General features: G+C 36.5%; 3 protein-coding genes, 1 long non-coding RNA gene and 1 pseudogene across 5 annotated transcripts in view; 4 read left to right on the forward strand and 1 right to left on the reverse strand.

The window, feature by feature from the left end:
* Positions 1 to 33477: 33477 nt before the first annotated feature.
* Positions 33478 to 35740, reverse strand: LOC136233167 (uncharacterized). Of its 2 annotated transcripts, XR_010690717.1 has the most exons (4): positions 35428 to 35740; positions 35240 to 35349; positions 34976 to 35063; positions 33478 to 34890 (listed from the first exon to the last, which is right to left on the reverse strand). It is a non-coding gene; the product is annotated as an uncharacterized lncRNA (long non-coding RNA). The 2 variants fall into 2 exon arrangements; XR_010690716.1 differs by having other exon boundaries at positions 33478 to 35063; positions 35428 to 35736.
* An 8535-nt stretch (positions 35741 to 44275) lies between these two features.
* Positions 44276 to 46352, forward strand: LOC136232834 (polyphenol oxidase, chloroplastic-like). Its single transcript, XM_066022270.1, has 2 exons — positions 44276 to 45862; positions 45978 to 46352. The coding sequence occupies exons 1-2, from the start codon at positions 44299 to 44301 to the stop codon at positions 46172 to 46174; spliced, it is 1761 nt and encodes a 586-aa protein (XP_065878342.1). The 5' UTR covers positions 44276 to 44298; the 3' UTR covers positions 46175 to 46352.
* Positions 46353 to 50659: 4307 nt separating this feature from the next.
* On the forward strand, positions 50660 to 51332 carry LOC136233548 (polyphenol oxidase, chloroplastic-like; annotated as a pseudogene).
* A 3927-nt stretch (positions 51333 to 55259) lies between these two features.
* On the forward strand, positions 55260 to 57324 carry LOC136233032 (polyphenol oxidase, chloroplastic-like). Its single transcript, XM_066022562.1, has 2 exons — positions 55260 to 56839; positions 56977 to 57324. Exons 1-2 carry the CDS (start codon positions 55261 to 55263, stop codon positions 57171 to 57173), a joined length of 1776 nt encoding a protein of 591 aa, XP_065878634.1. The 5' UTR covers position 55260; the 3' UTR covers positions 57174 to 57324.
* An 11237-nt stretch (positions 57325 to 68561) lies between these two features.
* Positions 68562 to 69164, forward strand: part of LOC136232982 (polyphenol oxidase, chloroplastic-like) — a 2213-nt gene continuing 1610 nt past the window's right edge. Inside the window, exon 1 of the mRNA XM_066022486.1 lies at positions 68562 to 69164. This exon is cut by the window's right edge and continues 988 nt beyond it. Within this exon, the coding sequence (XP_065878558.1) occupies positions 68565 to 69164 (600 nt within the window). The 5' untranslated portion in view covers positions 68562 to 68564.

Consider the following 69164-nt stretch of genomic DNA (forward strand, 5'->3'; position numbering starts at 1 on the left):
AAAAAATTCAAATCTAATCATATGTTTGTGATCTATTACTAATCATGACCAAGAAAATAGTTTGATAAATTATTTCTCAAATTGACCCAACTTGTCAATGTTAGAGGTAAAATTGCTCTTGACTACCAAAGTTAGAGGTATAACTGCATATTTTTAGACGTTAAGGGTAAAATTACTCCTAGCTACAAACGCTAGTGGTTTTTGCAATTTATCCTATTATTAAATAAAAAAAATGTATTACACAATTAATAAAATAATCTATATAAAAAGTAAAAAAAATAAAAAATTATTGAACGCAATAAAACCTTGTTCTTCCGATAATTATGTTGTAGAAATATAAATAATGTTAAAGATGATGCGGGGCATCTCCTTGGAGGATCGGGTTCGGACGAGGGAAGTCGGAGGAAGAACCAAGCACGAGCAACAAGCGAGTAAAGAGGCTAAAATAGTGCTACACAGCAACTCAGGCACGCTCCGCGTGAAGGAAGGTTGTTCCGGAGGAAAGTCCAGAGACCAATCCACGCGGGGCTTGGATTTGAGCACGCTCCGCGTGGACTGGGCACGCTCCGCTTGAGGGAAAACACGCTCCACGTGAATGAAGGGTTGTTCCGGAGGAAAGTCCAGAGACCAATCCACGGGGGGCTTGGAATTAGGCACGCTCCACGTGGATTCATTTTAATGAACTTGCCCCTTTCTCCAGCTTCCTCCTTAATTACAATCCTACAACTCCTTATTTACACCTTTGTCACTCCCTAATTACAACTCTACCACTCCTATATTTACACCTATGCCACCCCTTTATATTTAACCTAATTTATCCTTATCTTGTTATTTTTAATTAGTTATGTTCTTTACCCTTTATTGTAATTTGGCAATTAGGTTTTAGATGATATAAATTCATCTCTTTCTTTGTAATTCCTAACTTTTATCAATACAAAATTATATCTTCTTCTTCATTGAAGCTTGTTAAGGTGTGAAACCTTCAACAATGGGGAATCATTGATTTCCTACGGATTTAGTCCGTAAAATCCGGGATTCACTCCTTCAAGTTTAGCTTGAGAAGAACATCTTTGTTAGTTTATGATTAAAACTAGCACGTCTCGAAACCGATCTGTATCATTTGGTATCAGAGCCGATCGTTTTCCTTAACGGAGACTTCTTTCGACTATGGATCAACCAAGTTCATCTCTACCATCTGAAGAAACCGCCAACAAGGGATTGGAAAATCTCAAAGCCATCGTGAGGAGGTACGGAGAGACCTCTAGGGATGATTTCCGGGTGCTAAACGGGCTAATGAGGAAGCTTACGGCATCCGTGAGAGTCTCAAGCAAGGATACCGAAATATCTCCCAACCAACCTTGGAAGTTGCTCCTAAAGATCCATCACCAATCTTTTCTCCTTTACACATGGAAAAGGTAAATCCTAAACTTCCAATTTCTCATATTGAAGTTGTGGATAGTCCTATTGTTAGGAAGAGATTGGATGTTTGTGATGTTGTTTGTAATGTTGAAGTGGATTTAGATTCTCATTGTGGGTTATTTGATAATGATGTTGTGAATGAGAATGTGGATGTATGTGTGGATGAGGAGGAAGGAGTGTTTGTAGGTGAGGATGTTGGGAAAGCCCATGTAGCAAGTGATGCTCCCCAAGTGTTTGATAAAATGCCTCTTAAGCATAACCTTGTTTGTAAGTTTGAGGAAGGTGAAGGCATTATTCTTGAGGAAGGGGAGAGTGACTTGGGGCTTATTAATCTCTTTGAGGAGCATGATGAAATTAATTTATGTGTGGAGATTTATGGCTATGGAGATGGGAGAGATGTTGGTGGTTCAACTATAGTTGGGTGCAATATGTCGTTTGGGTCGGGTAGCTATTCAAATGGTTTAGTCGGCTTGAACTATAAGGAGAAGTGGAAGGAAACGAGAGGTCGTGGGAAAAGATGGTTCGTGGATGAAGAGGGAAATGAATGTGAGTACGAACATAAAGAAGAGGAGTTAGAAGAGGCAATTGATGAAGAGGAGAACCAATCCGAGAATGAGCTAGAAAGGAATGATGAACATGACTATAATGAAAGTGAATTCAAGGATGGGGTTGAAGAAAGAGAGAGCGCTTCCGAAGATGAAATATGTGAGGGTGGTGAACTTTGTCATAGTGCATATGAGTTTGATTATGATGAAGATGGTAGAGTTTACCATGGGGAAGATGAACGTAGAAGCATTGAGTGGAACCAATACAGGGCCGCTTATGAAGGAGACGAAGATGGGGTCTACTATGATGAGAGTGAGCGTTGGTGTGTTGATTGGGAACGACACGAGGCTCCTTATGAAGATAATGAAGGTAGTTTCTATTGTGATGATGAATTGGAGGATTTTGGATGGAACTACAATAAAGATATCTATGAGTATGATGGAGGCATATTCCATCATGAAGATGATTTGGGGAATGTAGAGTGGAACCGAAATGAAGGAATTTATGATGGTGAAGACGGTTGGTTCCGAGATGACTATGAGTCGGGAAATATCGGGTGGAACCAAAATAAAGACACTTATGAGTATGATGAAGGTCGGTTTCGAGATGACTATGAGTCAGGAAATGTTGGGTGGAACCGAAATGAAGATGCTTATGATGGTGAAGAAAATCGGTTCCAAGATGAGGATGAGTCGGGAAGTGTTGAGTGGAGCCAAGATGAAGACACTTATGACGTTGATGATGATGACAATGAGTATAATGTGTATTTGGTGATGAGGGTGCTAATGCCTAGTCAAGAGGAGCATAACCAACGTCATCGATTATTTAGAACTCGATGCTTAGTTCTTGGGAAGAAGTGTGAGATGGTGATCGACGGAGGAAGCCAAGTGAATATCATTAGTCGATTCGCCATGAGTAAGTTTGGGTTGGTTCCCAAGCCACATCCTAGACCTTACCGCCTTGGTTGGGTCAACGAGGTGGAGAAACTTCAAGTTACTCATTGGTGTAAAGTTCCTTTCACTATTGGAGCTTATGGGGATGAAGCTGTGTGTGATGTTGTGGAGATGGGTACTTATGATGTGCTACTTGGTAGGCCATGGCAATTTGATTGTGACGCCTCACATGCGAGAAGAAGCAACACCTACACCATATGCAAAGACGGAATCTGATATGTCCTTACACCTTTGAAGAGTTCTCTTAATGAGAAAATGAAGACCACTTTGGAAGATTGTCCAACTTGGGAGTTGAATGTGAAGGGGTGCATTAGTGGAATGGGTGAGATATTGAATCATCTTGACTTGGGTTCATAGATAAGTTAGCTAGCCACTCTCCTAGTGAAGTTAAATCGAAAGAGGAGAATGAAGTTGAGAAGGGGGGTGGCAAAGTTGGAAGTGAGGAAGTAGAGCCGATGTTCAAGGGTGACAAGCATGTGTCTTGCAATGAGCCACCTAAAGGGCTTCCTAAAGGGCTTCCACCTTTGAGAAAGGTACCACGAGACATAGCTTGGGATTTGGGAGATAGTGCACCTAGTTCTATATATGGTGAGTTGAGCTCTAGAGAGGAGGATGAAGGTTGCTCTATGAAGCCTATTGATAGCACCGAGACACCTAGCATATGCAACACGCGAAGGAATCAAGTCACTCACTTGGTAAAATCTGAACTTATTCTTTTGTGTTTTATTGAAATATGTGTTGGAAGCTTGGTTGTGTATATTGAGGGAGAACCTTTCCTATGATGAGCCCATGAGAGGTGATCTTGTTGTGAGGAATGGGAGTTTTATGTTGAGGGAGGATCTTTCCTATGATGAGCCCATGAGAGGTGATCTTGTTGTGAGGAATGTGAGCTTTATGTTGAGGGAGATTCTTCCCTATGATGGGACCATGAGGGGTGATCTTGATGTGGGTTTTAGTGATTGTTTATTGAAGGGGAATGGCTTCCCGGGGAATATAGAGAAGATGGAAGGAAGTCAAGACTTGGAAAATTCAGAACTCACTATTGTGTGCTTTATTGACATGTATGTGTGTGGGTATATGTTGTGCAGGAAGCATCAACCCTATGAGGAGTCAATGAGAAGCGATCTTGTGGTGAAGAGAGTGGGGTTTATGAAGTCTTTGATGAAAGAGGATAACCGCCCAAGAGATGCTGAGAAGATAGAAAAAATTCAAGACTTGGGGAGTGATAGCCAAGTTAGTAAGGTGGCAAGTCTTGAAGTTCCGGGATTGTTAACCCAAGGTGAGGGAGGAGCTAATCTAAGTGTGCTTGAGTGCACTATAAAGTGGGTTGACAAATGTCACCGGGATATTCCGTTTGATGTGGGCCATGGGCAATGAGAGACTGAGCCTGGTAGCTAGGTTAATGGAATGAGTGATAGCAAATTCCGGGCATATTCAATTCAAAGTCATGTTTGGGTTATGAAGAGTACTCGTGGGATCGCTCCAATGTGGGTTAATATATGGCACCGTGACATGTCATTTGAGGTTGGCTATGAGTGAGTGGAGGTTGAGCCTAGCATCCGGGTTGATGGCGTGAGGTATATTGAGGTCCGGGAATATTTGACTCAAGGTCATATTGGGGTTTCGAAGGGCATTTATGGGATTGATTCTAATTGGGTTGATACGTGTCGTCGGGACATTCCATTCGAGGTAGGTCATGAGTGGAAGAAGATTGTGTTGATTCCTCAAGTTCATGATGGGGAGATCAAGAGGATCCATGGGTGGTCCGTTTAACGAAATGAGGGGCGTTGGAAGACCATCCAAGCATTTATTGGGAAGTGGTTTGACAAGCTTCGCCAAGACATAGCATTCGATGTTGGTAGAGCATTCGATATTGGTGGAGATTGGGAGATGAGTACAACGGAAGATGAAGTCCGGGGTGAGGCACTTCTTGAGATATGGGGAAAGGCTCGTGAGGAGAAGGTGAGTCCGGCAATATGTGGAGTGGACTTCTTGAATTCATCTCGAACAACACCTTTGTTGGACTTGACGGTTTGAGTCCATTCACAACGAACACGTCTCATCAATATGTGGCAAGCAACTTCGGGTCAAGTTCTTTTTAAGAGAGAGTGTATGATATGGGGCATCTCTTTGGAGGATCGGGTCCGGACGAGGGAAGTCGAAGGAAAAACCAAGCACGAGAAACAAGCGAGTAAAGAGGCTAAAATAGTGCCACACAGCAGCTCAGGCACGCTCCGCGTGAAGGAAGGTTGTTCCGGAGGAAAGTCCAGAGACCAATCCACGCGGGGCTTGGATTTGAGCATGCTCCGCGTGGACTGGGCACGCTCCGCTTGAGGGAAAGCACGCTCCACGTGAATGAAGGGTTGTTTCGGAGGAAAGTCCAGAGACCAATCCACGCGGGGCTTAGAATTAGGTACGCTCCGCGTGGATTCATTTTAATGAACTTGCCCCTTACTCTAGCTTCCTCCTTAATTACAATCATGCCACTCCTTATTTACACCTTTGCCACTCCCTAATTACAACTTTACCACTCCTATATTTGCACCTATGTCACCCCTTTATATTTAACCCAATTTACCCTTATCTTGTTATTTTTAATTAGTTGTGTTCTTTACCCTTTATTGTAATTTGACAATTAGGTTTTAGATGATATAAATTCATCTCTTTCTTTGTAATTCTTTAACTTTTATCAATACAAAATTATATCTTCTTCTTCTTTATTGAAGCTTGTTAAGGTTTGAAACCTTCAACAATGGGGAATCATTGATTTCCTAGGGATTTAGTCCATAAAACCCGAGATTCACTCCTTCAAGTTTAGCTGGAGAAGAACATCTTTGTTAGTTTACGATTAAAACTAACACGTCCCGAAACCGATCTGTATCAAAAGAACAAACATATTTTATGGAGATAAGAAGGATAATTTTGTTAATAACAAATAACTACAAACATTTGTTCATGAAAAGCTCCATATATATAGAGCTTTTCGTGAAAAGCTCCAAAACCATGCACTTTCTAGAGAAAATACTAAACACTGCGATTATATAAACCTAACCAAATGCTATATTTCCTGCGCTTCGGAGTGAAACGTTAAACGCTCTTCCAAAATCTGAAACAAACACCCTCTACAACTGTTTCTGTTCACCATCGCCAATCAAGTGCCTCCGTTGATCCTTACTGTCTCCTTCCCACTCTCCATCTATCCAGCTCTCCATGTATTTTAGCACAACATAAAGTCAGTAACATTTAGACTCACCATAGATCTCTATCATAAAGAAAAATATAATCAGAATGCATCTTAAAATATAGGGTATATAATTTATTAGTTATCTCGTTTTTACTTAATTTTAATCTTTTATTTTCAAAAATGGATTATAAGGTCCCTATTCTTATAACTGTTAATATTTTGGTCTTTCTGTCTATTCTTTTTAAGATTTTTAATTATTATATTCGACATAAATAGACAGACAAAACATAATAGAGTAAGATGACCTTTCGTATCTCACTATGACTATCCTGAAAACTAAGATATGTTTGGTTAAAAATCTAAGAAATAGACAAAACGACTACATAGTTAACGATGATAAAAGATAAAAATCTTATGATATGGTTTTCAAAATAGAAGCATTAAAAATTGTATTACGCGTAAAAAGATAGAGATTAATAAATTATTTACCTTAAAATATATATAAGTCATTGTGGAACAAAGCATCTTCGTTTTAATTAGTTCATTTAGTTAATTTTTTCAGGTCATAGAAGGTGCTGTCATTTGATTAAATATGGAAATTCATCTAAAGGTTTAAATTGGTCTTTAAAGTTGATATAATTAGACAATTTAGTCCAAATCAAGTTTTGGTATCAATTCGTTCTTAAAATTAGGAGAAATGTCAAATTAACGCATGATCAAATCATCCCGGAAGTATAATATATTTTTGATACTCAAACTTTATCATGTTTATATTTTGATACCTAAAATGTATTTTTATAATTAAAAAACTATAACATTCTGTCCAACTGCAAAATATTTTGGTGTCGGGCATTAGGTTATGCGCTAGTTCAAAATATCAATGGACTAATACTATTTTGAGGGGTTCAGTGACATTTTATGTATCTCTATTTCGAGGAGTTTATATTAGAATTAATTGTTCGTTACTCATACTCATATTTCAAGAGATGTTTAGAGATTTTATTTGTCAGTGCTGGTCTCTATTTCATAAAAGGACGGCCCGATCGTACTACGCGTCCACGCTGAGTGAGGGTTCGGGGAAGGGTCCCACCATAAGGGCGTACTGGGGGCAAGCCTTCCCCTGCCAATTTATTTAGCAAGAGGCCGCTCCTAAGACTCGAACCCATGACCTTTTGGTCACACGACAACAACGTTTACCGTTGCGCCAAGGCTCGCCCTCCTGGTCTCTATTTCATTAGCAAAAAAAAATTTAAAAAATAATCTAGTTGAATTAAAATTCTAAATTCAATTAATTTTTATCCAAAATTATGTATGTTCTCTTTATAAATAAAATATATTTGAAATTTATTTTTATCATATGTTATTACTTAATATTATTATTGTTTTATTAATAAAAAATTTAGAAAAAATTATTTAAAAGAAATAAAACAATAAATTTCCTACAATATTCATGATTACTAAGGGCATTAGTGTATTGATATTCTGCATTGGCGCATAAAGTAAAGCACAGACGACAAAACATTCTACGATTACGCATAATATAATAGTTTTTAAGTATAAAAATAAATTTCAGGTATTAAAGTGTAAGGCTCTGTTTGTTTGGGGGAAAATATTGTGTTCTCGAAAATTTTATGCAGGGAAAATATTGTGCAGGAAAATAAAATATTTTTCTGTGTTTGGCAAAACCACTAGCAAATATTTTCCAACCACTAAAAACGTGCAAATTTTTTTAAAACACAAAAAGTGGAAAAATGCAAAAATCACGAAAAGTAAAAAAAAAATATTAAAAACATGGAAAAAAGTGGGAAAACACGAAAATGTGAAAAAAAATTAATGTTAAAAATATGAAAAACGTTTTTTCACATTTTTGGCATTTTTTGTACGTTTTCTCGTGTTATTAACATTATTGTGTTTTTTTACACTTTTCGATTTTTCGGTTTTTTGGTTTTTCACGTTTTTTATTTTTCTCACTTTGTTACCTTTTCGTGTTATTCACGTTTTCATGTTTTTGTGTTTTTTACGTTTTCGTGTTTTGTTTGCATTTTTTTGTCTTTTCATGTTTATCGCGTTTTTAACTTATTGTCACGTTTTTGTGTTCAACATTTTCCGCGTTTTCGTGTTTTTTTTGTATTTTTCACGTTTTTGTATAATTCGCGTTTTCTCACTTTTTTGCGTTGTTCATGTTTTGTGCTTTTTCAAGTGTTTGTTTTTTTTTGCGTTTTTGTGTTTTTCACATTTGTTGACCTCTTCATGTTTTTGCGGGTTTTTTTTTCACATTCTTGTGTTTTGTAACGTTTTCATGTTATTCATGTTTTTTCGTGTTTCATATTTTTGCATTTTTACCTTTTTTAATGTTTTCCCAATTTTTCTCTAAACGCGTATGTTTTAGGTTTCCCTTATTTCTTCCTTCATTTTCCATTGACTTGCCACTTATTTTCCTTTGACTTATTTTTCTGACCAAACAAATACTGGAAAATTGGAAAAATATTTTCCTGCATAATATTTTCCCCAAACAAACATGGCCTAAATATGATACAATTTGAATATTAATAAACTGTGTACCTTCTATAGCAACACAGCCATACAGAAGACATTTGCTTAAAAAAACACGGATACCCACCGAGTTACGGAAACAAAGGCAAAGGTAATACCTACAAAGCACCACATACAAAGGAAAATATTACAACCAAGCAAGGCAGGGAAGGAACAGACTCAGCAGAAGAAGACAATCCACAAAATGAAAGGGAGTAGTTTATCCTTACCAAGGAGCAGTATCGGAAGCTAATTGCACTCCTACCACATAATGCTCTTAACACCCCCTTTGATAAAACTGTTATGTTCTGCTGGATCGCATTGTGCGTGATGTTGGTTTTTACAGCTCATATACAAAAATAGAGAATTGTTCGGTCAGTTTACCAAATGGAGAAAAGGTTAAAGCAGAGTATATAGGCACAATTCTTTTGAGCCAAAAATTCATCTTACACCGTGTGTTGTACATACCTAAATTCGATTATAACCTGATCTCAACTAGCAAGCTTTTAAAATCAAATGACATGTGCATTGTTATAACTGGCTCAACGAGAAGGATTATATCATTTAGAGTACCCATTACCTAATGTAGTCAATAGTGTTTATACTGTTTCATGTTCAATTAACACAAATGTATGACATTCTCGCCTAAACCATCCCTCTTAGGAGAGAGATTGAAGGCCTTAAGAATCTCATGTAATGATTACAAGTCTTTTAATGAATGTCATGTGATATTTGTCAAAGAGCCAAACAAAAGAACATGCATTTCTCATTAAGCAACAATACAACAAAACAACCTTTTGACTTGATACACGTTATATATATGGGGCCTGTTAAGGAATCATACTCAAATAAATATTATTTCTTAACAATTTTGGATGACTACAGTAGGTACACTTGGTTACAAAATAAAGAGTCTCTAACTCTTAGTCTCTTTTATCTTCCCAAAGAAAACTCTTCACATTCCAGGGGTTTTTAAGTCTTTTGCACTCAGTAAGGGCATTTCTGTCTTTACCATCCAATAGTACATTTTGGACACATCACTGCTAATATACACTTCAGTCCACTGCATCATTTCCCTTTCAAACTGAGCTATCCATCCGCAACCCTAAGATCAACGGCAAGGATTGCTCCACATGTTCCTTATCCTTGTGTCCTTTAATTACTTAATGTATTAATTTTTCTTTTAATATATAAATATATAAGCATCAATATATCTTTTATATAATGAGAATCATAATAATTAGGCTTTAGTTTATTACTTTATTCAACTTCTCAAATATCAAAAGTATATTATATTTTTAGAACTGATTTAATTATGTGTTATTCTGCTCCTTTCTATCAATTTTAAAGAGTTAAATCATATTTAAAAATTCCTTTAGACTAAATTGACCTTTAATACTAATTTTCCAGACCAATTTGAACTTTTATTCGAAATTCATTGCATGCCGTTTTTAATTGATGACGTGGATTAAGTAAAAGAAACTTGGGTATTTTAATTGAGTTGGATCCCTGTATAAAACCTCCACCGAAACAAACAAATAAAAATTGAAATCCTCTAAATATATAACCACAATAATTTATTTTTATTCATGTATAAATAATAAATAAATATAGTACTTGACAATTAATAAGACAAATAGGGTAAATTTTTTTTTTTTTTTTTTTATAATTACAAATAGGGTAATTTTTTCTAAAGTGAAAATGATAGCTCGCATTAAAGCACGTTCTCTGTTATATATTTTTGGATAAGAATCTTAATATATCAACTTTTTTTATTTTTGTAGGTATTACATGAAGGATTTCCAAACTAAAGTTTAAAAGCACCTTACACTATTAAATACAACAATTAATTCAATCAATCAGATTTTTGAGTTAGTAAAAATTATCACTTGAGTGCTGTTGAATTATAACGAGGTGATATAGACTGTAATAAGGGTTAATTATAAATCTAACTCAACTAAAAAGGTTCATTTACATATCTAATCCACTTTGGTTCCATCTTACCAAATTAGACACTTTCATCCACTTTAGATAAAATTACCTTTAGTTTTATTCGATCGATCCATATGCTCCTGCTTCTTCTTCTTCCGCTTCATCCGCTTCTTCTTCTTCTTCTTCTTCTTCTTCTTCTTCTTCGTTTCAACTTCTTCTTCGGTTCATCTTCTTCAATTTCTGATACCAATCGCTAGCGATTTTTGAGATTATTGAAGTATTATGTTCAATTTTCCATAGAAATGGTATGTTTTTAGCTTATACGTCTGCTTTTCTCGCTGGTCTTACCTCTTTCTTCATCTATAATAGTATCGTTTCAATTTCCTCTATTTTCCACCATTGTTGTCGCATTTGTGATGAAATTTGTCGCATTTCGTCACAAATGCGACAACAGTTGTCGTATTTTGTCGCAAATGCAACAACAGTTGTCGCATTTCGTCGCAAATGCGATAACTCTTGTCGCATATCCTCTTCCATAGACACTAATTCTTCAAAAGTTGAACGAAACATAATCTCTTCTCTCTATAAACCACCGTCTTTTCGTCGGTTTGGGATGGTGAAGAAGACGTTGAGAGTCTGCAGAAAAAGGTGAATTGAAATAAGGGTATTCTTGTTCAAAAAGTGGATGAAAGTGTCTAATTTGGTGAAATGGAAGCAAAATGGGTTAGATATGTAAATGAACCCTTTTAGTTTGGCTAGATTTGTAATTAGCCCCTATAATAATCTCTGTGTTGGTTTAAAATGGGTTAGAGAAAATGGTATAACACTGTTGAACCGAATGATTTTCGAGAAGGCCTCAATTGATGATTTTTGTTTAGAATGAAAACTCGATTGATGATTTTTTTATTAATTCAATAACCTAATTGATGATTTTGATCATTTAATGTTTTAATTAACTGTAAAGTTTTGGGAGTCAGCGTATTATGTTTTTTTCTATACACATCTTAGGCCTATGTCATAATGAATATTGTAATAGAATGTCCATTACCATGGAGGCTCATTACCATATTTGGATTAACCATTCTATTTTTATTGTAATGGAATCATGAATACATCATTCAATTTTTCTTTAAAAATTTATGTAATAACCATTACATAAAGAATAGACATGAATCTTCATTACAACTAACTCTTGTATTTTTATTATTAATATTTATTATACACAATTCTTATTAAATGACAAAACAAAAAATAGAAAAACATGATAACTGGAAAAAAATATGAAAATTGAAAAACACGAAAAATGGAAACAAGTTTATTTTAACAGTAAGATTTAAGAATCTCTCTCGTATGAGGAGTTGTAGGGTTAGGACTTGAGTATCTTAGCGGTCAATTTTACTCTAATTTCTTCATGCTTTCCGATCCCGTCGTTGTATTCAGTTCAATGGCGTCTTCAAGTAATCATGATATGGTTGATGGGGTGGAAAGGAATCTGCAGTTGGGACTTGTGATTGAAGCAGATGATGTGGTACAAACGGTGCCGCTTCAACGTTGGAGCTTTCTTGGGCGTTTTTTAACGGAGAGGATTATAAAGACCCAAAAAAATGCTGAGTGTTTTGGCTGATATCTGGCAGCCGGCAAAAGGTTTGACGGTGGAGCCATTGGGTCCTAATCTGTTTCGGTTTGATCTATATCATCAATGGGAGGGTGAATGGATCTTAAAAGGAGGTCCTTGGACTTTTGACCAACATCTTTTAATTATGCAGAAACTTGAAGGGGATGTTGTACGTGGTGATGAAGAACTAATGCATACGGAAATGTGGGTTCAAGTTCATAATTTGCCGAGTGGTTTTATGTCAGAGAGGGTGGCTGTATTGATTGGTAATACTTTAGGGAGTTTCGTTGAATCGGATCCGAACAACTTCAATGGCGTCGGTAGATCGTATATGAGGGTTAGGGTTTCTCTTGATGTTCGGAAAAGCTTGTGTGCTTCCATGCCTATCGGCAGAGCGGGTGAGACTTCGCAAACCATTACGTTCAAATATGAACGCCTGCTTATATTCTGTTTCTTTTGTGGCTGTTTAGGGCATGCTGAGAGATTTTGTCTGAAATTTCTTGAAGTGCCTGATCCGGCTACTTTCATATGGCCATTCTCGGTCGAACTACGTGCTCTGCCCCGCAGGTTGCAGCCCCCACCGCAGTCGAAGTGGCTCTTGACAAAACCGCCTGAAACTGCTCGTCCGATGGAAATTATTGCGGCCCCGGAAAGTCCTATTAGAGGGATTATGAAACAAGGAGTTGGAGCAAAGACAGTAATGAATACTGTTTCCTTGTTTGAAAATAATAAATGGACTGTCTCAAAGCAAGGAGACAATAAGGATAGCCTGGTTGTAATGGAGACAAAGAGGAGAAGAAAAGAGGAGGTACTTGAGGATAAAACCTCTGATATGGTGATGGATACAACACCAATGGTGACTGGGTCAAAAAACTTACAACAGGCGGGCTCTGGAGACCAGACCCGCCGAGGAGAATGAGTACGTTAAGCTGGAACTGTCGAGGTATGGGCAACCCTCGAACAGTTCGTATGTTAAAGAACTTAGTTGCTAGGTTCAAGCCCGACTTTATTTTTCTGATGGAGGTGAAATGCAACCGCGAGAAAGTTGAGGTAATAAAGCGTAGTTTTTCTTATTCTGGTCTCTTTTTTGTTGATCCTATTAACCAAGGTGGGGGGTTGGCTTTACTTTGGAAAATTAATGGTTCAGTTAGTTTGCTACGAGCTTCTAGAAATTTTATTGATGTCAAAGTCTCTTTATTGGGTTTGCCGGAGTATCGATTAACCAGTTTTTATGGTTTTCCTGAGCGCTCTAGAAGGTCAGCTTCTTGGGAGATGATCCGGGATTTGTGTAGTAATCATTCTTTGCCTTAGGTGATTATTGGAGACTTTAATGACATGGCTTTACAGAGTGAGGAGTGGTGGTCGCAAACATCCACCTAATTTAATTAATGGTTTTTCTGATGTGATTGAGCAATGTAATCTGTTCGAGGTCCCTATGATTGGGCATGCGTTTACTTGGGAAAAGAGCAGAGGCTGTCATAATTTTGTTGAAGAAAAGTTAGATCGGGGATTAGCGTCATCCAGTTGGTTTCAATTGTTTCCTTCGGCCAAAGTTATTAATGAGGAAGCTTCAGCCTCTGACCATTCAGCTCTTGTGCTTTGTCCGACCTCTAGTAAAGGGGTGTTTGTTCGCCGGTTCCGATTCGAAGCTGCCTGGACTCAAGAACCTGATTGCCGTGATCGGATTGTAAGCTCCTGGAATGTGAATGGCTCGGCTGACATTTTGGTTCGGCTGGAGCAGTGCGGGCAGGCGCTGTATCAGTGGGGAACCGAGCTGCGCAGTCGGTTTACTTCCAAACTTGTAGATTGTCGAGCTGAGATTAAAAGGCTGCAGAATCGTGTCAACGGGGCAGATCGGGCGTTACTCATAGAAGCTCGGGAAAAGCTGGAAAATATCCTGTACCAACAGGAATTGTATTGGAAGCAAAGAGCAAAAAAATTATGGCTGGCTGGCGGTGATATGAATTCAAAATTTTTTCATGCAGCTGCTAATAATAGGAGGAAAAAGAATAGCTTTGAGAGGCTTCGTGATGTAGATGGAGAATGGCGCAGCTGGGGTGCAGGTTTGGATTCTGTTATTCTCTCTTACTTTTCCCAGCTTTTTACCTCGAATGGTTGTGTTTTGGGTCCTATTATTGAAAATATGGAGCCAAAGTTGTCTGTGGAAAACTGTGATATGCTCTGTGATGTTTTTAATGCTGTGGAAATTAAAGAAGCCTTGTTTTCAATGCACCCTGACAAAAGCCCTGGTCCTGATGGTTTTAATCCCGGTTTTTATCAGAAATTTTGGGATGTAATAGGAGGTCATATTACTGAAGCTTGTTTGTTATGGTTAAATTCTGGAGTGTTGCCTGATGTGATTCATAAAACTAATATTGTATTAATCCCTAAGAAATCAAAACCTGAGATGGTTTCTGACTTGAGACCGATAGCTCTTTGTAATGTGATATACAAAATTGTTTCTAAAGTCTTAGCTAATCGGTTAAAGAAAGTCCTTCATGTTCTTATATCTCCAACCCAGAGTGCCTTTATCCCAGGCAGACTAATCACTGATAATGTTATGCTGGCATTTGAGGTGAATCATTATCTCCATTAGAGGACTAGAAAGGTTTCAAGGGGTATGGCTGCTCTTAAGCTTGATATGTCTAAAGCATATGACAGGGTGGAATGGAGATTTCTTCAGGAGATGTTATTGAATCTGGGTTTCCCATCAAGCTTTGTTAACCTTTTAATGCAGTGTGTTACAAAGGTTAAATATAAGGTTGTTCATGGGCAGCATGTAGTGGGCCCTATTGTTCCTCAGAGGGGACTCCGTCAAGGGGATCCGCTGTCACCATATCTTTTTATTATCTGTGCAGAGGGTCTCTCTCTCTACTTATCTCGGCTGGAGTCAGAGGGTCGGATCCAAGGTTGTGTTGTTGCGGACCAAGCGCTAGCAATCTCTCATCTGTTCTTCGCCGATGATAGTTACTTCTTCTTTGGAGCCAATCGATCAGAAGCTTCAGCAATTAAACAAGCTCTAAATGACTATGAGTGTGCTTTTGGACAGAAAATAAATTTATCAAAATCCTCTATATCTTTCAGTCGAAACTGCCCAGATGGTGGGTGTGCAGAAACTAGTAATATCTTGGGTATTTCCACTGTAGCCCTCCCGGATAAGTATCTGGGTCTACCTTCGGTGTTAGGAAGGAATAAGTCACAGGTTTTTGGCTTTGCTGAGGACATGGTGCGGTCTAGATTAAAAAGTTGGAAAGCCAGGTTTCTATCAAGAGCAGGAAAGGAGATTATGATCAAATCTGTTGTGCAGGTGCTTCCTACTTATGCTATGAGTCTCTTCCTATTTCCTTTGAATATCTGTGATGATCTAGAGAAGTTGATGAATTCTTTTTGGTAGGGATCGGATAATTCAGGTAAAGGTAGTTTACACTGGAAATCGTGGGATAAGTTGTGCTGCCCTAAAAAATTTGGTGGAATGGGGTTCAGAAAGTTGCATAATTTCAACTTAGATTTATTACCTAAACAAGGTTGGAGACTTAGCTCAAACCCTGAGTCTCTTGTGGCACGAGTTTTTAAAGCTCTTTATTATCCGAATAGCTATTTTCTTGATGCATTGTTATCTGATGGGCCTAGCTTTATCTGGCATAGTATTATGGGTGCTTAAGAGTTGTTAAAGTCTGGTATACGAAGGTTTGTAGGGGCGGGTGGTGAGGTCCGGATTTGGGATGACCCATGTGTTGAAACACCTTTCGACATAATTTTGATTTGACAAAATTGTTTAAGTATAATTGAAATACATATTCTAAACACACTAAGTTTAAATGCTTTGATTTATTCTACTAATGTGTTTGTTCAATGTTGAGTTAAAATTGTTTATAAGACACAAGAATTAAAAGGCCCAAGCCCAATATGGAAGTCAAGGCCCAAGTCAAACAACTCAGTACAACTCGGCCCGCGTTTGTTAAAACGCTGTCGCTTTGGAGAAAACGCAACTCAGCAAGAGAAGGATCTAGAAGACCTTCGGGAACAACTTCAAGATGAAGCTGCTGAGTAGTCTCGACAAAGCGTATAAGACAGCAGCTGGCTAATGAAAACTTCCAGACAAAGTATTTCTACTTTGGGTAAAGTTCAGATGACACAGTATGTTGTCCAGTTGACTTTACCATAAAAGGAGAGACAGTCTGCTGAGCTGACCGAGGACAGAAGATACACAAATCTGATTGGCCGAGAGCTCTGAGCAAGTCAGGATGACAACGACAGGAAGCCGTTTCCCTCCAACGGTTATTTCGAAATTCGAAATGACCGATGCCCAGACGTCTCTATAAATAGTGCCATCAGAAGCTTCATTCAAAACAGAACTTGATCAAGCCATTACGTTGACCAAATTTCTACACAAGTTCTGCAAGCAAGAAGCAAAGCAAATCTTACACTACAATTCATACATTTGTGTAAAAGTCTAGAGTGATTATTTCAATCGTCTAAAGTGTCTTAGCAAATCATTGTATAGGACAAAACACTTATCATTTCTAGAGATAGAAAGGAGAGGCTGAGTACTCGGTTATAGTACTCAGCGAGAGATTAGGATTGAGTAGAGGTATAGAGGAAGGTACTCTTGTTATACTCAGTTGCTAAGATTGTAAAAGGTTTGAGGCTCTACCTTTAAAGAGCTCAGTAGAGGATTTGAAATCTCGGAACGTGTTCCGGGGACAGGACGTAGGCTTAGAAGAAGCCGAACCTGGATAAATCTGCTGAGTGAAGTATTTCTTACCTTTAACTCCTTATATATATTGCTTGCTTAAAATAACCAAAAACTGACCAAGTAAAGAGGTCAAGTAGAGTTGTGAGCGTTGAACATCTGAGCTCAGGAATAGACTCTAACTGCTATCTCCTGACTCAAGCTAAAAAACTGACCTAGTCACCAGTTGACTAAGCCAGTATCTTGCTGTTTACTCAGCGCCGCTGTTAAAACCTTTTTCCTTAGAAAAAGAAGTCTGCCCTAATTGTAAAAAGTTTAAATAGTTCCTAACCCCCCCCCCTTGGAACTATACTTGCAACCTTACAAGGGACCAACAAGTGGTATCAGAGCTTAAAAGCTCACTGTAAAAGGTCTAACAACCTTGAGCTGATCCCTACCATGGGCGAAAACAGCACTCGGTTTCTCCCTGGAAACCAAACAACTCAGATATTGCCTGAGGGGCTGTCCATTACTAGGCCTCCCCTATTCTTCGGGTCAAACTATACCTTCTGGAAGAATAGGATGAAAAATTTCATTCAGGCTACAAACATGAGTGCCTGGCTATCTATAGTCCAAGGCCCATTTGTACCTGTCGAAGTTGTGCCTGGCCAAACAGTTGTAAAAGCTGAGGCCAAATGGACAGAGGATGATCTTAAGAAGCTCTAAAATCATGCTTCGGCTATCAATATGCTTCACTGTGCGCTCGATGATGCAGAATATAATAAAATCTCAGGTTGTGAGTCGGCACAAGAGATCTGGAAAAAGCTGGAAGTCACCTACGAGGGAACCAATAAAGTAAAGGAGTCCAAAGTGAATCAACAGATGAGACTGTACGAGCTGTTCGAGATGAACAATGATGAGGGCATTTCAGACATGAATGCAAGGTTTACCAACATCATTAATGAGCTCAAGAGACTTGGGGAAATCTTCACTGAGGAAGAACAAGTCAAAAAGATACTCAGGAGTCTTCCTAAAGACTGGCAAGCAAAGAAGACAGCAGTTGAGGAAGCTCAGGATTTAACCACCTACAAATATGACGAACTCATCGGCTCGTTGCTGACCCATGAGATATCTATGAAGAACTTCGAGGTGAAGGAAAAATCTGAAGACAAGAAGCAGAAATCCCTTGTCATGAAAGCTGACTCCACTGACGGGAGCTCAACTGATGACGAGGAGATGGCTATGTTCACAAGGAAGATGAAAAGGCTATTCAGGAAAAATGACAAATACTCTAAGAAGCCTTACAGAAAGTTTGATAAGTATAAAGCTGACTCAAGCGACAGCAAATACAAAAAGGACAGCTCAAAGCCCATTACATGCTTTGAGTGCCATCAAACTGGCCATATTAAGTCAAACTGCCCCACACTGAGGAAAGACAAGAAGAGCGGTAAAAAGACAATGATGGCTACATGGAGCGACAGTGATGAGTCTTCATCTACAGAAACTGAGGCCACCAAGTCAGCGAAGATATGCTTCATGGCTAACGAACTTGCTGAGCCGTGCGTCTCTGAGCATGCTGACCTATCCGTTGAATCTGACGATGAGGAGCAATCAAATGAGGTAATATCACTTTCTCTGCTCAGAAATGAAATGGGTAATGCCCTGAGTGATCTCTATACACTTATCAAGAAGTGTAATAAGAAAATTAGAGCACTCAGCAGGCGCTGTGATGAGGTTGAAGAGGTCAAGCTGAGTGACCTCAGATACCTTCTTCAGGACAACTCAACGTTGCATGATAACATGAAAATCATACATGAGTCTGTCTCTGAAGTCCAATCAGTTTCATTGAAACTGAGAAAGGACGTCACAACTATCCAGAACCAACTAAAGGTTCCAAATAAAAGAAACATTCCTCTGAGAACTCAGTACCAAGGTACTCAGCAGAGATGGAATACCCAGCGAAAAGTCCAGTGTGACTTTTGTGGGAAGAAAGGACACACCACTAAGGTGTGCTGGCACGCTCAGCACTGGGGTGCTGACAAGTCAGTGAAATATCCTAAACAGAAGGTCAGCTGTGACTTCTGTGGAAAGAATGGCCATACTGTCCAAGTATGTCGCCATAAAATAAAATATGATGCTTTACCTGTTGCACCTAACAAGCAAGGACCCAAAAAGAATTGGGTACCTAAAAGTAACTAGTTACAATGCAGGTAAGCCTGAGGTGTGCTGAGAAGTCAAAGATGTGGTATATTGACAGCGCATGCTCAAGGCATATGACGGGTGATGAAACTCAGTTCATCACGTTTGAGCGTAAACGAGGAGGGAGCGTAAGTTTTGGAGACAACAAGAAGGGTAAGATAGTAGGGTCAGGAACCATTGGAGGTAATCCCACTATTGAATCTGTCTCCCTAGTCAGCGGACTCAAATATAACTTACTCAGCGTAGCTCAGCTATGTGACAATGGGAGAAAAGTTATATTTGATGCTACTGGATGTAAAATATACGAGGGTAAATCAAATGAGTTAATTTTAACTGCCCCTCGGATAGATAATGTCTTCATGCTAGACTTAGAGAAAAAGTTTTCAAAAACTGTATGCTTAGTTTCAAAGGAAGAAAATTCCTGGCTATGGCACAGGAGACTTGGTCATGTAAGCATGGACCTCCTGACCAAATTAGCAAGAAAGCAATTGGTTGAGGGACTGCCTGAACTTAAATTTGAAAAAGATCAATTATGCCACGCTTGCCAAGCTGGAAAACAAACCAAACAATCTTTTCACAGCAAAAATATTGTCTCAACTAAGCGTCCGTTAGAGTTACTACACTTGGATCTCTTCGGTCCAGTCCAGCCGCTGAGTCTGGGTGGAAGAAGATTTTCCTTGGTCATTGCAGATGACTTCTCTCAGTACACGTGGGTCATCTTGCTGACCAGCAAGGATGAGACCTTTGAGACATTTTCAAATTTGGTTAGAAAAATTGAAAATGATAAAGACCTAAAATTAGCTCACATCCGTAGCGATAATGGTGGAGAATTCAAAAACCAAAAGTTTGTTGAATTCTGTGAAGCCAGCGGCATTGACCACAATTTTTCTGCTCCTAGAACACCTCAACAAAATGGGGTTGTTGAAAGGAAGAACAGAACTCTGGTTGAAATAGCCAGGACAATGCTGGATGAGCATAGGCTTCCAAAGTATTTTTGGGGAGAGGCTGTTAACACAGCATGCTATATTCTTAATAGGGCTCTAGTTAGACCTATATTAAAGAAAACCCCCTATGAACTTTGGAAAGGACGAAAGCCCAATATTGGATACTTTCGTGCCTTTGGCTGTAAATGTTTTATTTTAAATACCAAAGATAGCTTAGCAAAGTTTGATTTAAAAGCTGATGAGGCTATCTTTTTGGGCTACTCAACAAACAGCAAAGCATACAGAGTTTTTAATAAGCGAACTCAAGTTCTAGAAGAGTCAGTACATGTGGAGTTCGACGAAACTAACCCTGCAGGTAGATGCCAGCCGCTGACCGAAGATGATCCACACTCAGTAACCACCGCTGACCAAGAACCAGCTACTGAGTCATTCACGAAAAGGCTGACCAAGAGTAAGAGTGAATCTAAGATTACTTTTACTGATCCATCCACTTCTGCAGAGATTGTTGAAACACAGACAGCACAAGACATAAATCTACCTAAAGAGATAAGGATTCCAAGAGGGCACTCAGAAAGTGCAATCCTTGATTCTGCTGGGAATACCCTGATGACGAGGAATCAACTCAGGAAGTACCTCAGCAATGTTGCTTTCGTCTCAGTTCAAGAACCGAAGAATTTCACTGAGGCTGAGTACGATGAATTCTGGATGAACGCAATGCAAGAGGAGCTCGATCAATTCAGAAGAAACGATGTATGGGAGCTAGTGCCTCATCCAAAGAGTCAAAAGACCATTGGAACAAGATGGGTCTTCAAGAACAAGATGGATGAACAAGGGAATGTAGTCAGGAACAAAGCAAGGCTTGTAGCTCAGGGCTACAGTCAACAAGAAGGTATTGACTACGGTGAGACCTTTGCCCTAGTGGCAAGGCTAGAAGCTATTAGAATTCTATGTGCATATGCATCTTACATGAACTTTAAATTATACCAAATGGATGTCAAAAGTGCATTTCTTAATGGAGTTATAAATGAGGAGGTTTATGTTAATCAACCTCTAGGTTTTGAGGACCCTAAATTCCCAAACCATGTTTACAAACTCAAAAAGGCTCTGTACGGTCTCAAGCAAGCACCACGTGCTTGGTATGAGAGGCTGACTAATTTCCTGCTGACTAGAAATTACGTCAGGGGCAAAGCTGATACAACCTTATTCATTAAGAGAAAGGGTAAAGATACCCTGCTGGCCCAAATTTATGTTGATGATATAATATTTGGTGCAACTAACGAATCAATGTGCAAGGAGTTTAGCAAACAAATGCAGACTGAGTTTGAAATGTCCATGATGGGAGAACTCAACTTCTTCCTCGGTCTTCAAATTAAACAAGGAAAGAATGACATCTTCATCAGTCAAGCCAAATATGCCAAGGAGATATTAAAGAAATATGACTTGGAAAATTGCAAGCCAATATCCACTCCTATAGGCACTGACACTGTCCTCTGCGCTGACGAGAATGGTAAGTCAATAGACAGCAAATTATATCGAGGTATGATAGGCTCTCTACTTTACTTAACAGCCAGTAGACCGGACATTCAGTTTTCAGTATGCTACTGTGCTAGATATCAATCTAACCCTAAGGAATCTCATTACATTGCTGTAAAAAGAATCCTTAGATATTTGCAAAGCTCAGTGAACGCAGGTTTATGGTATCCCAATACTCATGATTTCACACTCATTGGATACACTGACGCTGACTATGGACGGGATAAGCTGGAACGTAAAAGCACCTCTGGAGGATGTCACTTCTTAGGAAGCTATCTTGTATCCTGGTTCAGCAAAAAGCAGGCGTCAGTAGCCTTGTCTACCACTGAAGCTGAGTACATTGCTGCTGGTCATTGTGTTGCTCAAGTCCTATGGATTAAGCAATAGCTTGAAGACTATGGTGTTCAAACGAAGACAATTGAAGTCAAATGTGACAACAAAAGTGCAATTGATCTTTCAAAGAACCCAATTCAACACAGCAGAATGAAGCATGTCAGCATCAGACATCACTTCATTAGAGACCATGTACTCAAGGGTGAGATCAAGCTGACCTTTTTCCCAATGGACGAACAGCTTGTTGATATCTTCACGAAGCCACTGGCCCGTGAGCAGTTCAGCATACTAAGAGAAGCTATTGGTATGTTTAATCCTCTTCAGTAAATTCCTGTACTAAATGAATATGCATGCTGAGTGAATTACTATGCTAAACGATTGGCTTTGCTGAGTAACTCATAGAAATTGATTGAACATCAAATACTGAGTAAACTTGCACACTGAGTAAGTTAGTTTAAACTTAAACTTAGAAATCATTCCTTTATGCAATACTGACCACTCAGAATATCAAACGATTAGTATTCTAAACGCTGAGTGTTAGATCCGTTAGAATAAATGCAATAGCACGCGTATAGCCCTAGGATGACGTATACGCCGTATGTGTCATAAATGCCAGGATCTTTATCGGTTCAAAATCCCAAGGCAAAACTGACACATGGATTCGATTAAATCCACACCACACATCACCTCTATAAATAATGGGTAATTCCCCATTTTTATTCTTTACGCTTATCGAACTCTCAAGCAAAGAAATTATCTCTCTCTAAAAACCCATCTAAGTTTTCCCATCCTCAGTTATGACTAAGGTTTCCTACAACATCTCCGGTGCCGGCCACCAAAATTCCAGCTCCGATGAACCTACAGGGAATCCTCCAACACCCAGCAAAGGAAAACCTGGTCAGAAAAAGCCTGCAAAAGTCAGGACCTACTCAAAGGTTTTTGAAAACGTCCGTGAATGGAAAGTTGAGCCCTCAAGATGGGTATCTGAAGCCTTCTTACAAAACGAACAACCCTTCTGCGAGTGGATTTCACAGAATGGATGGACTGGGCTATTTTCAGTTAGGGATCATACTTACCCTGACCTTGTGAGGGAATTTTACCACAACCTTCGCGTTGAAAGAGAAAACCATCTTCATCAACCCTCTCTACTTAGGAAATCTGCTCCAATTAAAAACTGAGGGAGCAAGGCTGAGAAGATCTGGAGATCAGGATGGCACTGGGTATGCACACAACTTCTGCAAACCTGAGGGCCACTCAGGAGAAGTCTCAGCTTCATCTATGGGTCAGCACCAGAAGATGGCTCATTACTTGCTGGCCTACTTCATCTACCCGAAGATCAACTGCACTACATCAGCAACAAACTTCGAGCAATGCTTTATATGGCATATGCTGACGTACACTCCAATCAATATGCCATTTTTTCTTGTCGCTGGCTTCCTACGCAGCTCTGGTACGCTGAGGCTAGGATCAATCATCACCAGAATCCTCATTGACCACAAAGTTGATCTCGAAGGTGAGGAGAAGACTCGAGGATCTGAGATCACAGCGGCCTCGCTGAGAGCTTTAAAATTCGGACAGCCTTTAAAGAAAGGTAAAGCTGCTGCTGCTGCTGGACAAGCTGAGGGAACTGCTGAGCCAAAGAAAGGGAGAAGGACTAAGGCCCCAGCTTCCCGAAAAAGAAAAATTGCTGAGACTCCTTCCAAAAATGTTGAGTCTCCATCTAAAAGGCAGAAGTCAGCTGGTAAGTCAGCGGAGAAACGAAGCAGGCAAGGTGAGCCTGGAACTGAGGAAACTACTGAGCATCCTCAGAAGAAGCAGAAACCTTCTACACTGACTCCCCTCAACGCCATACCTACTGACTTTGTTATACCGGGTGACTCTCACTTCACCCAATGTTAAGGTAATGTAGCTGAGTCTGAAGAACATGAGGTACAACTGGATGATCACTTCATCTCCCAAGTAGATGAAGAACTTGATGGTGACAGTACAGAAGAAGAAGAAGAAGAGGCCAGTGGTCAGGATGACGCTGAGGACTCTGAGGAGACAGCTAGTGAACATGAGACTGAGCAGACCAATACTGGGTTGGATGCTGGAGATGAGCAAGTACTTGACCAACACAATGTTGATCAAGTCCAAGTGCAAACTGACCAACCTACTGATGAGCAACACGAATCTTCTCCTTCTCACTCAGGAGATCCTAGTCAAACTGTCACTCCACCTCGTAGAAGAAGAAAGTTGGTTAAGGCCAGTGAGAAGCCTGTCAGTGAACCTCCTGTGCCACCACCGACTCTTCCTGACTTTGTTATTTCAAAGCCCACTAAGGACCCCTCTACAGTCAAGCTGAAATTTTTCAAACGCCAACAAACCTCTACTGCTTCAGCGTCCTTAGAAAAGCAAGCCTCTGTTTCTTCTCAACAGGAACATGCCGACCAAAATGCCTCTGCCACCTCAACAACTCAGGTTGAGCCGATTACTGTTAATGCTATTACTCAAAGTATGGTGCTGACTCCAAACATTTCCGCCCCCGTCAACACAGACAGTATTCGTATTACTACTTCCCCAACTCATCTATCTGCCGATCAATCAACTATACCTAAAACTCAAGTGCAGATTGAAAATGCTATTCCAGTCACTGACCTGGTCACTCCCTTCACTCCTCTTCCTTCCGGTCACACTGATGTCCCTGAAGGATCTCAAAGCTATCTGAATGCTACTGAGTCCGGTAAAAAGATCATTGACTCAGTGCAAGCGTTGATCAGAGACCTTCAACAGTCCACTCCTCCTGCTGCTGGGTCTTCATCCATTGAGACTACTCAGCTCTCCCAGGTCACTCAGCTTCTCAACGAAGTTAAGGGACTCAAGGACTTGCTGAACGTCATCATTTCTTTTCAAGCACAACAAGCTAAGCAGGATTCAATCGCCAAGCTGGCTGAGATCCAGCTGACAACTGTGCAACACTTGAACTCTTTACAACAACAAGTTCAGAAATTGTCAACTGTGAACACCGACTATGCCACTTCATCTGAAATCAAGATGCTCTTTGCTCAGCTTCACACCGAGCAACTCAAGACAAATGAGCAAATGGTCTCTTACAATCAGTGCTCAGTGGAGCAAATTGGTGAGGCTATTCGCTTGCTAAATCTGAATAAGCAAGAGATGGATACTGACGCAATGAAACAGAATGAGATGCTGTCTATCACACGCCAAACCTTCAACCACATTCGTCATACCAATATTCAACGTCAGTATTACGACACCGCCCTTTTAAAGACCTTTCACCAAGTCATGGCTGGTCTTACTGAAGCACTCATCTGGCAAGGCAAAGCTCAGGCGTTTAGCGTCAACATGCTCAGTGCTGCTGAACTCAACATACCCGAAGAGGTATCAACTGATGGAGTTGCAATTTTTGACGACGTAAATGAAAGCGCTGAGAAACTTAAGGAGCTGTCCCAAGAACTGACTCGAGCTGTCTTAACTGATGCCTTCAGACTTCCTCCTCCTGATGCTGACAAAACGGGGGAGAAAGAACAAGCAGCTAGAGCTCAGCATGAGCGTAGTCAGTCTCAACAAAAGAAAAAGAAATAGATAGGCTAGCTCAGTATAGACTAAGTCAGATGTAATCTATATGCCTTATCTATAAGTTTTGTTGTGTAAACACTGACTACTATCTATATATCATATCTGCATCTTTAATTTTATTCCTGAGTTATGATATATGTTACTGTGTACTGAGTCATTATGTATCTTCAATTAAATCAGCTATGTTTAATACTTATAAAACTTATTGACTGAATCAAATGCTGATAACATGTTTGACATTGACCTATGTGTTTATAAAACATTGTCTGATAAGAACTCATTGAACAACAAATTACTCAGCGCACTCTAATTGATTAAACCTTCTGCTTAATACTGAGTAAATAGAATATGTTGAATAAGCTGACCTATATCTGAAAAACTGACCTTAGACTTACTCAATTAAACCTTTAAATGTTTAGAGTAAAACTAAGTCAGTAGCTCAACCCTTACGGGGGAGTTTGCTAAATTATACTAGGTCAACTATCATGGGGGAGCTCAATACTGAGTTCCTCGCTGAATAGTTTTGCCAACATCAAAATGGGGGAGTTTGTTGAAACACCTTTCCACATAATTTTGATTTGACAAAATTGTTTAAGTATAATTGAAATACGTATTCTAAACACACTAAGTTTAAATGCTTTGATTTATTCTACTAATGTATTTGTTCAATGTTGAGTTAAAATTGTTTATAAGACACAAGAATTAAAAGGCCCAAGCCCAATACGGAAGTCAAGGCCCAAGTCAAACAACTCAGTACAACTCGGCCCGCGTTTGTTAAAACGCTGTCGCTTTGGACAAAACGCAACTCAGCAAGAGAAGGATCTAGAAGACCTTTGGGAACAACTTCAAGATGAAGCTGCTGAGTAGTCTCGACAAAGCGTACAAGACAGCAGCTGGCTAATGAAAACTTCCAGACAAAGTATTTCTACTTTGGGTAAAGTTCAGATGACACAGTATGCTGTCCAGTTGACTTTACCATAAAAGGAGAGACAGTCTGCTGAGCTGACCGAGGACAGAAGATACACAAATCTGATTGGCCGAGAGCTCTGAGCAAGTCAGGATGATAACGACAGGAAGCCGTTTCCCTCCAACGGTTATTTCAAAATTCGAAATGACCGATGCCCAGACGTCTCTATAAATAGTGCCATCAGAAGCTTCATTCAAAACAGAACTTGATCAAGCCATTACGCTGACCAAATTTCTACACAAGTTCTGCAAGCAAGAAGCAAAGCAAATCTTACACTACAATTCATACATTTGTGTAAAAGTCTAGAGTGATTATTTTAATCGTCTAAAGTGTCTTAGCAAATCATTGTATAGGACAAAACACTTATCATTTCTAGAGATAGAAAGGAGAGGCTGAGTACTCGGTTATAGTACTCAGCGAGAGATTAGGATTGAGTAGAGGTATAGAGGAAGGTACTCTTGTTATACTCAGTTGCTAAGATTGTAAAAGGTTTGAGGCTCTACCTTTAAAGAGCTCAGTAGAGGATTCGAAATCTCGGAACGTGTTCCGGGGACAGGACGTAGGCTTAGAAGAAGCCGAACCTGGATAAATCTGCTGAGTGAAGTATTTCTTACCTTTAACTCCTTATATATATTGCTTGCTTAAAATAACCAAAAACTGACCAAGTAAAGAGGTCAAGTAGAGTTGTGCGCGTTGAACATCTGAGCTCAGGAATAGACTCTAAGTGCTATCTCCTGACTCAAGCTAAGAAACTGACCTAGTCACCAGTTGACTAAGCCAGTATCTTGCTGTTTACTCAGCGCCGCTGTTAAAACCTTTTTCCTTACAAAAAGAAGTCTGCCCTAATTGCAAAAAGTTTAAATAGTTCCTAACCCCCCCCCCCTTGGAACTATACTTGCAAACATTACAAGGGACCAACACCATGGCTCCCTGACGATCATTTTCCATATATTGAAAGTGAAAAATTGGACGGCTTAGGGGTGGAAGTGGCAGCTGATCTTATGGAGGAGGGTCGGCGGTCTTGGGATGTTGGGTGAGTTTCGGGCATTTTTGTCCCTCGGGATGCAGAACTTATTCTCCGTATCCCCTTATCTAATCGGATTGATCTTGATGGGTGGTACTGGAAGGATAACCGGCGGGGCAACTATACAGTTAAAAGTGGGTACCGAAAGCTTATGGCTGGATTTGGAACAAATTGGTTCATTGATTCTCCAGTTTGGAATAAAGTTTGGAATCTTAAAGTGCCCCCTAAAGTTAAGAACCTTATTTGGCGGGTTCTTGCTAGCTGTTTCCCTTCTAAAGTCGCGCTGAAAGCCCGGAGGGTTCCTATCTTAGATTTATGTGAGCTCTGTCATGGGGCAGTGGAAGATTCTTATCATATTTTTCTCAAATGTACTATGGCTCGAGCTATTTGGACTCTCTCGCCTATTGGGGATGTGGGAACCCAATTTCATAACATTTTTTATTATTGGGGATGGATCTTTTCTAAACCGGTGGAGCTTGTTGAGCTTGTAGCGGTTTTATGGTGGATTATTTGGTGTTATAGAAACGACGTTGTGTGGAACCGGAAGGATTCACACGCCTCGATTCTGTACCATTCGGCCGGCTCATTTCTACAGGCATGGAAGAAAGCGCAGGCATCGGTTTCTCCTTCAGGCTGTCCGACTGTGCCAAGCCCGACGGTGTGGCAGCATCCTCCAACAGGCTTTCTAAAACTAAATGTGGATGGTGCATCATTTGCGAACGAGAATGTGGCTGGGTTTGGGTGTATCGTTCGGGATGAGTTGGGTCGGTTTGTTGCGGCTAAAAATGGTATCTTACAGAAGTATCAAGATGCATCGTTCATTGAAGCGCTATCGGTCCGTGAAGCTCTCAGTTGGATCAAAGACCGCGGATGGAAGGATGTAATCATTGAATCAGATTCTTTGATCGTGGTTCGGTCTATGGCCCGCCCGTTAGAGGTTTCATCTCCTTTTAACGTCTTAGCCAATGATTGTCATTTTTCATTGAACGAGTTTTTTAATTGCTCTATTCGATTTGTCTGTCGTTCTACAAATTTTGTTGCTCATTTGTTAGCTAGAAGTAGTATTTTACCTTTACATCGGGGTGAGTGGTTTTCTGTACCCCCTGATTTTATTTGTAATATGCTTCTTCTTGATTGTTAATATATGCTTCATTGGTTGTCAAAAAAAAAAACAAGAAAAAACAAAAAAAAAATAGATCTTGCAATTCATATTTTTCTCATTTTTCACGTTTTCATGTATTTTATTTTGTTGATTTTAATTGTGTAAATAAAATTTTATGATTACATTTAACTAAACAAATATATGTGTCGTAATTTTAATTATATATTTCATCAATTTCTTTTTTAATTTATCAACCAAACATAGTAATTCATATTTTTCTCATTTTTCACGTTTTCATGTTTTTTTATTGATTTTAATTATGCAAATAAATTTTATGATTATATTTAACTAAATAAATATATGTGTCGTAATTTTAATTATATATTTCATCAATTTCTTTTTTACTTTATCAACCAAACATAGTAATGAAATCATTATTTCATTCCATTATATTATAAGAACCCTAATTCTAGAAAATGAAAATGGTATAACACTGTTGAACCGAATGATTTTCGAGAAGGCCTCAATTGATGATTTTTGTTTAGAATGAAAATTCGATTGATGATTTTTTTTTATTAATTCAATAACCTAATTGATGATTTTGATCATTTAATGTTTTAATTAACTGTAAAGTTTTGGGAGTCAGCGTATTATGTTTTTTTCTATACACATCTTAGGCCTACGTCATAATGAATATTGTAATAGAATGTCCATTACCATGGAGGCTCATTACCATGTTTGGATTAACCATTCTATTTTTATTGTAATGGAATCATGAATACATCATTCAATTTTTCTGTAAAAATTTATGTAATAACCATTACATAAAGAATAGACATGAATCTTCATTACAACTAACTCTTGTATACATGAATCTTCATTACAACTAACTCTTGTATTTTTATTATTTTTTTTTTTTGGTAAGAAAGGAAGAAAAAAAACAAACAAAAACCTAACCCGGGATCAGTCTAGGAAGACTGACCCCAATCCTATCCTCAAGAAGAGAAGGTAACAGAAAAGAAGGAGGAACGGAAAGGGTAGAAACACCTAACATCCCCCCATGCCCAGCAGCTGCCAAGCGATCCGCCACGCGGTTTTGCTCCCTATAAATATGGGAGAAGGTAAGAGAATCGAAGGTAGGACGAAGCCTCAAGATGGCTTTAATGAGATTCTGACTCTTAAGACAAACAGCATGTCTATCCGAAATCCTGTTGATAGCCTCCAAATTGTCAGACTCCACCGAAAGTCTTTTAACACCCATGCGAATGGCGAGTTTAATGCCAGACAAGATCCCCCAGAGCTCCGTAGTAAAGGAGGAGCCCGTACCTAAGTTATGGGTAAACCCAGCCAGCCAGGCGCCACCAGCATCCCGAAGAACTCCACCAGCAGCAATTCTGCCATTACTAAGGCAGGAGCCATCCGTATTCAACTTGACAACCCCTTCCCTGGGCTTCCTCCAACCAACTAACTGGACCTCTTTAACCGGGGAGGGGTGAACCAGGGGCTCTCCTTCAAAACTCTTTGTAATAACAGAGAGTTTTTTCGAGAAGTAAAACCGGAGGTCAGGAATAAAGACAGTCTTCTCAGCAAATAACTCTTCATTCCTCCATTTCCACATTTGGTGACAAATAATAGCGAAGAGAATAGCCCCGTGCTTCATACTGGCCAACAAATTCCTATTAACGCCTTCAGAGAACCAGTCAATATCAGAGAACCCCATAAAGGAAGGAAGGATGTGGTGAGGAAGGACCCCTTCCCAAACCTTTCTACTATTCGGGCAATCTCTCAAAGCATGGCACAAGGTTTCCACATGGCCGCTGCATCTGCTACAGGCACCAGATACAGCCAAGTGCCTTCTGTGTCTATCCGCATTCGTGAGGAGCCTGTCTTTGACTCCCAGCCATAGGAAACTCCTAATGCGGTAGGGGACTTTGAGGGCCCAAATGGACTTCCAAATTTCCAAGGGAGGATCAGCCCTATTAGGGGTAAAAGCTTCATAGGCCGATTTGCAAGAATAAGAACCATTATTAGTCAAGGCCCAGCATTGTCTGTCCTTATCCTCCTCCTGATTACTAATCTTCACACCTCTAATATTAAGGAGGGTCTCCAGGCTAAGAAAGGAGTCGAACTTAGACCAGATCCAGTCTCCCTCCGAGTCCACCACATCAGCAATTCTCCAGGAGAGGAGATCATTCGGCGGAGGGGCGATGCACACCTCAATCAACGGTTTGTCACCAATCCAGGTGTCATACCAGAAACTAATGGATCTCCCATTACCCACCTCCAAGCCAATCCCCGTACAGAACTCAGCAAAAACAGCACTAAGCCCTTTCCAGAGGAAGGAACAGCTGACAACCCTCTCCTTCGGGCCACCAAAGATTCTATCTTTCCTATACTTGCCGCACAGAAGACGAACCCAAAGGGAGGAGGGGGATTGCCACATTCTCCAAAGAAGCTTCATTAACAGGACTTTATTATTGTCCTTAGCTTGCCTTATACCAAGACCCCCCCTGCTCTTAGGCTGGCAGGCTTCCTTCCAAGGGACCAGGTGAATCTTCCTCCCATCCCCAGACTCTCCCCACAGAAAACGCCGATTAATTTTATCAAGGTCGTTGAGGACCGGCTTAGGGAGCTTACAGGCTTGCATGATGTGATTTGGAGCAGCGCAGTTGATAGACTGGATTAAAGTAAGGCGACCTGCAAGGGAAAGAGAATTAGCTTTCCAGCTAGCACACAAACCATTAGATTTGTCCAAAATGTCTTTAAAAGAGGCTTTGGACACCCTGTCACTATGAAGAGGGACCCCAAGGTATTTCCCAAACGATTGAGTCAGGGGAATGCCAAACATCTCACTCAGTCTTCTACACAAGCTATTATCCATATTCTTGGAACAAAGCATACGGGATTTATGGATGTTAATCTTCTGGCCAGAAGCCTCACAAAAGCAGTCGAGGATATCCATCACAGCCTTAATTTGTTCCTCATTACCCTCCACAAAAAGCATGACATCATCATCAAAGAGTAAATGGGTAACAGGGGGGCAATGTCTGTTGATGGAAACAGGGTGGAGAGTCCCTTTGCTCACCGCCTCTTGGATCAGGTGAGACATTGTATTTTTATTATTAATATTTATTATACACAATTCTTATTAAATGACAAAACAAAAAATAGAAAAACATGATAACTGGAAAAAAATATGAAAATTGAAAAACACGAAAAATGGAAACACACGAATAACAAGAAAACACACAAAAAAAAAGATCTTGCAATTCATATTTTTTATATTTTTCTCATTTTTCACGTTTTCATGTATTTTATTTTGTTGATTTTAATTGTGTAAATAAAATTTTATGATTACATTTAACTAAACAAATATATGTGTCGTAATTTTAATTATATATTTCATCAATTTCTTTTTTAATTTATCAACCAAACATAGTAATTCATATTTTTCATATTTTTCTCATTTTTCACGTTTTCATGTCTTTTTTATTGATTTTAATTATGCAAATAAATTTTATGATTATATTTAACTAAATAAATATATGTGTCGTAATTTTAATTATATATTTCATCAATTTCTTTTTTACTTTATCAACCAAACATAGTAATGAAATCATTATTCCATTCCATCTCAACTTTAATTATATTACATTGTATTATGCCATACCAAACCGACTCTTAATATATGGATTGATTAGGAATATGTTATTTTAAGGGCTTGTTTTACCATATGTGCTTGGTATCCGTAAAAGTATTGTATATTACTATTAGTAATTGATAGGGACATTTTATCTTATCCTTGTTTCATGTTCTTAATTTAAATTAATTTAGCTTTTGTTTTATTATTTTAAGTTTTTATTTACTTTTACAACATTTATGTTATTTTTATTAAGTTTTATATTATTTTTAATAAAAGATTGTTATATTTAATTTTCAGTTTTTTAATTAAAAGAACTTTTTGTAAGTTAATTAATTGATTTTGAGAGTTATGCGACAGATTTTCATAGGATTCAACAATCAAAAAAAGTTTGATCAAGACTAAGGACGATTATGCACGATCAGAGCCCGACGGAAGCTAGCTCGTCGAGCTGGAGCTGCAAGCTCACCGAGCTGGCAGTCAAAATTCATCCCCATAAGCTACTGGTCTCCAACTCATCGATCTCGAGCCCCGAAGTCCACCAATCTTGCATCCTAGCTCCAAAACTACCGAGAAATCCTTCAATTTGACCCAGTCTCACCTTTTTTAATATGCAATTGCAGAATCAGATATATGTAAACAATATAAAATATTTTGTGGCAGGTTTATAACTTATTTTTAGGTTTTATTTTTTTTTTGTATTTAAAGACCTTGGATGTTCAACCCAAGTCAGCCATTAACAGTCATTGTTAGTCATTTTTTAGCTAGATTTATCCATTATTTTCTGTAGCTAGTTTTCCATCTTTGTATCCATTTCCATCTAGAATTAGCCAGTTTTTAGTTTTATAATCAACTAGATGGATACCCTCACTTCGTTTCGGGACGGTTTTTTTTATTAAAATTCTATAGTACAATATTATCTATTCAAAGTTGACAAACACAAATTTTTTTTATTAAAATTCTATAGTACTATTTATTCAAAGTTGACAAACAAAGATTTAATATGACCACAAATAAATAAATTAGAGATATGTCGTTTTGAATCAGAAAATTAATTTTGGAATAATCATGAAATTGGAATAATCATGAAACCTTTTACCACTAAGAAATTAGACTCAATACCATTCTCATCGAATCCATCGAATCTTATTAATACGAAGAAGTAAACTCTATTTTTGAATTTTGGGTAAATCCAAATTTTTGAGTCACTAATCCATTTCGAAAACTGACCCAATAATTAAAATAGATATTGCCACAAAACAAAACATGAATAGATTCTGCAAAATCAAAAGTACTCCATATAAAATCAAGCTGTCAAAACAAAAATGTATTTCATTTGAACCTCTGCAAATTCAATTCATTCTTTCAATTTGATATAATATAGTAGCTAGATCCACATTATGGGAAAGTCAAATCCCAAATGGGTTGCTACTCCAAAAATAATCAGGACAACAAAAACACAAAGACAATCATCATACTTCTTTATCTAATGACAATTCTCAAAATTCTTTTCCCAACTCTCACTGAAAAATTGATAACCCCAATAATCATTAAGGACTTCTTCTTCATCTCTGGATGCTTTTCTCAAAGTATTTATTCGATGTCATGGTACCGCTTTCTTCTGCTAATTTGGCCAAAGACACATGTGAATAAAAAGATCTCCAAATTTGACAAAAGAGGGAAATCAAGAAAGAAAAATAGAGTGGTATATCATTAACCTTCAACTCAATGTAGAAAATGGAAACTACCTTTACTCTATATGAACACAGACCTGCCAATTGAATTGTTTTAATAAACAGTTTAAATGGAACACGCAAATGCATACAAAATAGAACTCGAACTCGAATGAGGAAATTCATATTGGAGAAATGAAATCCCCTAATTGCCTCGTTATTCCCACGGTGTAGTTTTTGAAGGCAATTGAAAACAAAACAATAGTAAATTTTCGTTGAAATAAACCTAGATAAAAAGATACAGACAATGACAACGCATGTAGTTAGAAACCAAACAAAGATTACCGATTTCTACATGAATGAAGCAGAGTTCGTGTACAACCTTAGAGTTCTTTCGCATTGAAAAATTTCACATCATTTACATTATCCTCCATAGAATAATTATGAAAAAAAAGTGTAAATGTTATCATGATTGGTATTAAAAAAAAGTTAAAGAATAATATTTTTTTTGCTATTATAACAAAGAGAAAAAATTCAGAGGTTGGAACTATACCTTTTTAAAATAGAGTAACAAAAAAGATAGAAAAACTTTAATAGATGGACAGGTTTGCCAAATTGTAAATGCAAAAAACTCTTATGAATATAATAAAAACATTAGCAGAATTTTTAACATTAATAGCTCCTAAGCAAAAATTAAACTCTGAAGATAAATTCAATGTAAACCCAATATGTGATAGAAGCTAGCCAATACATCTCCAAAACCATCGCAATAAATCACAACATACCAGAACTGTAATAACAAAATATATATATATATATAATAAATAATAAGCAAAACCAATTAGAGAAGAAAAAATATAACTTAAGCTATAAATAATTACCTATCTAAAAGTCCAGAAAAACAGAGTTATGAATGTATAAACAAACCAAAAATTATCGACCTAAAATTATTGTCAAACAAAAATACACAGTCAAGAATGTATGAAAAGAGATTTCATACCTGACCTAAACTTTACTGTTGTAGAAGAAATAGAATCCTAAAACTGCAATCAGAAAAACAAACACAATCCATGAAAAAGGAATTAAAACCCAAAGAGCTTACCTAAGAAAAAAAGAGAGCGAGAAAACCTTGATAGAGAGTGGTAGGCAAGGGAGATTTTCCGTCGACAGGATAAAACGACTACGAAAACAGAATCATCAAATTTCCAGCGATCCACTACAATCCATGGAAGACAAAATGAGTTTGATAGAACAGAAAGGTAAGCACACATACAACGCCAAAGGTAAAATAGATCTACAAAGTGAAATTGAACAACTACCTAAATATCAGTGAAGATTAATTACACAAATCAGTAGATAGATACACAAATTATAAATAATAAAGATACAAACCTCAACCATAAGCAAGCATCATTGAAATTAGGAGAAGAAGAATGCAAGGATATAGAAGGTATAAATATGGGTATATAGAAGGAATGGAAACCGATAATAGCAGACGACATCTGAAAACCAAAGCAGATGTAGGTGAGAAATTGAAAGAGTAAATTAAGATGAAGAGACAGATCTGAAAGAAAACTCACCAAAGGGAGAAGATGATGCCCGATTCGGAAAATCGCACAAAGACATAATAAGAAAATCGCAAATTTTCTGGAACAATAGAAATGATCGGAGGCGCAAATAAAGAAGAAAGCTAAGAATCAAAAGCAAAGATACTGGTAAAGTGCCAGAAATCTTCTCTAAAGAGAATACACCAGAAGAAGAAAGCCAGAGATGAAAGGAGAGAAGAAGGGAGTATGAAGAAGGTAAGAGAGGAAAGAATTTTCAGTAGAGAGAGAACGATTTAGAGGCACGGGTTTCTAAACAGGAGAACAACGAAGAGTGAAAGCATCTCAAGAGAGGAGAAATACCAAGAAGCTTTAGACAACCAAACGGTGTCGTTTTTGTGTGCCAGGACTGAAAATTGTTGGTGAATGGCAGGGGTAATACTGTCAGTCCGAATTTAAGGGCAACATTGGAAAAAATTGGAAAAAAATTTCTAATTTTACTGTTCCCAACCCATCACTTTTATATGTATATATATAATTTCCATTTATTAGAATCTAGAAAACTATTTGTAAATTGCATTTCCTTTGAGAGCAGCCTAAACCTTTACCATCCACCATCTTCATTTGCAAAAAAAAAAAAACATTCATCAGCCATTAATACATAGGCAATCAATGTTCCACCTCCGATTCAGAACACGATTGCTCGAGTCAACGAGTTTTAAATGTGATATATCGATCTCTTCCCCTTTATTCTTGTCCAAAAAGTGAGATCTTTTTCGGATTTTGAATTTGTTGTAAGCTGTGACAAATTTCACGATTTTTAATCTGAGTTTCATTTGTATTTCAGTCATTTGTCTATAATTTTTAATTATTGCATTCAGGAATTTGATTGAATTATTCATAAGTCTGAATATTGCTTAGAGTTCATGTTGTGAGTCTAATTCGGTCTTCCATACCGAAGATTATAGGTATTGACAACACCATAGTAACAGATCTGATTTTTTGAACCCTTAAAGTTATTTATGGTGCGGACAAGGGAATCACGTACTAAGTACTATCCTAGGATAAGTCAATTCAATCTTCTTACATTTTTATAATGATAATTTAGTTTATAAATATGTTTGAACATTGCTTGAATTACTCTTTTTTATCGAATCACCACGATTCATATTCATGGGAGTTTACAATTAACCTGGATCAAACTTAGATTTTGGAATTAGATTAGAAAAACATCCAATCCACTTTCTATCCCCTAAATATCAGTTTGGGAAAGTAAGGGGATGCCAAATGTTGGTTATGAAAGTGTAACCAAGAATGGCGCCCCTCTAGTTTATTTGTATTGTCTGTCCGAAGGGGTAGCCAATCGACGATCCATCTAACCGATCGGCAATATAACCGTTGATCAGTTACAGTAAAACCTCTATATAGGAATACTTTATATAGGAATAACCTCTATTTTGTTATAAAAAAACTCGGTCCCAACTTGGGCCAGTTATAAATAGGAATAACCTCCCAAACGTTATTTGTTATATACTTTTCAAGTCCCACCTTTAGAAATTATGCCTCCATATAGCAATAATTATATATTTATATGTATATATTAAGAATTCAAACTAAATCATAAAATATTAAAAAAAAACTATTGAAATTATTTACGAGTTGGAAACCCAAACTACAACTTGAAATTATAAATATTTAGTATTCTTATTGATGTTTATATTTTTCCCATAAAACTCTTTCAATTATCTATATATTGAAAACCTAAACTCTAAATTGAAATTCTAAATATTTAATTTATTCCATTAATGTCTATTGTTATACATTATATATAAACCATGTATGCCTATGATAATTTTAACCAATTTCAAGTGGTATTATTTAAAATTTAAAATTATATGTGTTGAAATTTTTTATTATACCAAACTCTATTTAGTAATAATTTCTAAATTGTTATACAAATAGTTCGGTCCCAAATGTATTCCTATATAGAGGTTTGACTGTACCACCTTTTCATATTCAAGGTGTGTAATTGATTATGCATTTATTTAAATACATAAATTAGATTAAATGTCTTCAATAATATCTATTGATGAATTTTCAATGTTTTAACACCGATTATGCATTTATTCGGATGCACTAGTTAAATTAAATGTGTTAAATACAGTCTATTGATTATTTTTTGAAATTTTTAACCCCCGGTAGAAGGGAATTTTCTATATTCTTAAATGTACATAATATGGAAAATCAATGTTTTTGCCCGAGCGTAATCCATTTAAAATCAAAATAACAGGTCGTTCAAAATCAAAATAACGTTAGGCCTTTTAGGATGGATCATTAAAAATTATCCAATATACCTCTTGGACAATATCAAACAAGTCCAAATTATCCAACACACCTCTTAGACGAGGTCTCAAGCGCAATCAATTCCCAGAACCTCTTGGACGAGGTATTATAAAAGTCCAACACAGCTCTCGGGCGAGGTGTCAAGCCCAACCAATTTTCAGAACCTGCTGGATGAGGTATTATAAAAGTCCAAAACACCTCTCGGACGAGGTCTTAGGTCCATTCTACACTCATTCATTGCGTGATTAAGTTAACAGTCTCCCCGAGACAAGGGGATCGTGATGCAAGAGGCAAATGAGGCATTGTCACCACCTTATCATCCTCAATCCGGAGGGAAAAATACTTTTTCTTAGGAAAATTCGATTGACGAGAGATGCGGGTAGTGTAGAAGAGTGTATACTATGAAAAGACACGTCAACTTCTTTGGTATCATTTTCTTTTTCAAATCCGTTCCGCTCAATGCGCTTCGCTCCTCTCCGCTCCATTCCGGGATAAGCCCCTTGGATATTATGAGCTATATCCAACAGAGTGACAGGTTTTCTTTTGATTCTTGGTTGATTTTGAGTGACAAAACACCACATCAAACACAAAACACTTAAGATTACAACAAATCAAGTTCTATACACTTCATCTTGTATATAATTTGGTTTTCTGAAGTTACTGATAGAATCTCAAAACATTGTTTTTTATTCCAAAGCTTCATTACTTCTACTCTAAATTGATCCTAAACGCATTTAGAATCACTTTTCAAACTTTCCGGAGCAATTTTGATCAACTTTATATGGGTTTTGGGTTGTTGCTCCAATTTCTGGAGTTTCTTGTTCGTGGATTTACCACACTACAAACTGGATAATTGTTGTAAAGGTAACTTCTGAAGGGTTTTAACAACCTTATCCTTTAAATTTGCAGCTTGTTTCAAATTTTTGTACCATTGTTCCGTCTTCTAAGAAGCAGAACTATACTTACTAGTAGAAAAATGATAATTTGCATTAATACATTTGCATCGGTCCTTATAAAGTGCGATGCAAAAGGTCCATTTGCATCGGTTCTTTGTTTGAGACATTTAATATTTGCATAGGTCCTTAATAGGAGCCGACGCATCGACCATGTTAAAAGGGCCGATGCAAATATCAATTGAATCATTTACATCCGCCCCTTAAAAGGAATAGATGCAAATAACTGTATTATTTGCATCGATCCCTTAAAAAGACCGATGCAAATAACTGTATTATTTGCATATACACTTTATAAGATACCCACATAAATTTTTAAAAAATTAATAAAATAGAAAGAGGGTATTTTATAATTAATTGTACAAACATAAACATAAATAAAAAATGAAATAACTGGCAATATCATCAAATAGAAAATGAAGAAATTACTAGAATTAGGGTTCTTTAACATAGGTATGAAACATAGAAATTACATAATCCCTGGAAACCATCCAAACTTCCATGCTCTGTAGAATCTCTTTATAGAGCTCTAACGATGCTTTCTCTTTTCTTTCCGTTTGACTGTATATTTCCTTAGAGAAGATGAGGGCAGAAGGTGGACGAAGGATTTAGGGGTTTTGGGTTTTGGGGGATTTTTCATACAAAACTCGATTTTGTTTGAGAATCAGCCGTTGTTTGTAAGTTTAATTGGGATTCTGTAATTGAACCACAAATAAGGATCATTTACGATGTACGCGATTCACACACGTCCCAAATGATAAACAAGAGGTTTTTAGCAGTGGTGGAGCCAGGACTCAAACTTCGAGGGCTCCACTGTATGTAATTTTTTTTTTCGTACGACGACTCAAGAATTTGATCCTACTATAAATGTATTTATATACAAAAGTTGTTTTGGATTTTTTTTTCGGTATGTTCACTGTTCACCAGTAATTGCTTGAGCTAAAATCTAAAAATACCTAAACTAATAGGATTCTATTTAAATTTGTCCCTAAAACTAAAATCTCTAAATATCACCAATTCAATTCAATTCACTAATTGAATCCAATTCAATTCAATTCAATCCAAATCCCTAAACCTTAAAACTAAAATACCTAAAATCCCTAAATATCACAAATTCAATTCAATTCAACTGAATTCACCAATTAGAATCCCTAAAACTAAAATGCCTAAAATCCCTAAATTAGAAATCTTAAATTAAACTCTAAATTTTAATTCCCTAAATTAGAAATTCTAAATTAAACCCTAAATTAGAAATCATATATTAGACCCTAAATTAGAAATCTTAATTAAAGATTATCTAAACAAACAAACAAATAACATATTAATAGTCATAGTCCCTTAAATTAGAAATCTCACAAAAAAAACCCAATTTAACAATCTCTAATTTAAATCATGAAACTAAACCTACTACAAATAAAATAAAGAATCAAAAACAAAAAACTTACTTGGAAATTAGAAGTTGAACGAGATTAAAATTGATTGATCAATTGAAATTTATAAATAAATAAAGATGGACCAATTTGAAAAATTACAGCTCCTCTCAATATTCCCTTTTTGCTTTCTTTGTCTGATATCTCAAAAAAAAAAAAAAAAAAAAAAAAAAAAAAAAGAAGCAAAGTTAAAAGCACTAGAAGACATAAGAAGAGGAGGAGGAAGGGAAATGTCATTCTCTAATAAAACAGAAGTATAAAAATAAAGAGATGGGAATGGCATTTTCGCCCTTTCCATCTCTTTATGTTTTATAACCCTTCACAGTCCAAAACGACATCGTTTTGGACTATTTTAGGGTTAAAAAAAAGATGGAAAGGGCATTTTCACCCTCCCATCTGTGAAGAAGAAGACACTTCGGTGTCTTCTTCTTCAGCCGCCATGGCTGTAGGGGCTCCAGCCATGGCGGCCTCTGGTTCCATCAAGGTTCAAAACCCTTATTAAAGAGGTTTTCGGTGGGACCGGAGGGGCGGCCGACCCTCTCTACTTCCTCTGGCTCCGCCCCTAAGTCATTAGTGACGCGCATTCCTCACACACATTGTTATTAACTAACAAACTAGGGTCAATAGCGACTCACGTTTCCCATGTGCATCGTTATTGGCCCACTTTTCTTTTATTTTCTAAAACCTTAATTATTCTTAGTTTTTCTAATTTTTCTTTGTAATATGTGTGAATAAAAAATTAGGTAAAGTTCAAATAAAACCCCTGTGGTTTCACTAATTTTCAGATAAAGGACTGTGGTTTACTTTTTGTCAAAACAAGGATTGAGTTTTCAAACTTGAATTAATGCTATTAAAACCATCTTTAACGACCTGAAAATGAAAATTTTCAAGAATTAAAGTTGTTCAATGTCATATTTTCTATGGAACTGCATTTTCGATTTTCGAAAATCATCTTTTTTGGAACTTTCTCACTCTAAACATTAACTTTCTCTCTCTTTACCAAACATCACCTAAACAATCTCAAAATAAAAAAGTTGAAGAATTAAAGTTGCTTAAAATATTAGTAGTTCTTAAAATATGTCATTTTTGAAGTCGTCCAATGTGATTTTAATAGTATCAATCGAAAAAATCATTATTTTGTTAAAGTTAAAAACCTCAATCCTCGTTTTGACAAAAAGTAAACCACAGTCCTTTATCTGAAAATTAGTGAAACCACAAGAGTTTTATTTGAACTTTACCCTAAAAAATTTATATTCCACAAACAAATTTTTTTATATCCAATTATTGACCCTTAAAAGTGAATTAATTAATAAAAATATTTATATCATATAAAAATAGTATATATAAATTTGAACTTAATATACAAGAGATTAATTAATAATCTAATGTATATTATTGTAAATAATAGAGTAATAGAGAAATTTAGTAAATATCATATACTAATATAGAAATTAGTAAATGATATAGACCCACAAACAAGGTCAATAGCGATCCCATTCCCCTTGCTCGTCACTATTGACCCACAAACAAGGGAACAAACAAACCAAAATTGAATTTAGTTGGATCATTTTTCTCAAAGATGATGAATTTGACGATATTACTCTGAGTTGATGGTCATATTCCCTTTATAGTGATCGGAAAAGAGAAAAAGTGAAAAGAGGATGAAGTTCTCATGTCAATTTCTAAAATGTCACGTTCTTGAGAGTAGAGAAAACAATTTATAACATTAATCCAACTTAATGCCACATCATCAAATATAAAAAAAACTAATGCCCTTGATTAAAATCTGTAATATTAAATCTCATGAGATGAGAATATATAAGATAGTATATCAAATTCGAAAATTTAAGGATGTTTTTAAAAAAAAAAAATTTGAGGATGTTATTATATATATTCAACGATTACCAAATCAATTCTCATCCATGCTTTTGTTTTTACATGGAAAAGAAAGAGGAAATAGAAGGCAAATCGATTAAGTAACTACAAGTTTGAAAATTTGGAGGATTATCTAGAAAAGTTTGATCTATATATTTTCCAAGAAATCAAGATTTATGGCAACAAGAGTTTGCCATTCATGAATCAAATATTAATGGCTGACTTTTCTTACAGATCTAAAAAACAAGTTGACCCTTTAAAAAAAAGTTTTAGTATTATTATTTGTTTTTAGAGTAAATAATTTCTGGGTGTCCTATTTGGCATAATATCTATTTGGTTCTCTAAACTGTGATTTGAAAGTCAATTAAAATCTTAAACTATCAAAATAATGAATCAGATTGCTGAACTAATAAAAAATCATCAATTAAGTCATTCTAAACAAAAATCACCAATTGAGACTTCATCAAAATCATTCGGTTGAACGGTTTTAGATCATTTTCCCCAAACTCATTTTGAACCAAACATATAGATTATTACAGTCTATATGAAATAGTCACAACTTCTGATTTTAAGATAGGATGAGGATTCAATTGATAATTTTTGCTTATCTGATTGATGATTTTGATAATTTAGGGTCCTAATTGACTTTGATGCTTTAGTTTGGAAATCCAAATGGATATAATCTCTTCCTTTTTTTTATATAACATATTATTTAATTCTTCCAATTTAAAAAATACATTATAAAATTCATATCTTATCTTTTATCGCGGTTAATCCAACTTTATATTTATTTTTTTCAGATTTTAAACCCAACATACATTAGTCATAATCAATTGATATATTAAAAGAATATGGTTCAGTGCATGAGATCTTAACCTCATGCAAACTGTCATTTTCACTTTAGAGAAAATTATCTTATTCATTTGTCAAAAGCAAAGTATATATTAGTTGATTATTTACACATGAATAAAAATAATTTATTGGGGTTATATATTTAGAGGATTCCAATTTTTAGTCTAAAAGTTTGTTTGATTCGGATTGTTTGTTTTTTCTGATAATTTTCAATGGTGGATGCTTCTTTGATTTGCTTTTTCTCAAAATAGCTATAATAGTCAATTTTCAATCCTAACTAAATATTATATATTTATTGTTAGAGTAAAGTAAAAAATCCAAATAATTTTATAAAAGCTAAATAAATAAAAATAATGATTAGTAAAAAACTCTAGTAGTTCACTAAAAGCTCAAACTTCGAGTTTTAGGGGTGTTTGTTATTGCAGTGTTTCACGTTTTATTATAAACTAAATGAAATATAGTGTTTAGTTTCAAAAAATAGCAGTTTTTAGATTTTTTTTATGGAAATAATCGAGTTTCGGAGCTTTCTACAAAAAGCTTCTTTTTTAGCTTTTCATGAATAATTATTTGTAGTTATTTGCTATTGACAAAATTATCTTTCTTATTCCACAAAATATATTTATTCTCTAACATTATTTCTATTTCAATAACATTGTCAAAAGAAAAAAGTTTTGCTACGTTTGATAAAATTTTATTTTGATTTTATTTATTTGTTTAGATTAGTTTATTAATTATAAATATATAATTTCCTTATTGATCAATTTAAAATATGTTCATATTAGACATTTTACATACTAATAGAATAATAGTTAAATAACTAATACAAATAGTTAACTGTTTATTCTAATAACAGTTATTAGCTAACAGCCGAAGCAAACAGATCAACCATTATTGTTTGCTTCAAAACAGCTAATCATGAATAGTTTAAAAATTTAATCAAACACTTTATTATTAACAACTAACAGCTGAATCAAACATGTCCTTAATAAACAAACCTCTAGTTTGATCCATTATTATATTAATTTGAAATGGAAAAAGTAGAAATTGATTTTAGTCAATATTTTAATTATTTGAAGTAATATAATATCTAGTTTATCTCTGTCGGCTTAGGATAGTCGCCAATTTATTTCGCAACTGTTGATAATATATTCAAAAAACATATGCTGCAATGTATAGATACTTACCATTTTTCTAACAATCACTGCTTCTTTTTCAAACTTTGAATTTGAAAAGTCAAATTCTAATAGTATAAAACACATGTAATAAACAAAAATATAAGAACCTAGTTGATTTTTTTATTTTTTTGTATTTTTCGCTTTTAAATTTGGTCAACTAGAGAATTAAATTATTCTCACTATTTATAATTAAAAAAAAAGAAGCTAAAATCCAATCCCAACTTCACTATAAAACCAGAAAGAAGTTGCATTAATTTTCATTCCTAAACTAACAAAACCATGTCTATTTCCTCCTCCTTTTTCTGCCCTTTCTTCCCCAAAACATCCCAATTTTCCCTAACCAAAACATCAAAACATCCTCAATTTTCTAGACCAGTTTCTTGTAAAACCACAAAAAATGAAGACCATAACCAAAATAATCCCACTACTAGAAGAGATGTCTTACTTGGTCTAGGAGGGTTCTATGGTGCAACCACACTTGGTCTTGGTCATGACCAATTAGCCATGGCTAAGCCCATTTTACCTCCTGACCTAACCAAGTGCGGGAAAGCCGATTTACCAGTCGGTGCACAACCCACAAACTGTTGCCCTCCACCCTCCACAAACATCTCAGATTTCAAGCCTGCTTCTTCCAACTCGCCTCTCCGAATCCGTCCGGCCGCTCATCTCGTTGATGATGCTTACATTGCTAAATACACCAAAGCCGTTGAGCTAATGAAAGCCCTACCGGATGACGATCCTCGGAGCTTTAAGCAACAAGCTAATATTCATTGTGCTTATTGTGATGGTGCTCATAATCAAATAGGGTTTCCTGATTTAGACCTTCAAGTTCATAATTCTTGGCTCTTCTTCCCTTTTCATAGATACTATCTTCACTTCCATGAGAAGATTTTGGGTAAATTAATTGATGATCCCACTTTTGCTTTGCCTTATTGGAATTGGGATTCTCCTGACGGAATGTTTTTACCGACGATTTATGCTAACCCTAATTCTCCACTTTACGACGAACTTCGTAACAAGAATCACCAGCCGCCAAAGATGCTCGATCTTGATTATAACGGCACCGATGAAGGTACGATATCGAATCAAGATCAGATTTCTAGCAATCTTACTGTAATGTATCGGCAAATGGTTTCTAACGGAAAGACATCGACGCTTTTCCTCGGTGAACCGTATCGACAAGGTGACGAAGCTGACCCAGGTGCCGGATCGATGGAGAATATCCCTCACGGCGCGCTTCATATCTGGACCGGGGATAACACCCAACCGAATCTTGAAAACATGGGAAATTTCTACTCAGCAGGAAGAGATCCCATCTTTTTCTCTCATCATTCTAATATTGATCGATTGTGGACGGTATGGAAGAGTTTAGGAGGGAGACGAACCGACTTTACCGACCCAGATTGGCTCGATTCAGGGTTTATTTTTTACGACGAAAATGCAAAGCCCGTCCGAGTTAAAGTTAGAGACTGTCTTGACACTAAAAACCTCGGATATGATTATCAAGAAGTTGACATTCCTTGGCTCCAATCTAGGCCAACACCAAGAAAATTGGTCAAGAAAGTGAGTTTTTCGCATCAAAATCACCGACAGAATGTAGCTTTCGCCGCAGTAGCAAAGAATTTGACGCCAATAACTTCATTTCCATTTGTACTAAACAAGCCGATAAGCACAATGGTTCGTCGGCCAAAGAAATCTAGAAGTAAGAAGGAGAAAGAAGAGGAAGAGGAAGTGTTGGTGATAAAAGGGATAGAGTTTGAAAAAGATGCAGCAGTGAAGTTTGATGTGTTTGTTAACGACGAGGATGACTTCCCAACCGGACCAAGTTCGAGCGAGTTTGCAGGTAAGACCGTCAATTTCTTACACAATACCATTATCATTTCTATTACATTTATATTATAGATCATGTAACGCGATTATTATGACATGATAACTCATTTTGACACTTTTATTTACAGGGAGCTTTGTGAATGTACCTCACAAGCATAAGCATAGTATGAAGAAAACGAAGACAGTATTGAGATTGGGAATTACAGATTTGTTGGAGGATTTAGATGTTGAAGGTGATGACAGTCTTGTGATAACTTTGGTGCCTAGATTTGGCAAAGGACTTGTCAAAATTGGTGGAATCAAGATTGAGTTTGCTCGAGATTGATGATCTGCAGATTTAGAACAAATTTTCTTGTATTAGAATTTGATTTTAGTTTGGTCCATTCTTTTAATTATTTCAAGTTTTTTTTATTATTATTTACCCATTTTTCGGTTCGAGACTCGTCAGACACATTTTAATTAATAAAGTATCTCTCCATTAAATAAAGTATCTTTCCATTAAATCTTTTTGCGTACATTTGTATTGGAAATCCAAATATAAATATAGTTTAAGCGATTTAAATTACCATATGGATATGGTCCATAGATAATTACCATTTTTCTAACAATCACTACTTATTATAATAACTTTGAGTTTGAAAGGTCAAATTCTATTCACAATTTTATATAGGATTTTGCGGATTTATGAGTAGAAAAATGGGATACTTTTTGTTACAAAAAAAAAATCATGTGTTTTACGAGAAGTTTTACAGTGAATAATAGATCCGACCAATAAAAAAATTAGTATACATTCAATGCGCCACGTTATTTAATGATATATTACATGTTTTATAATTTAGGATTTGTAATTTGAGGTTTAGGAATTTTATTTTAGTGTTTAGAATTTTATATAAATAATTAACTAAAAATATTTAATTAATCAATTATATATGTTAATATTTAATTTAATGTGTTACGTATCATCAAATTATTATTGTTTCATAAAAAAATGTCATATATTATTCCATTAACTTAAAAAGTACAAATACAGTAAGAAAACAAATAGGAATAAAACCTTCATCCCATAGAGGTTATAACCAGTACAAGACCCACAAAGGAAAAAAAAAAATAGGCTACAAAGAGCAATAAAAGGACTACAAAAAGTAATAAAAATTATAAAATGAAGAAATATAACAAACATAGAAATCATATCCTTTTCGTAAATCGAACCCCGTTGCAAAACCACTGTAATCCATACTTTATCACTTAGGCTCTTCCAGACATTCGTATTTGAGTCGTTTCTATTTGTGCAACCATGCAGATCTATAGATCTACACACAAGATAAACCTTTTCCGCTCTTGTTAAGACCAAAAAAAGAATAAAAGAAAGAAGTATAGCTCACAAGTGTCGATATGACGGAAAAAGAAGTTTAAGAATGTATATAGATTTCAAATTAACATGAAAAGGTAAATCTAAAGCTAAAAACAAAGGCTAAAATATAAATGGAAGGAGAAAGGAGGAAAACAAACTTCCTTCTTCATCCTCTAAGTAAACCTGAAAAGGTGACGATGACGGTGGTGATAGCGGAAATGACCTGCTCTGAAAAGAAGAAAAGCAATGAAAGGAAAAAGTAGAGAGAAGGAGGAGTCTCTCTCTCTACTTTAACAGTGAGTAAATTGTTAGGAAACAAATTCATAGGATGAATTTATTGGTTTGTAATACAGATAATTGTTAGATGTTATTAACCAAAAAACCAAACGAACACAGAAAATATACAAACAGTAAAACTGGATATTAAAAGAATAGAATTTAGACAAATCTGAGGCATGTGTTAGCAGTTTCCTTAAGAAAGATGTCATCGCTATTGACGGTTGTCTCCTAGAATACAATAGATTACGCAAGCGAACTCAAACCGTGTGTAGACTCGTTATCACCGGAGTAGAAAAACAAAGAACATTATGAACAGACAAACAGTTTTTTCAACCACTTATGAATTTGACAATCCATTCTATATAAATGGAACTCGAAAAGATGTCTTTTCACGAACGAACACGACTGTACACGGACAGACACGACTGTTCACGTACGAACATGACAGTTCATGAAAGGAGGTGTTTGTTGGTATTTAAATTAATATATAATTTTATTCAAAATTTTCTAACAATCCTCCACATGAATAAAATTGGAAACGAGACGATTACGACGTGGTGGTAACTTTCTATAAATTGATATCCTTTTCTAAAAAAAAAACATCTACCTATTCATTTTAGTTTGGTCCATTATTTTAAGGCTCAATACATCACCAGCTCCGTGAACTTGTCCATAATAGTAGATTGGCTCCCTGAACTTTGTAAATTTCTCACCAGCTCCCTACACTTGCTTATTTCGTATCACCAGCTCCCTAAACTTATCTATAAAAATTTATTAGCTTCTTGAACTTTACAAGTATCTCACTAGCTCCCTAAACTTGTTTATTCTGTAACAACTAAATACAAAAATCATAATACTAACTCGGGTTAAGTTGCAAAAATAGTCTTAACATTTTGGGTCAGGAGTAATTTTACCCCTAACGTCTAAAATGGTGCAATTTTACCCTTAACATTGATATATTGAGTTAATTTGAGAAATAATTCATCAAACTGCCTTCTCGGTCATGAATCATGTTATCTACACTTCACGTGTGCGTCATTTTATCAGTAACAAATCACAAACATATGTTGAGATGAGAATATATATATATATATATATATATATATATATATATATTGTCTTTTGTACGAATTGGACAAAAAAAATCAAAAAATTTATAAATATCAATCTCCAATTCTATTATTAAATTATAAAAGACATGAAATCTTTTTTTAGAACGAATCGATATGCAATTGGTGCAAAATAAGGAACAAAAATATTTGTGCTTTATAATAGTGTCTGAAATTGTCCCAAATTATCAATGTTAGGGGTAAATGTGCTCTTAACTACTAACGTTAGAGGTTAAATTACTCATGACCCAAAATATTAGAGGTATTTTTGCACCTTAACCCTACTAACTCTCGATCCTCATCATTTCGATCTCTCAATCCTACAACACTAACTCTTATAATAGGTTGAAAGGAAGAGGAAGAGAAAAAATTACCTCACAAATATATGAAGATGTATTTTCAGAATTTAGATTTAATAAGTTTTTGTTTTTAGTTGTTACAGAATAAGCAAGTTTAGGGAGCTGGTGAGACACTTGCAAAGTTCAAGGAGCTAATAAATTTTTATGGACAAGTTTAGGGTGGTGGTAATACGAAATAAGCAAGTTTAGGGAGCTGGTAAGACATTTGTAAAATTCATGGAGTCAATCTACTTTATGGACAAGTACAGGGAGCTGGTGATGTATTAGTCCTTATTTTAATTATTTGAAGTTGAATATATTATCTAAATTTTCAACTAAAAAAACTAGTTGGGTAACTACTACGTTACCTCCTTAAATCTAGATGTTGTCTATTTCAGCATGTGAGACAACCGTCATTAATTCTTTGTCAGCTTAGAATAGTCGCCAATGTACACATAATTACCATTTTTCTAACAATCACTAGTTATTATAATAATTTTCATTTTGAAAGCTCAAATTCTAATCAGAATTTTAAATAGGAATATATATATATATATATATATATATATATATATATATATATATATATATATATATATATATATAAAATTTTAGGGATTTATTAGTAGAATTGCAATATTTTTTATTACAAAAGAAATCACATGTTTTACTAGAAGTTCTACTATAAATCGGATGTAATAGATTTTATCAGTAAAAAAGAGATGCATATCATTATTTTATGGCCTAAACCATACGCAGCTCCCTGAACTTATCACTTTTAGTCATTTTGCCCCCTGAACTTACGGGACGACCCATTTGCCCCTTCAACTATTTAAAAGTGGTATTAATAACCCCCTGTTTTCATTATAACGGAAGTAATTATGACATTTCTCATTGCAAGCACCAATGTCATAATAAAAAGGGTTGTGCCCTACTAAAATAACCTGCAAATGAGATTAGTATAGACCGTATACAAGTTTTCGTGTAAAAATTGCATATATGATTATGCACTACTAAAACAAGGTGCAAATGAGGTTATATATATGCAAGCGGGTTCTAATACTTCCATGAACACTTGTACTAATGTTAGAATTTCATTTTATTTCCGTTATAATAAAAATAGGGGGTTGATAATACCATTTTCAAATAGTTAAGGGGGCAAATAGGTCGTCCCGTAAGTTCAGGGGGCAAAATGACTAAAAGTGACAAGTTCAGGGGGTTGCGTATGGTTTAGGCCTTATTTTATTGAAAAATCATTGGTATAAAAAATAGTAATATAATCATTGGTGTAAAAAAGAGATATATAAGAAACTAGGTGATTTTCTATTTATTTTAGGGTTAAGGTGCAAAAATACCCCTAACGTTTTGGGTCAGGAGCAATTTTACTCCTAACGTCTAAAATGATGCAATTTTACCCCTAACGTTTGTAGCCAAGAGCAATTTTACCTCTAACGTTGATAATTTGGATCAATTTTAGACACTATTATAAAACACAGACATTTTTGTTCTTTATTTTGCACTAATTGCATATCAATTCATTCTAAAAAAAGGATTTCATGTTTTTTCACGTTTATCTAATTCGTACAAAAGACAATACATTTTTTTCACATCTCAACATATGTTTGTGATTTGTTACTGATAAAATGACGTACGTGTGAAGTGTAGATGACAAGATTCATGACCGAAAAAACAGTTTGATGAATTATTTCTCAAATTGATCCAATTTATTAACGTTAATGAAAGCCCTACCCGACGATGATCCTCAGAGCTTTAAGCAACAAGCTAATATTCATTGTGCTTATTGTGATGGTGCTCATAATCAATTAGGGTTTCCTGATTTAGATCTTCAAGTTCATAATTCTTGGCTCTTCTTCCCTTTTCATAGATAATATCTTCACTTCCATGAGAAGATTCTGGGTAAATTATTTGATGATCCTACTTTTTGCCTTATTGGAATTGGGATTCTCCCGACGGAATTTTTTACTAACGATTTACGCTAACCCTAAATCTCCACTTTACGACGAATCCTGTAATAAAAATCACCAATTGTCGACAATGCTCGATCTTGATTATAACGGGACCAACGATGGTACGATATCGAATCAAGATCAGATTTCTAGCTATCTTACTATGATGTATCGGAAAATGGTTTCTAATGGAAAGATACCGAGGCTTTTCCTCTGTGAATCGTATCGACAAGGCAACGATGCTGACCCAGGTGGCGGTTCGATCGAGAATATCCCACACGGTGTGGTTCATATTTAGATCGGGGATAACACTCAATCGAATCTCAGAAAACATGGGCAATTTCTACTCAACAGAAAGAGATCCGATCTTTTCTCTCATCATTCTAATATCGATCGATTGTGGACAATATGGAAGAGTTTAGGAGGGAGACGAACATAATTTACCGACCCAGCCGATGAAAATGCGGAAACGGTCCGAGTTAAAGTTACAGAATGTCTTAACACTAAAAAACTCGGATATGTACGTTAGCAAGAAGTTGACATTCCTTGGGTCCAACACCAAGAAAATTGGTCAAGAAAGCAAGTTTTTTTGCATCAGAATCACCGATAGAATGTAGCTTTAGCCACAGAAACAAAGAAATTGACGCCAACAACTTCATTTCCATGTGTACTAAACAAGTCAATAAGCACAATGGTTCGTCGGCCGAAGAAATCGAGAAGTAATTACTAGTGCATATATATGTCACAGTAGTTACAAAATGCATAGACTAATTAGATCATAAACATGATTAAATGTTTATCAAATAACTAGATAAATCGTGGCAAATCTAATCGTGGCAGTGGGATAGACATGGCGAGAAACGAGATAGGGAAGAGAAATCATCCCCTGAGGAGCCATATTAATATGATAGATCCTAGTCCCGAAGTAAAACTGAGAATAGGAAGATAGTTTGATTAGTGTATATATATATATATATACACACATAATATCTTCACTTCCATGAGAAGATTCTGGGTAAATTATTTGATGATCCTACTTTTTGCCTTATTGGAATTGGGATTCTCCCGACGGAATTTTTTACTGACGATTTACGCTAACCCTAAATCTCCACTTTACGACGAATCCTGTAATAAAAATCACCAATTGTCGACAATGCTCGATCTTGATTATAACGGGACCAACGATGGTACGATATTGAATCAAGATCAGATTTCTAGCTATCTTACTATGATATATCGGAAAATGGTTTCTAATGGAAAGATACTGAGGCTTTTCCTTTGTGAATCGTATCGACAAGGCAACGATGCTGACCCAGGTGGCGATTCGATCGAGAATATCTCACACGGTGTGGTTCATATTTAGATCGGGGATAACACTTAACCGAATCTCAGAAAACATGGGCAATTTATACTCAACAGAAGGAGATCCGATCTTTTCTCTCATCATTCTAATATTGATCGATTGTGGACAATATGGAAGAGTTTAGGAGGGAGACGAACATAATTTACCGGCCCAGCCGATGAAAATGCGGAAACGGTCCGAGTTAAAGTTACAGAATGTCTTAACACTAAAAAACTCGGATATGTACGTTAGCAAGAAGTTGACATTCCTTGGGTCCAACACCAAGAAAATTGGTCAAGAAAGCAAGTTTTTTTGCATCAGAATCACCGATAGAATGTAGCTTTAGCCACAGAAACAAAGAAATTGACGCCAACAACTTCATTTCCATGTGTACTAAACAAGTCAATAAGCACAATGGTTCGTCGGCCGAAGAAATCGAGAAGTAATTACTAGTGCATATATATGTCACAGTAGTTACAAAATGCATAGACTAATTAGATCATAAACATGATTAAATGTTTATCAAATAACTAGATAAATCGTGGCAAATCTAATCGTGGCAGTGGGATAGACATGGCGAGAAACGAGATAGGGAAGAGAAATCATCCCCTGAGGAGCCATATTAATATGATAGATCCTAGTCCCGAAGTAAAACTGAGAATAGGAAGATAGTTTGATTAGTGTACACACGCATATATATGCAATATCATGTAGGGTCATATATCTTAATGAAATAAGTTATTATTATTAGAGGTATGGATGGGAACTCCAAAGGATAGCGGATTCAGATTTGAAATACACCCCCTTCATAGGGGGTGTATTAGGGCCTCTTATTTTGACTGCCCATTGTAATATGTTTTCATCCGAAAGACCTGTTAGCATCAAAGATCAGAAGAATCATTACAGCTAGAAAGATGAAATCGGGAAGAGTTAAAGAAGAAAATATGGATTGACAATAATACCTTCGATGGTGATAAGCCACATTGGGTTCTCCAAGTACAATCTGCATAGGTCCAACAAGACTAGTCACTAAACACGTGCAAGGGAAGTCATTATACAATGTAAGTGTTCTAGGTCTGAATGTATAGAATGTTGTGCAACTGAACGATTGAAAAACTTATTATTTATACTGGTTTGAGAGTGGCTAAGTGAAAGGTCATGGAAGGGGAAATGGTAGTGCGTTTATGGTTTTGTGTAATGATGTTAGTGTATTAATGACATGCCTTTTGTTTTGTAGATATCAGACTTGGAGATTTATAGGTCTAATAATGACTTCAAGATATGCAGCGATACAACAAGATCGATATTGTTTCCCACTAGATATGTATTGTTTATTTTTTGAGTTTTAATTCAAAAATTTATTTATACAAATGTAAACAGAGTATGAGCATTGGTCTCCAATTAATTTAAAACTATTGATATACATAATTTCATGTTCATTTGTATACGTTTCATTATTCAGGTAAAAACTAGAAATTCATTCGAAGAATAAAGCAAAGAGTCACATTTAATTAAAAAAATGTCATCTAAACAATAATAAGAAGACACACAAGAAAAAATCGAATCTGTCATCTGAAAACAAATCCATTGATATAATTGATTAAGACCTAAATTATACTATTCATTTGCAATGAAAATAATAGAAATTGATTTTAGTTTCTCCATTATTTTAATTGTTTCAAGTTTAATATAATATCTAGTTTATTTTCAACTAGAATGGCTAGTTGTGTAGCTACTACGTAATAAGGTAACATGTTACCTTAACTCTCGATGTCTATTTGAGCATGTGAGAGATCGATCGGTCATTAAATCTTTGTCAGAATAGAATAATATATTATCATATGGTCCATAGATAGTTACCATTTTTCTAATTATTATAATAACTTTGAGTGTGAAAGGTCAAATTCTGTTCACAATTTTAAATAGGACAAGTATAACAATAGAAAAATGAGATACTTTTTATTATATAAAGAAATCATGTGCTTTCCAAAAAGTTCTATACAATGGATAATACTAATAAAAGTGGGAGAAATTTTAGTATGTGCAGGATAGGACACATCATATATTTTAAATTTTATGGTTTATAATTTAGTATTTAGGATTTTTATATAAATATTTTTTTTTATAGAAATTGGGACGGGACAGAATTTGAGTGGGGTGAAATATTTAATTAAATTTTTTTTTGAATAAATATATTTAATTAATTAACATGTTAATTTTTAAATTATTGTACCGTTTGATTTTTTTTTGTTGAGAAATGCTTGTAATTTCATTATGAAGAAATACAACAAGCAAAATGTAAGGAATAAAACCTCACATGATTACAGACTAAAACAAATACAATATCCACAAAGGGATAGAAATGACTACAAAAAGCAAAAAGAGTCCATAAAAGGCAAAATAACACAAAATAACAATATATTTCTCGTTAATCCAAATCTGTAGAAAGACATCTGCAATCCAAACTTCATCCTTTAGACCATTCCGAACATTCGGATCTGAGTCCTTTTTTTGTTGCAACCACGTAGATTTGTTGATCTACGGACAAGATAAACCATTTCCGCTCTTGCTAAATCCGAAAAAAGCATAAACGACAAAATAATAGAGAGCAGATACAATCCGACGGGTAATAGATTTATTGTACCGTTTGATTTGATGTATATTAAAATCTCTTAAAAAATAAGATAAATATTATTATTTTGTTAACAACTCAGCATACCACATCAATAAAATTAACGTGCTACACTATAAAAGATAACGAATTGAATTTCTTATTATTCTAACTATATAAAACATATGGTATCTTTCATATAACAAAATAAATTATAAGAAACTAGGTGGTTTTGTATTTATTTTTTTATTTTTTATAAATTTTTCTTTTAAATATTGTCAACTAGAGAATTAAATTACTCACTATTTATATAAAATAAATAAATAAATAAAAACCTAATCCCAACTTCATTATAAAACCAGGAAGAAGTTGTACTAATTTTTATTCATAAAAACCTAAACTAATAACAAAACCATGTCTGCTTTCTGTCCTTCCATCAATACAAGTATTTCCTCATCCTTTTTCAGCCATTTCTACCCCAAAACATCCCAAATTTCCCTAACCAAAAGACGAAATCATCCTCAATTTTCCAGATCAATTTCATGTAAAACCACAAAAAGTGAGGACCATAACCATAATAGAAGAGATGTCTTAATTGGTCTAGGAGGGTTCTATGGTGCAACCACACTTGGTCTTGGTCAAGATCAACTAGCCATGGCTAAGCCCATTTTACCTCCTGACCTAACCAACTGTGAAAAAGCCGATTTACCAGCCGGTGTACAACCCACAAACTGTTGCCCTCCACCCTCCACAAACATCTCAGATTTCAAGCTTGCTTCTTCCAATGCGCCTCTCCGAATCCGGCCGGCAGCTCATCTGGCTGATGATGCTTACCTTGCCAAATACACCAAAGCCATTGAGCTAATGAAAGCCCTACCGGACGATGATCCTCGGAGCTTTAAGCAACAAGCTAATATTCATTGTGCTTATTGTGATGGTGCTCATAATCAATTAGGGTTTCCTGATTTAGATCTTCAAGTTCATAATTCTTGGCTCTTCTTCCCTTTTCATAGATACTATCTTCACTTCCATGAGAAGATTTTGGGTAAATTAATTGATGATCCTACTTTTGCTCTGCCTTATTGGAATTGGGATTCTCCTGACGGAATGTTTTTACCGACGATTTACGCTAACCCTAAATCTCCACTTTACGACGAACTTCGTAATAAGACTCACCAGCCGCCGACGATCCTTGATCTTGATTATGATGGCAGTGATGACCGTACGATTTCGAATCAAGATCAGGTTTCTAGCAATCTTACTGTAATGTATCGGCAAATGGTTTCTAACGGAAAGACACCGAGGCTTTTCCTCGGTGAATCGTATCGACAAGGCAATGAAGCTGACCCAGGTGGCGGGTCGGTTGAGAATATGCCACATGGTGCGGTTCATATCTGGACCGGGGATAACACCCAACCGAATCTGGAAAACATGGGCAATTTCTACTCAGCGGCAAGAGATCCGATCTTTTTCTCTCATCATTCTAATATTGATCGATTGTGGACGATATGGAAGAGCTTAGGAGGGAGACGAACCGACTTTACCGACCCGGATTGGCTCGATTCGGGGTTTATTTTTTACGATGAAAATGCGAACCTGGTCCGAGTTAAAGTTAGAGACTGTCTTGACACTAAAAAACTCGGATATGTTTATCAAGAAGTTGACATTCCTTGGCTCCAATCTAAGCCAACACCGAGAAAATTGGTCAAGAAAGTGAGTTTTTCGCATCAAAATCGCGGACAGAATGTAGCTTTAGCGGCAGAAACAAAGAAATCGACGCCAATAACTTCATTTCCATTTGTACTAAACAAGTCGATAAGCACAATGGTTCGTCGGCCAAAGAAATCGAGAAGTAAGAAGGATAAAGAGGAAGAAGAGGAAGTGTTGGTGATAAAAGGGATAGAGTTTGAAAAAGATACAGCAGTGAAGTTTGATGTGTATGTTAACGACGAGGACGACTTGCCGAGCGGACCAAGTTCGAGCGAGTTTGCAGGTAATACCGTCAATTTCTTACACAACAACACAGTTTATAACACTCGATACGATTATCATTTCTATTGCATTTACATTATAGATCATGTAACACGATTATTATCATACGATAACTCATTTAGACGCTTTTATTTGCAGGGAGCTTTGTGAATGTGCCTCACAAGCATAAGCATAGTAGGAAGAAAACGAAGACTATATTGAGATTGGGAATTACAGATTTGTTGGAGGATTTAGATGCTGAAGATGATGAGAGTGTTGTGATAACTTTGGTGCCTAGATTTGGTAAAGGACTTGTCAAAATTGGCGGAATCAAGATTGAGTTTGCTCGAGATTGATCATCTCAAGATTTAGAATATTTGAATTTTCAATGGCTTAATATGTCCTTCTCTAATATTAGAATCGCATACTCTAATCTTGGCCGTTTTACTTTTTTTAAGACACGTGCAATATCCATTTAACTTACTTTTTTACGACCGAGCAATTGATTTATTATATTTTACGCCTCAGGGGGCTAAATGAACATTTTATGAAAGTTTAGGGGGCTATTATGACAATTTGAAAGTTCATGGTCAAATGATGTACTAAGCCATTTTCAATCTATATTCTTAATTTCAACATCCTTTGTGTGTTGGTTAAGAAAATGTTTTCTAATTAAACTATTGTAAATAGTCAATTTGGATTGCTTAAGAAACAAATAACGATGTAACCAAAAAAGAAACTAATAATAATTTTAATATTCTTTATTAATTAATTAATAAATATATTGTTTCCTTTTTATTCTTTCAAATTAACTATCAACCAAATTGGGGTGTCATGGCACTAAGGCCTGCGCCCGGTGCACCATGCGTCAAAGACGCGCTTTTAATAACTATGGTTACTTTGCCCCTTCAGTAGCATTGCAAGATTTGGCTTCCATTTATACAAAGCTTGGTATCCCTTTTTTCTTTTCTTTTTTAATTAGGGGATACAAGGGGATAATTCGGGGATACTTTAGGGATTTTTTTAAAAAAAACTTTGAAAATATGGAATATCTTTAAAAAAACTCAGAAAGTATAAGAATTACAATTAAATTAACCCCAATACACACCGTTTATGTATATACAAGTACAAAATGAAGAAATTCCCAAATTGATTTCTTCTTCTCTCTTCTGTCGAGGGAACCCTATAAAAAAATCTCCTCGTTCTAGTATTCTTTCTCTTCTGTTCTGTCCGACTTCGCCTTCTTCAATTTGGTCGACTTCGACTTATTAGTTAATATTATAGATGTTATTTGTGGTTTTATAATGACTTTATGAATGTGATTTGTAATTTATATATTTATATATCTTTTAAAATTTTCATTATAAATGATATATATATTATTAATTATATATAAAATTTTCCATATCCCGGCCGTACCTGGATCTCGTATTTTTTAGAAATGTTGTTTGTCGTATACCCGTACCCGTATGTGTACCCGTATCGGTGCTTCATAGGATCTAACGGATTTATTAGTAGAAAAATGCAATATTTTTTGTTATAACAAGAAATCATGTGCGCCCGAGAAGTTCTACACAATGGATAATGGCTCCGACTAATAAAAAATGGTGAAATTTTAGTATACATCTAGTGCATTACGTTGTTTATATAGGTCGGGCTAATAATTTGATGTCACATCACATATTTTAGAGTTTATGGTTGATAATTTAGGGTTTAGGGTTTTTATATAGGGATAATTACTAATCTGACCCAATCAAGGACCCCAATTTACATATCTAACCCACCTTGCCTCAAAGTTACCAAATTAGACACTTTCACCCATTTTGGACAAAACTAACCTTATTTCTATTCGATCAATCGATCAATCTACTCCTTCTTTTCTTCTTCTTCTTCTTCTTCTTCTTCTTCTTCTTCTTCTTCTTCTTCTTCTTCGGCTTCATACGCTTCTTCTTGTTCTTCTTCTTCTTCTCCGTTTCAACTTCTTCTTCGATTCATCTTATTCAATTTCTGATACCAATCGTTAGCGATTTTTGAGATTTTTGACATATTATGTTCAATTTCCTGTACAAATGGTATATTTTTTGTTTATACGCTTGCTTTTCTCGTTGGTTTTGCCTCTTTCTTCATCTGTAATGGTATCGTTTCAATTTCCTCTATTTTCTATATTTTTTTCCATTTTGCTCCATTGTTGTCGCATTTGTGATGAAATTGTCGCATTTCGTCACAAATGCGACAAGAATTGTCGCATTTCGTCGGAAATGCGACAAGAGTTGTCGCATTTGCTACGAAATGCGACAACTCTTGTCGCATTTGTGACGAATGCGACAAGAGTTGTCGCATTTGCGACGAAATGCGGCAATTGTTGTCGCATTTGTGACAAAATGTGACAATTTCGTCACAAATGCGACAACAATGGAGGAAAATGGAAAAAAACTATGGAAAATAGAAGAAATTGAAACGATACCATTACAGATGAAGAAAAAGGCAAAACCAACGAGAAAAGCAAACGTATAAGCTAAAAATATACCATTTGTACAGGAAATTGAACATAATATGTCAAAAATCTCAAAAATCGCTAACGATTGGTATCAGAAATTGAAGAAGATGAACCGAAGAAGAAGTTGAAATGGAGAAGAAGAAGAAGAAGAAGAAGAAGCGGATGAAGCGGAAGAAGAAGAAGAAGAAGAAGATCGATTGATCGAATAGAAATAAGGTTAGTTTTGTCCAAAATGGGTGAAAGTGTCTAATTTGGTAACTTTAAGGCAAGGTGGGCTAGATATGTAAATTGGGGTCCTTGATTGGGTCAGATTAGTAATTATCCCTTTTATATAAGTAACTAAAAATATTTAATTAATTACAAATGTTAATATTTAATGGGAAAATTACAAAACTGGGTCAAATGGGAGGCCCATTTACATTTTAATACCCATTATTGTTCAACTTACATATATAGACTATGCCCTGAAAACTTTCCAGAAATGCCCTTCATATATATATAAGGACTTTTGCATTTCTCTCCTCTTCTCTCTTTTTACGCGAGCACACTTCTCTTCCTACGCGATTTTCTCTCTATTTTTTTTCCCTTAAGATCCTTCATCAATCAAAGCCCAATCCTTGTCATGTAAGTATGATGTTAGTTTCATATGGTTAATTCGCTTTGAACTCGTTGATGTTAGTTTACTTTTGAGGTTAGAAATTTGTAAATCTGAACTTCGTGCGGAAGATCGCGTGCTTCGCATATTATGATTTCGCTTCGCGAAATATTAATATGCGAAGTCTATTGAAGGCTATGTATGCGTTTGTTATTCGCATATGGAATATTCGCGAAGTAGGCGAAGATATGATGTTCCATCATTGGCTTCACACACTTCGCATATTTTACGTATTTGCGAAGTATGCGAAGTAGGCGAAGATATGGTGTTCCATCATTGGCTTCGCACACTTCGCATATTTTACGTATTTGCGAAGTATGCGAAGTCTGCGAATGTATTTGCGTAATATGCGAATTCGCATAATCGGATTACTACGAATTATGCGAAGTATGCGAAGTGTATGTTATTTCATGATGTTATTACATTCTCTTATCTCATTTCTTTTTTTTTTGGTTTATTATTGACAGAAGAATGTCAGACCAGTTTGTGTTGTGTGTGATCATGTGGAATGGCCGGTGGAAAACAGTTGGTAAGACCACGACATACGATGGGGGCGAGAAGAAATTACTGAAGCTGTCTCCGGGATTGAGCTTGGAAAGGCTGCAAGAGATAGTATACACTACTGCTCATGTTGATCCAATGTCATTTGATCTGCGTATGACTATGCAGTTAACTATCGGACGAAAGCAACTACCTGGGGCAGTAGTTCCGATTGTTGATTCAAGTGATGTTGAGTGTTTTTTAGATTATTGTCGGATAAAAACTGACGCTGTTACCCCACTATATGCTAATTTTGAGTCACGAACAATCCAACCGCGAGTCACGAAGGTAGAGAATGTTATTCATTCAAGTTGTGATGCCAATGCCACAGTTGTATTTGAAACAAATCCTGAAGTAGACAACACAACTGTTGAACGCCCCCCTCATAGGCCAGGAAAAGAACCAATCACTGAGTACAATATTGCATCCCACACTCCTGGTTTAGATGATATTAGCTCGAATCCGGTTTATCATCGGGAGGACCAGCTGTACGATGATGACATTTGGGGTCATGATCACACAGAGGAAACGGTAAATGATGGACAACCTACCCCTCCGAGACAATCGCATTGCGAAGCTGTTCCCCAAAGCAGGGTATTGGCAGAGAGTGTAGAAACAATAAGGAAGAGGAGTGATCCATTTCGATGGCTACCTGAGATCCATGATGCACCCAAATTTACTATTGAAGATAGTTCATCGAAAGGGGTCGTCGGTTTAAAGGTACACGACATGTTCTCTAACAAACGAGAATTGCAGGCTGCACTAGGTAAATACGCAGTAAATAATAGGTTCGAATGGAAAGTGTACAAGTCTAACAAGTCCATGTTTGAGGTTAGATGTAGACATTCGGATGTATGTAAATGGCGTGCTAGAGGAATTGCGATATCCAATTCAAGTATGTTTAGGCTCCGAAGAATGGATACAATGGACAACCACACATGTTCTAGGGATCAAATGTTACCACATCACAGGCAAGCGGGGAAACCAGTGGCTGGCATGCTACTTTCAGCTAAATTTGATATCCAGGGTAGAGTGTTTAGACCAAAGGACATTGTGAAAGATTTTGAGACCCAATACAAAATAAACTTGTCGTATATGCAGGCTTGGAGAGCAAGGAATTGGGCGATAAAAGATGTGATGGGTTCACCGGAAGAGTTATACATGTTGTTACCAGACTACTGTGAGACGTTGAAAGCATGCAACCCAGGTACGGTAACACATATTCAAACCGACGATGCTGATCATTTTCAGTACTTCTTTATGGCGTTTGGTCCTTCACTTAGAGCTTTTAAAGAACACATTCGGCCTGTCATTTGCGTTGATGGAGCCTTCCTAAAAGGTAAGTATCCAGGACAATTGTACATTGCAGTTGGGAAAGATGCTAATAACCAGATTTATCCTATCGCTTTTGGGGTTGGACCAAACGAGAGCAACGAGGCTTGGAGTTGGTTCATGACGAAGCTGAAAGAATGTATTGGGGATATAGACAATTTTGCCATAATCTCGGATAGGCACAAAGGAATTGACTATACTGTGAATTTAGTGTTTCCAAATGCAATACATGGATGTTGTTGTCACCATTTGAAAATGAACCTGCAGGCCAAATTCAGGTCAGTTAGAAAGATAGGCGATGTGTATTGGGGAGCTGCTAAAGCTTACAGGGTTTCAGATTTTATTGAAGCATTCACTCGGCTACGTGAGCTACATGGCCCAGCAGCAGTATATCTAGAGCAAGCTGGTATCCAGAGATGGTCGCGTGCATATTTTCATACCCGTCGTTATAACATAATGACAACAAACATTGCTGAATCATGGAACTCTGTAATGGTTGAAGGAAGACGTTTGCCCATCACAATGTTGATAGAGTACATTAGAACTACTGTGCAACGATGGTTCTATGAAAGACAAACAGCGGCTGGTAAATATTTTATACGTTGTCATTTATGGTAATTTAGCTGATACATAAATACATTACCTTCATTTTCCATTTCCAGGAGCACGAGAACATTATTTGTCATTGGACGGTGAACGGAAGATGAAGAAACATGTTACTAAAGCTATACCATGTACATTCAGTGGAATAAACCAACACACATTTCAGATTGGGGACCGAGGGAAAGGGGGTATTGTTGACTTAAATGCAGGTACTTGCACGTGTAGGCAATGGCAACTTTCTCAATTTCCTTGTAAATATGTATGTAAAGTTGCATGTGAGAATCGACTAAGTAACGCATACCAATGGGTTGATAAATATTACACCAACAACGCAGTTAGATTAGCTTACGCAGAGTGCATCTACCCACTCGGACCCCAGACGGAGTGGACAAACTGTGCCCCTCCAAGGACTGTGCTTCCCCCTGTAAGAGGTTCTGCCCCAGTTGGACGACCAAGAAGTCAAAACAGAAGACCGTCACAAGGTGAAAACCCATTGCCAATGATATGTAGCCGATGTGGGAATAGAGGGCATAATAGGTTGAATTGTGACCGACCGTTGCCAAATACAATTCAAACTCCCAGTACAATAGCAAGTTCACGAAGTTCTAGGACTTCGAACAATTGATGCAGTTTGAGCAAAATTTATCCTTATGTCTTGTGAGATTAATTATTGTAATGAATTTGGTTCTATCGAACTAAAGTGTGTTTTAGAACTAAAGTGTGTTTTAGAATGTTTGGTTGTATCGAACTAAAGTGTGTTTTAGAATGTTTGGTTATGTCGACATAATGTGTGTTTTAGTTTGTGTAAGACACTTTGCGAATATATGGACAACTTCGCGAATCAATAGCTATGCGAACTAGACGTTCGCGAATACACCACTTTGCGGATCAGGACGTGTGCTCGCGAAGCTGATATGATTCGCATAAGCAATGGTAGCTTCGCGAATATATGGATAACTTGGCGAATCAATAGATATGCGAACTCGCGAATACACCAGTTTGCGGATCAGGACGTATGTCTGCGAAGTAGACGTTCGCGAATACACCACTTTGCGGATCAGGACGTATGTTCGCGAAGCTGATAAGATTCGCATAAGCAATGGTAGCTTCCCGAATATGAATATTGCGAACTGGTATGCTTGCGAATTCAGTCATATGCGAATTGGCAAATGCAATGAGCACAAGATATAACTAAAGATCTATATAACAATATATAACAAAAGATCTATATAACAATACAAATTACTCAAAATGCATACAGTTTGCCATGAAAAATTTCAAGTACAACACGTAATCTAAGGAAATCTCCGTCATCTGGGTCTAATTCATGCAATTGTCGTCCAGCTGTTAAAAGTTGAGAAAAAATGCACACCAGCATCCCACAATCGTTCGATGCTGTTCTCTGTTGTGGAGTGTCCGGTAGCCTAGTCCACCCTATCCGGTTGTCCTGATTTTGACCAGTCCACCCTATGGTTTTGCCAATAGCGTATGCAAGTACGGTCAGGGGCCTCTGGAGTACTTGACCAAGCTTCTCCTCACTGTCATTAGAAAGACAACTATCATATATGTACATGTGCATATTCGTTGTATTTAGCACTCCTAATATCCAGTGGTTTCCTTTTATGTTGAATGGCATGAATATTCGCTTCAACCCCTTCCATGGTCTCATAAACATGTCATCTCTCCCATTGATAGTATTACACACGTGGCCCATATCTAGATTGTGTGACAACTGTATATATCCGGTGAATTGGCTATTAAATGTAGTCCAGTCCGCATCTAAGCCATTCTCGAACGACTGGCGCCGCAACAGATACATGAATGCATCGATGTGCTAGTTAAAAAAGAAATATAGACATAAGTCAAACACATGCTTCACAAACATAAGTCAAACACATGCTTCACAAACATATGCATCACAAACAAACAAAACATAATATCTAAAAGCAATACCTCCCCGTCCCAATATTTTCCCGGTGTCTCAGCTTGTATGAACCACGGGATTTCCGGCTGCAGTGGTTCGGTCCCTTTAACGAGCCTTGATGATTTTTTGTTGCAAAAATTCCTCCACACCTCATACGTAGACACATCGTCCTTATCAATCCGGACTGACCATGACGTAGGTACATGAGGTGCTTTAGGAACGGCGGGACTCTGTGATACGACAATATCCATGCACTGAGCCACCGTCTTAGTTCCCTTATTGGCTACCTTCTTAGTTCCCTTCGTAGCCAACTGCTTACACCTTTTTCTTTTCTTTTCCTCCGTGTACGGTGTTGTCACGTGCTGTGATCGCTTCCTTTGTCGCACCGCCCTTAGCGGCTGAGGCTGATGCACATCATCTATCACGGCTTGTGTGTTCTCACTTAAAGTGATAATTTCTTCCTGTCAAAACATAACGACCAACATCCTGTAAGGAACATATTTAAAAATAAATATAAATCTACGTGTATATAAACTATCATACCTTTTCAGGGAGCATCTCTTGTGGTTCCGTGTCATCACCGATTTCAATCACCTCCCCACACTGATCCTCCTTCCTCTCACCCTCTTCTTTCTTATCTTCTCCACACTGCTGTTCCTTCATCCCACCCTCTTCCTTCCTCTCACCCTCTTCTTTCTTATCTTCTCCACACTGCTGTTCCTTCATCCCACCCTCTTCCTTCCTCTCACCCTCTTCTTTCTTATCTTCTCCACACTGCTCTTCCTTCATCCCACCCTCTTCCTTCCTCTCACCCTCTTCCTTCTTATCTACTCCAGTCTGATCTTCTTTCCTATCTTGGTTTTCGTTCTTATTTTCATCTTCACTATGTTCCGCACCATGCTCTTCTACAACGTTCGCCTCCCCCACATCCCCAACAAATTCGAAGTTAGTATACATATCACATCCAAGACGCTCTCCCATCCGATCTGCCTTACTCACAGCCCGTAGATCCGCCATCAACTCCTCCTTCAACTCCACCCTCAACTCGTTCTTCAACTCCGCCCTCAACTCTCCCTTTAACTCCACCTTCAACTCTGCCCTCAATTCCTCCCTGAACTCCACCTTCAACTCTACCATCAACGCCTCCTTCAACTCCACTCTCTCCCGCCTATTAGACTCATTGAACTCCGATCTCATCTTCCACTCGAATTCATTTGCCAATGAATCTTTAAGTTCCACCTTCAACATTTCAAATCTCTCCCGCATCCTTGCCTTCCTTTCTTCTTCCTCATTTTCCTGTATATTCACGTCATTCTTCTTCTTAGACCTCTTCTCGTTTCTAATTCTGTCCTCTTCATCTATATAAACATACTCTTCGCTCTGGTTACCTACAGCATTCTCTTCCTCAATCTCTACAGCATTCTCTTCATCATTATGTACCTCATTCTCTTCCTCATTGTTCTCCTCTTCTTCACTTAGCTCAGACCCCTTATAAGGTGCGAATAACACATCAAGGTCAAGGTCTACAGCTTTCCCATCAAAATAATCCTTCATTGGCGCATACCAATCACACTTTGCCTCGTCTTCCTCGATAACAAGTTCAGATGCTTGCACATCAGCTGACTGAAAACATGAAAAATCAAACCCAACTCCACAAGTACATGTTACTTACATCCAAAGCACACATTAATTCTGTACACAAGACATATGTACTTACCTTAAATATTTCTTCAGCTTCTAAGAAATTTATATTCTTTGCACTTATCCACCGACATATACGAGGGTACACGTTCTTTGGTCTCCTCAAATAGTATTTAGGGGTTGCATGCAATATCTCCAGTATCCAAGCCTACAAAGTATTAAATAAAAACCATTACATTTGAAATCTAACATTAATTAAATCACATGCATATAGGAAACATACCTGGAATGCTTGTGCTAATCCATGAAGCTGATATGGGACGACCTTCTTCTTTCCTTCTTTCGCGTTGTCCGCGTCAAATGCCTTCTTCCTTCCTGGGATCCCACGTCTCATCGTCTTGTACAGCTCATTCCAAGCAGGCACACCCCATGGAAACGAGTTAAATACAGTCGGGAAATCAGTTAGGTTGATGATATTGTCATCAACCTTTTTCACTGCATCAGTTGTGAGTAGGAACCTATGTATAACGAACAACATAGCCATTGCCACCGCATCATCGTTATTTTTTTTCTCCCAATTAGTCTCTAAGAAGGTATCGAATATATCTTTGTGATATATGCTCTCTCTACCTCCAAAATAGAGATTCCTCAATCTGTTTTCCCTTTTATAATTGCTCATCCGTTTAAAAATTGGTAACGGATCACCTAGTCTCAATCCGGTTACGAGTGCGAATTCACGCTGACCGAATTTCACTTCAACACCATTGATTTGGAATCACATTTCTCCGGATTTATCCTCTTTCGGATTGATCTCCATTGTAAGCACCCCATGGCATAGAGGAGAGGACAACGAATACACTTCAAAGTCCACCAAATGCCCAAAACATGTTTTCCTGAACATGGCCAACTGCACTGTGGATAATCTTTGTTTCACTTTCTTCATCACCTCAGCATCAGAACGAACTGTGATGGTAGCTCTCGTATCATAGGCGTAGGGGTACCTAAACGTGTCTTTTACACTCTTCTTAAGTGTCTTTGATGTCCACTTCCTCTTTTTGGAATTAGACTTAGAATGATCACCCTTCCAAAGCATAAAGTATATCAAATTAGTATATGATTTTACTTCGCGAAATGAGTTTACTTCGCGAAATGAGTTTACTTCGCGAAAAGCGAAATCTGCGAAGTAAACTCAAATGCATCGACTGCTATGTGGGCATGAGTTTACTTCGCAGATTTTGCTTTTCACGAAATAAACTCATATTCGCGAACTGGTCGATTCTGTAAAATTTGGTCCCCCCAACTGATTTTAACTATTTCTAAGTATCATTATAACAAAATGAAGCTCGGAACCAACCAAAAAACACAATTAATTTGCAAACCCTACTTCTAAATCGCATGAGAAGTAAAATCACCGTAGTATAGGAATAGAAGCGTTAAAACTTAATCAGAAATCACAAAATAACATACCTTCGTGCCGGTTCTTGCCATTGAAATCGGGTGGAAGTCGCTGAAAGAAGAAATGTAAAGATTGGAGGTGTTGAAGATGTTCGTCGTTCGAGTTTATAGTTATCGTCCTTCAAGTTTCGCGAATGGTTTAGGGGAGAAATGCAAAAGTCCTTATATATATATGAAGGGCATTTCTGGAAAGTTTTCAGGGCATAGTCTATGTATGTAAGTTGAACAATAATGGGTATTAAAATGTAAATGGGCCTCTCATTTGACCCAGTTTTGTAATTTTCCCATATTTAATTTAATGTGCCATGTGTCATCTATTATTGGTGCGGCATATGAATAACGTGGTGCGCCGAACGTATATTAAAATCTCTCAAAAAATGAAGATACATATTATTATTTGATTCAGAATAATTAAAAAAATATATATTATTGTCACTTTTTCATTAAGATTCAATAAAATTTATGTGTTTTACATCGTCAAAAATAATAATAAAAAGTCAATAATTTATTGTATTGTATTAACAAAATCAAGATATCCAACATTTCAAGCTGTAAAAAAACTAAAATTATTAATTCAAATTTTTAAATTTCTAATAGTATAATACAACGGTGTCTTTTGTAATAAAAAATTATAAGAAACTATGTGAAATTTTTATTTTTTGTAATTTTTCCTTTTAAATATGGTTATGTAGAAAATTAAATTACTCTCACTTAATATTTTCACAAAAAAAAAAATAAAAAACTCCAATTCCAACTTCATTATAAAACCATAAGAAAAGTTAACGATCAGAATACCACATCACTAAAATCAACGTCTCACGCTATAAAAAAAATCTAACTTGGTTAATTTAATTTCTCATTAGTCTAAAAATAAAACACATGTATGTTTCATAACAAACGAAAATATAAGAAACTAGGTGATTTGTATTTATTTTTTTGTAATTTTTCCTTTTAAATATGGTGAACTAGAGAATTAAATTACTCACTATTTATAAAAAATTTCAAAAAAAAGAAAAAAATGTACTCCCAACTTCATTATAAAATCAGGAAGAATTTGTACTAATTTTTATTAATTCAAGAAAACCTAAACTAACAAAACCATGTCTGTTTTCTCTCCTTCCATCAATATAACTATTTCCTCCTTTTTCTGCCCTTTTTTCCCCAAAACATCCCAAATTTCCCTAATCAAAAGACCAAAACATCCTCAATGTTCCAGACCAATTTCATGTAAAACCACAAAAAATGAAGACTATAACCATGATAATCCCACTACTAGAAGAGATGTCTTAATTAGTCTAGGAGGGTTCTATGGTGCAACCACACTTGGTCTTGGTCATGACCAACTAGCCATGGCTAAGCCCATTTTACCTCCTGACCTAACCAAGTGTGGAAAAGCCGATTTACCGGTCGGTGCACAACCCACAAACTGTTGCCCTCCACCCTCCACAAACATCTCAGATTTCAAGCCTGCTTCTTCCAACTCGCCTCTCCGAATCCGACCGGCTGCTCATCTCGTCGATGATGCTTACATTGCTAAATACACCAAAGCTGTTGAGCTAATGAAAGCCCTACCGGACCACGATCCTCGGAGCTTTAAGCAACAAGCTAATATTCATTGTGCTTATTGTAATGGTGCTCATAATCAATTAGGGTTTCCTGATTTAGATTTTCAAGTTCATAATTCTTGGCTCTTCTTCCCT

This window comes from Euphorbia lathyris, chromosome 6, assembly GCF_963576675.1.
Source record: "Euphorbia lathyris chromosome 6, ddEupLath1.1, whole genome shotgun sequence".
Lineage (NCBI taxonomy): Eukaryota > Viridiplantae > Streptophyta > Magnoliopsida > Malpighiales > Euphorbiaceae > Euphorbia > Euphorbia lathyris.

What these genes read in the sequence shown, in the direction of transcription:
- LOC136232834 (XM_066022270.1), top strand. Translation starts at nt 44,299, where the DNA reads ATGTCTATTTCCTCCTCCTTTTTCTGCCCTTTCTTCCCCAAAACATCC. An exon ending in AAGTTCGAGCGAGTTTGCAG is followed by an intron (nt 45,863 to 45,977) that starts GTAAGACCGTCA and finishes TTTTATTTACAG; the next exon opens with GGAGCTTTGTGAATGTACCT.
- LOC136233032 (XM_066022562.1), top strand. Translation starts at nt 55,261, where the DNA reads ATGTCTGCTTTCTGTCCTTCCATCAATACAAGTATTTCCTCATCCTTT. An exon ending in AAGTTCGAGCGAGTTTGCAG is followed by an intron (nt 56,840 to 56,976) that starts GTAATACCGTCA and finishes TTTTATTTGCAG; the next exon opens with GGAGCTTTGTGAATGTGCCT.